This window comes from Gracilinanus agilis, chromosome 3 (assembly GCF_016433145.1).
Source record: "Gracilinanus agilis isolate LMUSP501 chromosome 3, AgileGrace, whole genome shotgun sequence".
In the NCBI taxonomy this organism is placed as follows: domain Eukaryota; kingdom Metazoa; phylum Chordata; class Mammalia; order Didelphimorphia; family Didelphidae; genus Gracilinanus; species Gracilinanus agilis.
This window is the reverse complement of record NC_058132.1, coordinates 89,924,937-89,997,025: the sequence shown is the minus strand read 5'-3', so window position 1 is coordinate 89,997,025 and position 72,089 is coordinate 89,924,937. Positions and strand designations below refer to the sequence as shown.

The window sequence follows — 72,089 nt, the reverse complement described above, 5'->3', positions numbered from 1 at the left end:
CTCTGTCTCTGTCTCTGTCTCTGTCTCTCTCTCTCTCTCTCTCTCTCTCTCTCTCTCTCTCTTTCTCTAATGTGGAAACAAGAAGCTTGGCATGATGTTATAGGTATAATGAGTATTATGTTTCTTGTCTTCTCAACAGGTGGAGGTGTAGTGGAGAAAATTTTCAACTGAAACTTTAAAAATATAAGAAATGTTATGAATGCAATTAGTTTTTTAAGGTGTAATGGACCTGGGGCGGGGTGGGGGAGGAGGGAGAAGGAGGAAAAGATCATTTAGCGGGAGAGACACCTATCATGGTTTTGAATAGATTCCAGAAGAACATATGAAAAAGAGGATCTTAAGTCTTGCAGGGAGAAGAAAAGAAAACAGAAGACAGAAGTTTCCTAGACTGGGTTGGAGAAGTCATAAAACTTGGACTAGCAGAGCAGGAAAAAGACTGAATTCTTAGTTTTCTATTACTGATATTTCTTCACTCCAAACATATGCATGTGGAAAACACTTATCATATAGTGGTTTTCTGTGCATACATGTTGGGTGGGGGAAAGGGAAAGATGAGAAGGATCAATTGGAATAAATTCCTTAGAGACTGAGAGCAACAGGTGGTGAATGCAAGGGTTAAAGTGGTGATGAGGGTCCTTTTGGCTTTATCTCTTCCAATGGGGGCACTCAGAACTAAGTAGGGGACGTAGATTAAAAGGAAATAGGAAACAAAAACTAAAAACAATTCACATATCTATAGAGCTTTTATCAAAACCACCATGTAAATTAGGATGTATAAGTACTTTTGTACCAATTTTATGGATGACAAAAATGACACCAGAGAGATTAACTAACATTATAAAGCCGCTAGCAAGTATTGGGGACAGGATTCAAACTCATGTCTCTTCCCAATTCAAATGTAGGATTCTATGATTCATAGGACAGGGATGTATGGTGAAAATGAAGGGAGGAAGGTAGGATGGATGGGGGAAAGGTGAGAGGAAGGTAGAGGAAGGGAAAGGAAGGTAGCAGTCCAGCCCCACCAGGGGGAAATTGACCAGAGCCCTCAAATGAATGATCAAAGAGCAACTTTAGGTTTAGATAGTGGTTTTATTTAGATTAGGAAAGGGAAAGTGTAGGAAAAACTAGGAGGTAGATAGAAAGGGAAAAAGGTGCCAAGAGAGAGGTCAGGGTCTCAGGGTAGAGAGCAGAGCTTCCAGCATAGAGAGAGAGAAAAGGCGCCAAACTTTCCCTTTTATACTTTCTCTGATCCCTCCCACAAAGGAAGTAGGAGGTGTCAGGGGAAGTTGTAGCAGAGAGAGTCCTGGGAGATATAGTCTTCCAGGGCTTACAGTAATCCCAAATGACACACTTAGGATAGTCTCAGGTGTGTTAGATACATTGTGTTTTAGGATGTCAGATCAAGGAGGATGAAATGTCTTAGGAAATCTATGTTTCTTTGTTTATTCAAAATTTTCAAATTTTGAACCCAACTATTCTGTATTTTTTAAGTTGGTTTTAATTTGGTTGCTTATTTATTGCTTTAAAAAGTTATTATTTCCAATGTATAATAAGGGGAAATATATATTTAAACATAAAAACTATGCTTGAATCAGGGAAAGCTGAGGGTATCAGAAAGTCTAGTGACCAAGTGGAAGAGGAAGACAGGAAGGGAAAGGATGAGAAAGATGATATGCTCCTGGGCTGCAGGCATGGAAGCAAGTGATCAAGTAAGATGGATAAGAATGCTGTATATACAAATTTGTTTGTATATGGCTTCCTATTTCCTCCCAGAATGTGATGTGCCTGGATAAAATCCTCAAAGTGTTTATATGTGATATCCTTGGGGAGGATGGCTATATTCCCCTAGAAAAAAATTAGGCACAAAGGAGAGGCATAGTCATGGAGGGAATGTGAATTGTTCAATAGAAAAATTTTAATCATTATTTTTAAACTATTCTTTCTCTTTGAATCTTGAATAATTATGATTTTTAAAAACCTATTAATCAATGTCATAGTAAATGTTAGTATAAGGTAAATTATAAATTCAAATATTGAATTACTTAGACTGATTCTAATAATTATAAACATATAAGCAATGACAGGCCATATTTTCCATTGGCCTCTCTCATTCTGACACTCTTAAACTTATAAATAATCATGGCTTCTTATTGGATGAGGTTCTGGCTGATGGACCAATCCTGGAATCTCTAATTCAGATTATCATTCAATGTCTGGTTTTGATTAGGAAGCTCCTCCAGTTTAGTCTAGTAATAGGAAACTTTTCAAAGAATTTATCCAACAACTCTAGGTCTGATTTGAAATGTCACCCCCCCCCCATATTTGTACTGATTATCTCTTTTCAACTGAGCCCACCTTTAATGTTTAAAATGTATTTCTTAGAGTGTATCACAAGTGGAGATTTTGTCACTATACCTGACTTCCTCATACAAGTAAGTCTGGCCCTGTGTGTGTCAATCTCTGTATTTCTGAGTTGCCATATAATGTGTGTATGCTTCCCCACCCCATCCCCACTCCCACACTTTCTGTAATAAAATAATAAAGATCATGCTTGCCCTAGCTTCTTGAATATCAATTATCTATGAATCCTTGCTCTAACCTGAGCTATGAGATCAAATAAAGCATATCCATCTTCACTTTTCTTTAACATTTACTAACTCCTTTATGTGAATGGTAAACAAGAAAAGCATGGTAATTTTGGAGCTTACATAGAACATCTGTGAGTTAGACAAGACTTTTGCAAACTCTTAGTCCAATCTATGAATGTGCAAGACTCCTCTGTACAAAATGTTAAACATTTTATTACTATCATCTCATTAGAAACTCACCGCAACTCTGCAAAGTAGGGGTTTTATATTATCATAATTTCATAATTGACAAAACCCAGACAAAGAGGTTGTTATTTACCCAGGTTCCACATGGTTAGTATCTGGGATTGGATTTGAACTCATCTTTCTGACTCTAGAACTGATGCTCTATACAATAAGCTGTCTAATAGCTTCAGAAGTTAACTCAAAATCTAGGGGAGGCAAGGGAAGATAAGATTAAAATATGCTGAGATAAAGGGCAATGCCCTTCTTCCACAGATTTAAAGTCTTAATCATGTACGTAAAACCCATGCTTTAGCAAGCCATTTTGCCATCCTGGTTGTTTTCTGGATATATTTTTGAGTTTATTAGTGTGCTTCTTCACATATTGTTACCAGAATTTAATACAATATGCAGATATGACTGAACAAAGAAGGTGACAATGAGGGCTATCATATCTCTTGCCCTAAATACTCTAATTCTGTGGAGAAGGATGTACAATTATTATTTTTATGCCCTTTTAACAGAAAATGAAAATAAAGCATTTAGAGGCTTTATAACTTTGTTTCACAGTGAGGACACATTAGAGGTGTGTAATAAGGAAATATGATGTTGCTAATGAAGAGGCTTGTATTTGAGGGCACTGGGTGGTATCAGTTGAGTCTTTGAGGCAAGGAGGCTATCTTTTTAGTACAGGATGTTTTGGGTCAGACAGAGGTTGAGTGAGCCTGTCTGAAATGTTTTAGCCAGCCTCCCTGCTGTCTTTAAGCTCCCTTGAGGGGAGGAGTAAAGAGACCCTCCCTTCTGGAGAGAAACTCCAAGCCCCAGGAAGTAAAAGCTGGTTCACTTCCTGACCAAGATGGATGCCTGATTTAGCCCTCAGGAAATAAAAGAAAGTTATCTTTTTCTCCTCAGCCTTTGCTCTAGTTGTTGGTATAATGAATCACCAGAAGTTCTTTGAAATGCCAAAGGGGTTTATTAAAGCCAAGGGTAAGCTGAGGGAAGAGGATAAGGTCTGGTAACTAATTGCTAGGGTTGAAGCCAGTGCTGGGGTTGGGGGGGAGTCATGGAAGGAAGAAGTCAGGCCGAAGGATAAATTTCACTGTCCTGATGTAATAAGGTTTTAGCAGATTACTAAATGAGGTGATGGCTTGATTTAAGGTTGTTCCTGCCTGCCTATAGAAGCTAGTTCCCACAATCTCCACCTCCCAAAAATTCCCTCCTCCCAGGGCCCAATGGGGAGATCCAGAGTATAACAGGATGTCCAGGGAGAGGTCAAGGGAAATCAGCCAAAAACCCAAAAGTGAAAAGCCAAACGCCAAAAGCCCAAAAGCCCAAAAGGCCAAAAGCCAGAAGTCCCACAGTTGGTTCTGTAGGAATATTTATAGTCCCAGCTCTAACAGTTTTTGGCTGTGAGACCACTGGTCAGGCTGGGTCAACATTCCGTTTTCCAGCTGTCAGGGTTGCTTCAGTTGGTTTTGCAAATGCAAGAGATTCTTGCAGCAACCCTGCATTACAGGTGGTAATGAAGAACATATTTTTTGAGAGAGAGTTTGGGCTGTCATTTCACACTGTGGATTTCACACATTTCACACAATGTGGATTCACATTGACATTGCATTTTACTAAAATCTACTGATGTTTTTCATTTAAACTGCTATCCAGTTAAGAATTTTCCTATTTATACAATTGATATTTTTAGCCTAAGTATAGAACATACTTGTCTTTATTATCTTTCATATTCTCAAACCCATTTGATCATATGGTGTCAGTTAAGTTTCTCTTTAGATTGCAACTTTAGGCATTACTTTAATAAATGTTTAATTTTCTTTTTTGACAGACATTTGATCCATGTTTTGATCCAACTCTTTAGTAGCTCAATTGACCAAGGAGAGATTCTTGAAAACTCTATTATATACTTTCTTACAGGTTCATATCAATCTATTATTTTTTTAAAGTATTGGGAGATAATATGGGCATGAAAAAAGGGATTAGTTGTTTTTGTGTTGGGGGAGCTTGAATTCATTCAATGTATTGTAAATTTTTCAGTATATTGTAAATCTATCTATCTATGTCTGTCTGTCTGTATTTCCATTCATTTATTAGTCATCTGCCAGATTTTCTGTGTGGGCTTTTACCCTTTTCTTTCTTGTCATCTTAATCTTATTATATTCTACAACTTCTTTTAGATAACAAAAATGTTACCCATAATAAGCATATGAAGAACCTTTCCAGCCAAGATAGGATGATATATTGGAAAGAAAATTAATTATATGATAACAGGGCTTGGGTTATACCACTTACAATCTCTATAACTTTGGCCAGGTCAATTAAACTTTTTGTTCTTCATTTCTGATAAAATGAAAGATTTTAACTAGATAGCTTCAAGCCTCATTTCAATGCATTTTTTCAATTTAGTTTATGAAGGTTATCTTCCATATAGTGAAGGTAATTCTTTGGTATATGTATCTATCTGTCTTTGTTTATTCTCTTCATATCTGTACTTCATTTGTTCTTAGTGTCTCAACTGATAAAATGTAAGCTACTTGAGGAAAAGATTTGCTTCATTCTTGTATTCATATCCCCAGCACCTGAAAAGAGTCCCTGACAACAGAGTCTGAATAAGTGTTGCTTGCTGGATTGTCAAGTAATAGTATCAATTATATATTTCAACCAATTGTGTGAAATTTCATCCACTAATATAGTTTGGAAACAAATCCTAAAATATTTTTGTTTGTACCTTTCATAAAGATTTTTTTTTGCTATGTATTTGTTCTGTTCCATTTGTTCTTCCCTAATTAATTTCCTTAAGTAAATATTTTTATTTCAGGTGGGGGGAGGGAGTTGTAGAAAAAACAGGAGAGGAGAAAAGGACTTGAATCTGAGTAAATGTAGACGAAAACCGTGCAAGTAACTTGGTGTTTGGACTTCTGAAGTAGATCAGAAACTGGATTTAGGGAGAATTTGTTTCACATTTTGGAAAAATTTATGACTTTTTACACTTAATTTTAATTTAATTTTATTTCTAAGTTACATGTACATTGTTTAGCCATTTCTCAAATGATGGGCATCCCCTCAATTTTCAATTCTTTGCCACCGCCCACAAAAACAACTGCTATAATTATTTTGTCCATTTTCTTTTTCTTGTATTCCTTTTGGATACAGACTTAGCAGTGGAATTGCTGAGTCAAAAGGTATGCACAGTTTTATAACCCTTTGGACATAGTTCCAGATTGTTTTTCAGAATGGTTAGATCAGTTCAAAACTCCAAAAATAGTACATTAGTGTTTCAAATTTTCCCACATCCCCTCCAACATTTGTTATGTTCCTTTCTGTCATATTAGCCAATTTAATTGGTGTGTGATAATACATCATAGTTTTTTTCATTTATCTAATTAATAATGATTTATAGCATTTTTGTATGACTTTAAAATCTTTGATTTCTTCTTCAGAAAATCACCTGTTTATATTCTTTGAACATGTATCAACTGGGGAATGACACATATTCTTATAATTTTTACTCCATCCTTTATATTTTTGAAAAATGAGGCCTTTATCAGAGAAGCTTGCTATAAATCCCTTCTCATAAATATACACTCCTAGTTTCCTACTTTCCTTCTAATCTTGCTTACATTGTTTTTGTTTGTGCAGAACCATTCTAATTTAATAAATCGGAATTATTTTTTCCATCTCATAATGCTCTCTGTCTCTTGTTTTATCATAAGTTCTTACATTATCCATAAATCTGACAGGAAAAATCTTCCCTACACCCCTAATTTGCTTATGTTATCACTCTTAATACCTAAATCTTTATGTCTAAATCCATGTTTACCTTCTCTCAGTATTTGGATGAAATGTTGGTCCATACAATTGAGAATAATTTGTAGAACAATTTCCAGATCAAGATATTGGTTTTCATTCTACTTCTAAGAAGCAGGATCAATAACAATTAGGTATTAAAGATGAACGGTACCAAGCAGTAAAATCTAAAGATTAAAAGAAAACAAGCACAGTGGAATTTACAAGACGAAGTAAAGTGTAAAAAAAAAAAAAAAAAAAGTAAATGTAACAATTAGAAAGTACATAGTAGTGGGTGGGACTTGGTGAAATAGACATAAGGTTGGTGCAAGGCTAAAGGGAAGGTGAATATTTCCCTGGCTTTGGCTGTAAAATTGTTGAGACAAAGGAAAAGCATCTGAAAAAACTTGTCTCTAAAAAATGTTTTAATGTGACTGAGATTTTCAGTATAAATACCTACAATATTCTCTACAGGGCATTCTTCTCCCTCTTGAGTATATAGTGGGGACTTTAAAATTAATTACTTGTCACCTTCCACTTTGTATCACTGTTCCTTGACACAGATAGGATAAATCCTTTTAAACTCTTTGAGGGAATAAAAGCTTTTTTTCTTTGCAGGAAAAAGAGGGCTTATATGCAGGCTATCCAAGCAACAGGTAGCAACATAAAGACATAAAAGTCATTAAGTGAAGTTGCAGTCAACTTTAGAGCCACATTCTCGTAAGGAATATGAGAAGTGCAGCCCTCTGTGAAGCCTCCAGATTGTACATAACATTCCATTTCAGCTTTGATTTCAAAATGCCAGAAGGTCTCTTACTACATAAAACCAAATCTTTTTTTTTTCTCAATATATCTACTGAATGGTAAAGACTTGGAAACTGAAGAGATATCTATCAATTGAGGAATGACTGAACAAATTGCTATATGTGATTGTATTGGAATATTATTACCCTATGAGATATGATGAACAGAATGATTCAGAAAAATCTTGGAAAGACTTACATGAACTGATACAGAGTGAAGTGACAGAACCAGAAGTACACAGAAACAGTAATATTGTACAATGATCATCTGTGAATGACTGGGCTATTCTGAGCAACACAATCATTCAAGAAAATTCTGAGGAATCTATGATAAAAATTGTTATCTTGTAATCTGCCTCCAGAAAAAGAACTGATTGATAGAGGCTGAATACAGATAAAAAACATACCAGTTTCCATTTTATTTCATTTGCGTGTGTTTTTAATTTTGGAATTTTGCTTTTATAGGAATATGATTTCACAACATGACCAATATGGAACTATGTTTTGCACGATCATACATGTATAATGCAAATCAAATTGCTTACCATCCCAGGAAGGTGGATGGAAAGAGAGGGAAGGAGACATTTTAGACCTCATAATTTTAATGCTTTTGTTTAATAATGCTATTGAATGGAATTGGGGGGGATAAAATATTTAAAATATTTAATAGACAAAGTATTTTTAGGCGTCACTTTTATCTCTTGGCTTAGTGTAAATTTCATATTCAGTTTCAAAACCTTCAGCATCTTCTTTGCTGCACATGGAGTATTATACTACTATGGAGTATGTTGAAGCTTTATTATTAATGGATAAAAATTTCAAGAGATGAATGAGAAGTTATTATTTTTATTAATATTATTTACTTTCTAATAGTAGTAATAGTATTACTAGTAGCAGCAGCAGCAGCAGCAGCAGCAGCAGCAGCAGCAGCAGTAGTAGTAGTAGTAGTAGTAGTAGTAGTAGTAGTAGTAGTAGTAGTAATAATAATCTATATTATTCCTTCCTCACACACACAGTAGAAGAGAGCCACATGTAAATGAAACCCAAGATAACTCAGACAATAAGGAAGACAATAAAGTTGTCCATAGACAATCATATGAAATCCTGTTAAAATGACAAATCACCTCAGCTTCTCTCCTCAGAGGCACCGTCTCCAGAGAGTTTTCTTCTGCTTTAAGATAAAGCCTCTAGGCTTTGAAGTCACCTTTATTTCTCTTCTCTAATGGGGCTATGTGAGGAAGTCAATGTGGTTTCTCCTTCATGAAGCAGATTGGTAAGTATAAGGAACAGATCTAAGAGGAATCGAAGAGAGGAAAATGGAATAGTAAGGAAAGAGGAGAACTGATCTCATATTTTGAAAGTTGTCTTGTTAAAAGTTGGAAGTATGTGTTTAGCATAGTTTTTCCTTGCCATTCCCTTCCACCAACTCAGAAAACGTTGGATTAGTGCCAAAATACTGTTTCTAAGACCAGTAATTTTGAGAGATTCCTGTAAAACAATTAGAATCCCTTATACCCTGCTAGCTATAATTCCCTCTAGTCTCTTCTCATCTAAATGAGTCAGAAGGAGAAGCTCCATGCATAGCTAGGACACAACTTTGGGAACTCTTGCTTTAGGTTTCTAGTTCTACTGTTATTCAAAAGCTTTCTTTGGCTTTGGCTAATGCAGACAAAAAACTGAGAGAATTGAATGGTCTTGTAAGGGAAACAGTCTATGCTTAGAAATCTCATGCAGTGTACTTTCCTAAATGAGGAATGCCAGAGGCTATACAACTGGAATCTTCTGTATCTAAAGGGATATAAATATGTCAACAGATCTTATTCTCCATAACATGATATAAAAAAGTATTATATAGGGGGCAGCTGGGTAGCTCAGTGGATTGAGAGCCAGGCCTAGAGACGGGAGGTCCTAGGTTCAAACCCGGCCTCAGCAACTTCCCAGCTGTGTGACCCTGGGCAAGTCACTTGACCCCCATTGCCCACCTTTACCACTCTTCCACCAAGGAACTAATAAACAGAAGTTAAGGGTTTAAAAATATAAAAAAAAAAGTATTATATATACTATAATATATGCTTTGTACAATGAGAAAAGGAAATAAGCATTTGTTAAGTACCTACTATGTGCCATGCACTGTATAAGTGCTTCATAAATATTGTCTCATTTGACAGTCAAAACAATCCTGGGAGACAGTTATTGTTATAGATTCCATTTTGACACTGAGGGAGCTTAAAGAACTTGCCTAGGGTCACACAGTTAGCCAGAGTCTAAGGTTATATTCAAACTCCTACATTCCTGACTGCAAATCCAATGCTCTATTGACTGCCTCCTCGCAGCCTCTAGGCAATGAAGAGTTTAAATCAGAATCCAAAATGTGACCTTACTTAAATCTACACCTTCAAAGGTTGTCTGAACCCTCAGAGTAAATAGAAATGTTATAATAATAGATGTTAAGTTGGTAGCCTTCAGGTCTAGCAAAACTGAGTGAGAGCTGAACCAGATTAAAATGTAATTGGGAAATGTTTAACAAAAGTAATTAAATTATAATGCATCATAAGTGATGTCAATTTGTTGTTTTCTAAGACCATGTAGGACCTGAAATTATGATTATTTTTTTTTAGCATGACACCACTAAGTGTTACTTGAAAGGCATTTGTGGGAAACACATGTAAAAAATAAATTCGAGATAAAAATCAAATAAAATATATGCTTACATATATGTGCATATATATGTATATATATGGATAGATATAGATATTTTTAGTCTGATTCCTATTCTCTGGAATCACACGAAACTACCCTTCTCCTGACATTTGAATACTGCTATCATGTTCCTGTTAAAAACTAATAAGCCCGATTTATTAAATTATTGTCTATAATGTCTTTTCCCAGCCCCACTCTAACCAAGTTTTCCTTCCCAAGAAACAAAATTCTATCAATACCCCCTCAAACAACACTCCAAATTTTCACAATACTCAATAAAACAACAGGAACCCCTAACTATATATGGGGACCTTAATATTTGTTGACATTAAGATTAATCATAATAATGTGGAAAAATCTGCTTCCTTATTTTCTTTTCTAATTATTCTGGATCAAAGATGAATAAGGCAAATCCATTTTATATATGACAGTCATCTAAATACTTGAAATCAAGAAAGAATTGAATTCAAATGTAGTCTATAAGTTGAAAGCTATGTGAAAACAGAAAAATTACTTGATGTCACTGAGACTGTTATCTAATTTGGAAATGGCAATCTAGTATCATGAACATTTATGTCAGATATTTGTTGTCAAATTAAAAGAGAAAATAATTTTCAAAGCACTTTGAAAAGTTTAAAAGCATTGTGTAATATAATTGTGCTTTTGCCGATGCTGGGTTAATAGACAGAAGTTCAAACAGTTCTGGGAAATGTTCCCCATCTACTATTATTTTTTTGTATTTAATTTTCGGGGAGACAACAACAACTTATTAAGCATCTATGATACATGTAAAGCTAAAAGATCATGAGATAAATGGGTTTTGGTAATTAAATTTAAGTGTTAATACATAAATTTAATTTCTTTAGGCTTATCAAAATTATCTTTGCTAAACTCCAGTAACATAAATGAAAATGAATGAATGAAAAAAACATTTATCTAATATTTACTATGCTTTAGATACTGTAATAAGTACTGTATATACAAATACAATAATAGAATCTCTACCCTTAAGGAGACTACATTTTAGTGAAGAAGAAAATACATGAAGGAGAGCTAGATAGGGGAGGGTGGCATGGTTTAGAAATAGCCCAAGAAATTATCGATTCCACATAATATTTATTGAAAGTTACCTAGTGTTGTACAGAGTCCCAGGTCAGCTTTCATATTCTAGTGGTAGTAAGAAATGTAGAATGAACAGAGTGCAGGCCATTTGGTGGGGAAATGGCTACTACTAATTAAAAAGCTTGGTTCCATTTAAATAACACTAAAAATTCAACTCCACAATGAAAAGGATGATATGGGCTTTATTGTGTTTCCACATAATTCCATTTTTTAATTGTTTCATCTCTATATTTTGAAAAACAATTATACCATGGAGCTTACAGATCAAGTATTTGTTATTGCAACATTTATTAAAAACATCACACATTTGTTAAAAATGTTATAACCATATAATTAAATACAAATATTTTCCTATAATAATTACCTAGCTCACTTACCATTTTATCATGTGTTTTTGAGTCTTGAGGACAATATTTATAATATGTTCTCCATATAATATGGAGAAATTTGACATTTCTCCATCAAACAAAGATTCTTAACCTAACTATATTTTAATTAGTTATGAAAATTTGCATTCTCTACATAGAATTTCTGTTACTTACATTTAAAGACATTAAATGGCCTTGATTGAGTCCTTTGACTTTTTTCTCCCTAGATTTTGGTAAATACTTGATTTTGCTTCGTTTCATCTAATATAGATTTAGAATTGAAGTTATTTCTCAAATATGCCATATATTGTCCAGCAATGAAATGATATATGATTTGAAACTGAGGCTATTATTCACATATACACACACATATATGCAACAACATCAGTACAAAACAAAAGAAAACAAAATAAAATATGGTAGGAAGCTTTTGCCTATAAGATACTTCCTATTTTTTTCAGTAGGTGAAGTATCGGCTTTTACACTTTTAAATCTGTTTCATTTTACTTTGCTTTCCTCTGAAAACAGAACGTAATTATCCTTTTTTCCAATGTTCTCCATTCTATGATGGCTTTGAATAGCTGTAACCTACAGATCTATAATACCCTATTTCTTTCAGTCTCAGGAAAAGATGCACTCCATCAAGTTTGATGGTCACCCACTAATTTTCATCACAAGAACACAAATAGCTAATTGTAAGTCAAACTGAAGCATTCTCTAAACACTACTTAGTTTTTCTGTCACTCTTTAATCATGGAATATGTAAGTGAAAACAATAACCCATCATCACCTTTATTGCCATCAACATCATCATTGCCATCATCATTATCATATCATCACCTGAATCACTTTTGAAACCATAATATCCTTCTTAATTCCAATGTCACATAAATTAATTGTATAACAAACTGACATGCTTTAAAATTAATTATAATAAAATTAAACAAGTGTGGCTGAATTTTCTTTGAAATCTATTCCATTTATGACTCTAGAAAGGCGATGGGGAAAACAAGGTGAGCATAAAGCATAGAGAGCGAGAACTAAGAAAAAGGTGAAGAATTATATCAGGACCCTGTGATAAATATCCATATTTTTTTTCTTTTTGCAGGCTGGGAACATTTCCATTCGAACATTACCTCCTCAATATACCATGGTGGTGTTGACAAATAGTACAGCATTATCGCTGACCTTCTTTCTAACAGGAATTCCAGGATTGGAAGATATTCATATCTGGGTTTCTATTCCCTTTTGTTGTCTCTATGTCATTGCTCTCTCAGGAAACAGCATGATCCTGTTTGTCATTATTACTGAGCAGAGCCTACATGAGCCAATGTATTATTTTCTCTTCATGTTGTCAACCACTGACATGTGCTTGTCCCTCTCTACCAACCACCTTGGGTGTCTTCTGGTTCAATGCCCAAGAGATCACTTTAGATACTTGCATCAGTCAACTATTTTTTATCCATTTTCTCACCATCATGGAGTCTTCAGTGCTTTTAGCCATGTCCTTTGACCGTTTTGTTGCTATTTGTGACCCTCTCAGATATGCCACAATCCTAACTCCAGTCAGGATTATCCAGTTTGGACTGATGATGATACTTAGAGGTTCTGTTGTTATGGCTCCAGTGCTCCTGCTTCTTAAACGCCTATCATTCTGTAAAAATAATATACTATCACATTCTTATTGTTACCACCCTGATGTGATAAAGCACTCTTGTTCAAACACCAGGCCTAATAGCATATATGGATTAATTGCAATATTTCTAACATTTGGCTTAGATGCTCCTTTGATCATCCTTTCTTATATTCTGATAATTCGTTCTTTACTTAGCATTGCATCCCCACACGAAAGGCAGAAAGCCTTTAGCACCTGTGTTTCTCACATTGGTGCCATTTCCATCTTCTATATACCACTTATCAGTCTGTCCAGTGTCCATAGGTGGGGTCACAAAGCACCTCCATTTGTTCACACTATGATGTCCAATGCCTTTCTCCTTCTGCCCCCTGTTCTCAATCCAATTATCTATAGTATTAAAACTAAGCAGATCCGCAAAGTCATCTGTAAAATTTTCAGAAAAATGGAAAGTGGATCAAATGCAGCTCAACTGTAAGTGAATTTATAATTAAGTAAGAATGGTAGAGCTCAACAGTTAAACTGGGCTGGTCTCTGTTATGGTCTTGTAAAATGAATAATTGCACTTGGTTTATTGTTCATAATATTAACTTCTATCTTCAACCTCAGCTCCATAGGAACTGTTAGAAAATTAGAGGATGGGGAGAGGAAATATAATTAATATATAGTTAGGGGAAAACTTCTACATAAATGATCATGGAAATAATTTTTGAAATACATGACTGGAACATAGCAGACATAATAAATGCTTTTAATCAATTCCATTCATTCATTCATTCATTCATTCATTTATTTATAGAGTGATAAGGGGCTGCAAAATCATCTTAATATGCAATAGAATCTTAGAACACAAATATAAAACCTCTTCAAAGAAAAATTACAGAAAATAAATGAAAATATATTAACATTAAAAAATAAACACCAGTAAATTCAAAAGCTAGCAAATAGAAAAATACATCTAACCTGGAGGCAGAGCTAGAATTTTCTGAAGATATGAATGATAAAATGAAGAAACAGAATTTAAGGGGGGGGGGGAAATGAGCAAAAGTATCAAAAATCCCAAAAGATAAAGCATTAAGCCTAAGAAATCTAAAACCTACATAGTAAAGAAATTAACCCTTTAGAAATAACTGAAGAAAATCTACAAAAAATAAATCTCAGGGAGACAGAATTATATCACAAGTTCAGAATGGCATAAAAAAGAATGACAAAGGAATTTCCCCCCACAAAATAGGCAATTATACAAATAAAGATGAGGGAAAAGTTACATATATAGAAAATAGTTTAAAAAATAATTCAAAAATCATTTGAGTTCCTGAAAACCCTCAATATTTCAGGAAATTTTTTATATTTCTTACAAATGTAGAAAAGAAGGAAATATTACCAAGTGAACATTATATATTTGAAAAATAACTTGCGAATGTATACATCTAGAGAATGAACTAAAAAGTAGAAACAATAAAAGACATAATTTACAAATACAAAATTATTTGCCAAATGATGCCTTCTATGGTGTGGGGAAAAAAGGACTGGAAATTTAAAAAAATAATTTTAAAATGATGAGAAGGAAAAATTATTCATCAGGTTTCAGTGCCAAAATGGCAGAGTAAGGAACGGAATTTTCCAAATCTTTCCAAAATTGTTCTCCAAACTGATATATAACAAAATCTCTTAAAAATTTTTGGAGCAGTAAAGTAATTATCCTACCTAGAAGAGCAGAGGGAATCAGTAGAAATTTTGTCTCTCTGGCGTAGGAGGGAAGTTAAGTTAGTTGCAGGCAACATAAGCCAGGGCAGGCAACACCAAAGTGGGAGAAAAGTAAAGCCCAATCTGTATAGTAGAGAAGTCTCAACCCAAAGGAAGTCAGCAGCAGGTGAGGCGCAAAGGAAATTAGCAATGAAGCCTCAATTGGACATTGACTTCCAGTAGTACCTTGCCCCCGTGCAGGTCACCAGCATGCCCCCCATTGTGAATGTGTGCTGTAAGATACCACCATTAGGACAACCCAGAAGTGAGATGCTCCATTGTGAAATCCAGCAGCTGAACCTCTCCAATGTTAAGTCAGCAGAAAGGACCCTCAATTGGTATAAACAGAGAGGCCCAAAACTGTGTAAGAAAACAATGAAGTTTCCTTAATGTGCAAGCAAGCAGTGAAGCTCCTCTACCAGTTCAAGCCAGAAGCTCTATACCATAACTCTGATTAGATAGAAGCAAAGTCCTGAGCCCCACAAGAAGAATTCTGAGACAATGACTTCTCCAATCCAGAAACCAAACTTTAATGAACAGTGAAAAGTCACATCATAAACTGAAAAAAAATCCCAAAGGGAAAAAGAGCCTTACAAGAGAAAGTTAATATGGTGAAAGGAATGATCATGAAACAAACATGGAAGAAAACAATGTCAAAAAGGCTACAAGCAAAAACTCAAAGAAAGATGTGAATTGGAATCAAGCCCAAAAAGAACTTTTGGAGATTTTTTAAATAAAAGAGCTTTAATAATCAAATTAGAGAATTAGAAGAAAAATCAGGAAAATAAATGAGGGTAATGCAAGAAAATTATAAAATAAAGGTGAGCATCTTGGTAAGGGAAGCACAAATTGGGGAAAATATATGAAGATTCAATAAAGAAAACAACTTCTTAAAAAGTAGAATTGGTCCAATAGAAAAGGGAAATCATAAAGAATTCAATAAGGTTGAACTTTATATATTTTTTCATGGGAAGATAATATTTGTAATTCTAAGGAACTTTGCCAATATTAGGGCAATTAGAAAGAATATGCATAGAGAGAAAATATATGTATGGATTAACTATAATGGGATATTATCCAAAATAAATTGAGATGATAAAGAGGACTGGACTGGCAGAAGAGGGAAGGGAGACATTTAATGGGGTGAATTATCTTAAATCTAAGAGGCAAAAAGAGCTATTATAATGAAGGGGAAGATGGGAGCAGGGGCAGACAATACTTGAACCTTACTCTTATCAGATTTGGCTCAAAGAAAGAATAACACACAATAAATTTGATATAGAAACCTATATGTCCCTTTTGGGAATTAAAAAGGGACAGGGATAAGAGAAGGAGGAAGGCTAATAAAGAGAAAATGGGTTTGAGAGGATGGTGCTCAGTTGTAAACAATTTATTAGGAGAAACAGAGTGAAGGGAGAGAAACATAAGAATAAATATGTCAAGTATAAGGTGGATATAAATTCATGTTTAATTATCATAACAGTAAATGTGATTGTAATGAATTCACCCACACAATGGAAGTTAATAAAAGAATGGATCAAAAAACAGAATATCAAAATATAATATCTACAAGAAACATATTTGAAACAGGGACACAAACAGAGATAAAGGTAAAAGGCTGGAGCAAAATTTGTTTTGCTTCAGCTGAAGTAAAAAGAAAAACAAAAGCAAAAACAAAATAGATGTAGCAATCACGATCTAAGACAAAGCTAAAGCAAAAATAGATATAAGAGGAGATGAGGAAGGAAAGTATATCTTGATAGAAGAAATATAGGCAATGAAGTAATATCAATATTAAAAAATATATGTACCAAATGTTATGGCATCCAAGTTTAAAGTTAAATTACTTACATGAGGAAACAGAAAGTAAAACTGCACTAGCTGAGGATCACCACTTTCTCTTATCATAATTAGAAAAACCTAACCAAAAATATACATTTTTGTATGTTATATACATATATGTTTTATATGTATATAAAAGCAATAAATACAAAAGAACTTAAAGAAGTGGAGAGGATTTTAGAAAAATTAGACATGATAGACCTCTGGAGAAAACTGAATGGGAATAAAAAAGAATATACTTTTTTCTCTGTAGTACACAGCACATACACAAAAAATAGCCATGCATTAAGGCATTAAAAAACCCAGAAAAATGCAGAAAATTAGAAATATTAAGTGCATCTTTCTTAGATCATAATACAATTAAAGTAATATTTAATGAAGGACCATGGAAAGACAGATTAAAATAACCTAATTCTAAAAAATAAGTGGATCAAAGAATAAATGATTAGTAATTTCATTGATGAGAATGACAATGAGAGAGCATATCAAAATATGGGATACAACCAAAGTTGTACGCAGGAGGAAATTTATAATTCCAAATGCATACATTGATAAGTTAGAAAAAAGAACAAATCAATGGATTGGGCTTGCAACTAAAAAAATAGAAAAATAATAAATTTAAACCATGAATTACACTCCAATTGGAAATCTTAAAAATTAAAGGTGATATCAATAAAATTTGAAAGCAAGAAAACTGAACTAATAAATCAAGCTTAAAACTGTTTTAAAGGGCATGGGGGGATACCAGTAAAATAGATAAAACATTGGTTAATTTATTTAAAAAAGGAAAATTTAATTATCAGCATCAAAAATGAAAAGGATGAATTCACCACTAATGAAGAAGAAATTAAAGCACTTATTTAGTTATTTTACATAATTATATATCAATAAATTTGATAATCTAAATGAAATGGATGGATATTTACAAAAATGTAAGTCCAGAGCAATTTGGAACTATGCACAAAGGACTCAGACTGTTTATAGCCTTTGATCCATCAATAACATTACTAAGTCTGTATTTCATTTTTTTCTTTTTAATATTTTTCCATGTTTACATATTTCATTTCTCCAATTCCCTCTCCCCTCCTGGATCCAATAAGCATTTCCACTGGGTTATACCAATTTCCATATTATTAATTTTTGCAATAAAGCAATCTGTTAAAACCAAACCCCCAAATCATATATCCATATTATAAACAAATGTTAAGTATTTTGTTTTTCTTCTGTGTTTCTACTCCCACAATTCTTTATCTGGTTGTGGATAGCATTCTTTCTCATAAGTCCTTTGGGTTTGTCATGTGTTAGCAAAATCCATTACACTGGATTGTTCCACAGTGTTTTACTTTCTGTGTACAGTGTTCTCTTGGTTCTGCTCATTTCACTCTCCGTAAGTCCATTGAGGTTCTCCCAATTCATACAGAAATCATTCAGATCATCATTCCTTACCACACAATAGTATTCCATGATCATCATATACCACAATTTGTTCAGCCATTCCCAAATCAAGAGATACCCTTCAATTTTCCAATTTTTTTTTACCACCACAAAGAGCCCGGCTATGAATATTTTTGTAAAAATATTTTTCATTAGTACCTCCTTAGGTTACAAACCTAATAGTGGCATTGCAGGATCAAAGGATATATATTCTTTTAAAGCCCTTTGGGAATAATTCCAAATTGCCTTCCATAATGGTGGGCTCAATTCACAATTCCACCAGCAATGCACTAGTGTCCCAATTTTGCCACAAGCCCTCCAACATTTATGATTTTCCTTTACTGTCATATTTACCAACCTGCTAGCTGTGAGGTGGTACCTCAACATTATTTTGAATTGCATTTCTGTAATTATGAGAGATTTAGAACTTTCCATGTGTTTATTTATAGTTTTGATTTCTTTATCTGAAATTGGGGAATGGCTTGATTTTTAGTACAATTGACTTAGCTCCTTATAAATTTGAGTAATTAGTCCTTTGTCAGAGGTTTTTGTTATAAAAAGTTTTCCCACTTTGTTGCTTCCCTTCTAATTTTAGTTGCATTGGTTTTGTTTGTACAAAACCCTTTTAATTTAATGTAATAAAAATTATTCATTTTATATTTTGTAATCTTCTCTATCTCTTGCTTTGTCTTAAATTTTTTTCCTTTTGTGTGGATATAATTCACTCCTCTAGGCTTGCCCATCCATCCAGGGGAGTGAATTCCGTCTACATTTTCCTATAGATCTGACAAGTATACTATTCTATATTCACCTAATTTACTTATAATTTCCCCCTTTATATTTAAGTCATTTACTCATTCTGAATTTATTTTGTTATAGAGTGTGAGATATTGACCTAAACCTAGTCTCTCCCATACTATTTTACAAATTTCTCAAAAGTTTTTATCAAATAGTGGGCTATTGTCCCAAAAGCTAGGATCTTTGGCTTTATTGGACACTATCTTGCTGAGTTCATTTACCCCAAGTCCATTGATACACTCTTCTATCTCTTAGCCAATAACATATTGTTTTGATGATCACTGCTTTATAGTACAGTTTAAGATCTAGTACTGCTTGATCTCCATCCTTCACTTTTTTTTTCATTAGTTCCCTTGATATTCTTGTTCTTCCAAATGAACTTTGTTATAACTAGGTCTGCATTTCAAAAAGATCAAATGAAGGGGAGAGGACCTTTATGTAGGAAAAAAAAACACATCTATTGCAGCTCTTTTGTGATAGCAGAGAATTTGAAGTTCAGGGGTTGTACATCAGTTGTGGAATGACTGAAAAATTATTCTTTATGGTAGTTATGGAATACTATTGTGCTGTAAGAAATAATAAGTTATAAGAAAAAATGAGCAGGAAGATGATTTTATAAACACCTGGAAATACTTATATGACCTGATGAAAAGGAAGTTAAAAGAACCAGAAAAACATTGTGCACAGTGATAGCAATATTTATTGATGAAAAATAGAGAATGACCTAGTTATTCTTAGTAAAATTTGTGATCCAAGAAAATCTCAGACTCATGATTAAAAATGGGATCTGCCCTCCAAGAAACAACTGGAGTATAAATGCAGTCGGAAACCACACTATATTTTATTTTCATTGAACTTCTTCATTTTTTTTTAAATTTAAAAAATCCTTATCATTTGTCTGAGAATCAATATTGTGTAAGAGCTAGGCAATGGGGGTTAAGTGACTTGCCCAGGGTCACACAGCTGGGAAATGTCTGAGGCCAGATTTGAACCACCTGTCTCTAGGCCTGGCTCTCAATCCACTAAGTCATCCAGCTGCCCCCACCCCCACCCCTTTTGAGAACTTTTCCACAAAATGATTAATATTGAAAAAATGGTTCCCATGATTATACATATAAAAACTATACCATTGCTTGCCATCTCAGGGAGAGGAAAAGCAGAGAGAGAAGGAGGGTCAGAAGAAGGGAGAAAATTTAAAACTCAAAACTTTAAAAAAATTGTCAACATCAGTAGAAAAATTGCTTTTGGAAGTAATAATGGGAAAATAAAATAATATTTAAAATACTCATTGGGAAAAAATTTAAAAAGCATATTAGAGATGGATTTACAAGATAATTCTATCAAACATAAACAACAATTAGTAACATATATTATTCTCAAAATTTGACCAAAAACAAACAACAGTCTCCTTTTATGGAATAAGCATAATCTTAATATCTAAGCCAGGGAAATAATATTAGAGAATAATATAACAAAATAATAAGTAATTATTCATTCAAAATTTCAATTATAATACAATTTATTTTTAAAAAATAATTCAATATGAATAATTTGGATATAACTCTAGAATGCCAGAATAGTTTAACATTAGGAAAAAATCATCAAAATGATATTAGATAAACACTGCATGATTATTCCAATATACTGATTGTTAGAAAAAGGACCTTCAATAGCATATAATTATATATAACAAAAACTATAAAATGAAGGCATAGAAGGTATCTTTAAAATATGCTAAGCAGTATCTATTTAAATTCTAAACCTAGATATTTTCTCAATAAACACAGGAATAAAGTAAAAATGTCCTCTGTTAGTGATAGCAATAAAATAAGAGAAGAAAAGCAAACCTATACAATAAATAAGGTTTAGTATCATCGTTACTTATTTGACTCAATTATATATTAAAAAGTCTTCAGCAATTAGCAAGATCCTAATTGAGGCAATTGAAAGTTTCAAAATTGTTTCAGGCTACAAAATAAATAAGCAAAAATCAACAGTATTTCTATAAGACAATATGAAAAAACAAAGCAATAATATAAAGTGAGTTTTCATCCAAAGTAACAAAATACACGAAATATTTATGATCAAATTATATTCCATATTTTAAGCATTTTATTAGAAAATTGTCTACAAAAATAAGAAGAAATTAATTGGTATGATTCACTGATCATAGACCTACCAATATAATTTTATAATAATAATAATAAAATTAACACTACCAATTTTTTTGGATCTAATGCTGTACCAATCAAAATACTAAAAAAAAGATAATTTAAAGAATCCATAAAATTGAAAGAAAAAATATTTGGAGAAATAAAAGGTCTAGAATATAAATGGGAAGTATGAGATAAGAAAGGAATGAAGGGGAAATATCACTCTTAGACCTCAAACTATAAGGCAGCAATCATGAAAATCTTTTAGTATTATTTTACAATTAAAAAAAAGAAAATGTAAACCAATGGAAATGACTAAGCAAGGAAGAATCTGAAATAATGGAAATCAAAACTGAAATAAAACTCCCTATGAGATAACTTCTTCTATGTTAAGGACTAATGAAAACAATGGAAAGCAGGCAGGAAGAAATTTGGTTTAGACAAAGTCCTTAAAATGCTCTAAATCAGTGGTTCCCAAACTTTTTTGGCCTACCACCTCCTTTCCAGAAAAAAACTATTACCCTGTCACATACTATCACTGCCCCCTTACAGTTATTCACCACCCCCAAATGCACCTGTGGCTATCACCGCTTCCCTGGATTGCTGCAGCACCCACCAGGGGGTGGTGGCACCCACTTTGTGAATCACTGCTCTAAATCATTACTATTTGGAGAAGTGACCATTGAAACAGCTCACAATACCAGCTCCCATCTATCAAACTGACTAAACAGAAAAGGAAAATGATGAATGTTGGAAGAAATGTGAAAAAATTAGGTCACTAATACACAATTGCTGGATCTATGAACTGATCCAATCATTCAGTAGAACGATTTGGAATCATGACCAAAGGGCCATAAAACTGTACTCTATATCCCAAAGAAATTAAAGATAGGAGGAAAGAACCTATTTGTACAAAAATATTTATAACTGTTCTCTTTGAAGTGTGAAAGAATTGGAAACTGAAGGGATGCCCATTAATTGGGAAATGGCTGAATAAGTTTTGGGTATATGATTGTAATGGAATTCTATTGAGCCATATGAGATGATGAATACATAACAAAAAAATCTTGAAAGAAATATAAAGTCATGCAAAATGAAGTGAGCAGAACCAGGAGAAAATTGTACACATTAAAAACATTATTGCCTGATGATTTACTGTGAATGACAGCTTTTATCAGCAGTGCGAGGATCCAGGACAACTCTGAGGGACTTCATGACAAAAAAAAAGTCTAACCACTGCCTACATAGAAGGAAATGATGCAGTCTGAATGCATACCATTCTTCATTTTATTTCCTCCATGAATTTTTCTCAAGTGTAAGCAATATGAGTTTTCTTTCACAATATGGTGAACATGACTCTTGAGACATTTTTTCCCTTTATAACATTGCCTCAGGCCAATATATTTTTGTTGGCAAAATCAATATACTGCCCTTCCACCCCCTTCTCCTTTCCTTTCCTTCCATTTTATTACCCTTGACTTCCAGACTGAAGTGAAGTCAGTGGGAGAGGGGATTTCTCCCCCACAACTCCAAGTATGTGTATTTGTGTGGGTGTCAGGGCAGAAGTGTTTCTGAAAAAGGTTAGATTTCGCAACCTTAATGCTTTTTTTTCCTTTCTTTTTTACATGTTAGTTATCCTGATATTTGGAGGTTATAACTCTGCAGCGTTACTCTGTGGGTTTTCCTAAAATATTAAATTTTTAAGAGGTTTAGAGTTCTAGTTTGGTACCAAGGAAGAGTACATAGCCTTATTAGTAATATCTTTGGAAAAACAAATAACTTCCTTTTGTTTGTTGAATATGGTTTAAAAAAAAACTGAAGTGATACAAAATAGAAAGAATGGCCATAAAGGACTTGGGCCATGTGGTGAAGGAAAACTAAGAAACAAGAAAAGAGGAGAAAGCTGAATTAGTACTCTGTGTAATAAATAGTATTACACCTTATAAGTGAATGAATATACAGTTATCACTTGCTATATTGTGGTTTACTTATTACAGCTTCATTGTATCATGAGTTGTTTTTTTTTTAACCTTTAACTTATGTGTATTGGCTCCTAGGTGGAAGAGTGGTAAGGGTGGGCAATGGGGGTCAAGTGACTTGCCCAGGGTCACACAGCTGGGAAGTGGCTGAGGCCAGGTTTGAACCTAGGACCTCCTGTCTCTAGGCCTGGCTCTCAATCCACTGAGCTGCCCAGCTGCCCCCTATCATGAGTTTTAAAAAATATATATCTAATGTTGTATAGCAGAGTTTTCGCTATATTGTGGGATTTTGCTAATGAATACCATATTGTACACAATGGAAATGCAGTATGCCACTACCGCTTGCACAACTTTGCCAAAGTGAGATTGTACAGGACTGAGCCCAAAGCAGGTGGTTCTGTATTGGCTAATGGAATGAAAAGTGACCAACCAGGGTGCTATATTCTGTATCCTGGGCACTGATTGGCTCAGTGTTTATAAGTGTGAGCAAGGTTAATAAGAGTGTGGAAAAGGTTTGTAGGAGAGTGTGAAGGGTTTATAAAGCTTTAAAATCTATATAAATAATAACAGAAATATAATGCAGCTACTTCACAGATTTTCACCCATCATGGGGGTCTTTGGAATGTAACTCCCACAATAGGTGAGGGATCACTGCATTTTTGCTGGAAAAATAATACAATATGGACATATGCAAAAGAGAGGGAAGGGAAACAGAAAAGAATGGATCTCTTCTCCCACCTCACCTTATTTATTTATTTTTTGTTTGTAAAATATTTACCTTCTGTCTTAGAATCTGTCTATTAGTTCTAAGGCAGAAGATTGGTAATGGCTAAGCAGTGGAGGTTAAGTGACTTGCCCAGGGTCACAGAGTTAGGAAGTGTCTGAGGCCAGATTTGAACTCAGTACTTTCTGTCTCTGGACCTAGATCTCAATCCATTTAGACACCTATCCTTCCCACCCCCCTTCCCCAGGTTATAGGTAAACAGAGAAGAATAACCTCTCAACAAGAGTAGAGATTGTGGGAAAATAGGGGAAAAATCACTGGAAAGGGGCTTCATTAGAGTTTTATGAGGGAATAGAAAGAGAAACATCATGAAAGAGAAAAATTAAGGGTGCTACAAAAATAATGTTTTGTGGTGGTAGATGATAATGGTGAATAGCCTAAATAAAAGATTGAGACATTAAAATGAATTTTATGAGTGGGCAACTAGATGGCTCAGTAGATTGAGAGCCAGGCCCAGAGATGGGAGGTCCTGGGTTCAAATCTAATCTCAGATACTTCCTAGCTGTATGACCCTGGGCAAGTCATTTAACACCCTTGCCTAGCCCTTACCACTCTTCTGCCTTGGAGCCAACACACAGTATTGATTCTAAGACAGAAGGGAATGTTTTTTAAAAAAGAAATGAATTTCATGGGAGTGCAGTATTTGTGCATTAAGAGACCACCTAATTTTAGAAAAGTTGATGCTTCCTTGGACTACCATCAGTAAGAGGAATGCGTAGTTTTCCAAGGTCATACAGCACCCACGTGAGGAATGGAGAATTAAGGAAAGCATACCCTAACTTTAAGAGTGGTGGGTAATGTTATAAAGGTAAGGCAAAGAACTGGGCCTCATGATTGAAGATCATCAGTGATTTCTATCACATGGAACCATTTCCATTCCCCATTATTTCCTTCATGACTTGGTATTTCTACTTCTTGAAAATGACAACAACAGAAAAAAAATAACTAAACAAATGGATAAAAATTGTGCAAAACCACAAACCACATTGTTTATCATTTCTTTAAATATGTAAACTATATACATCTGTACTAATATAAATATTTTTGATTTTGAATTCCCTTTGGATTGGTTTTACTTGGTTACCTTTTATTCTTAATTCTGTAAGCTGTTATTTGTTTTTTAATGTAATAATGATATGTTTTGTTCTTATTCTTTTTTCTTCTCTTTTCATTTCTTCATATATTTCCCTTATCTTCTCTATATTTGCAATATTGCTCTTTCTTATAACACTACAATCCATTACATTCAAATGTCAGTCTATTCAGTCATTTCTCACATTCACTGCATTCATTATTTCCTGCTATTTTATCATAATAAAGCTTTGATGAATATTTTTTATTTTACACACAGTTTTTTACCCTTTCAATAAGGTCCTTAGGCCTTAACCTTAGTAATGGGAGCTCTAGGTCAATGAACATGAGCAGCTTTATAGCTCTTAATGAATATTTCCATCTTGTTTTCTTTTTAAAAAAATTCACAGGTGCTGTAGCAATATAATATTAGGCCTGTTTCTCCATGTTCCTGTCAACATTTAATCTTATCATTTTAACCCATCTTATTTTCAGTTAACATATATTACAAGGACCAAATTGTGCTAGTTTGGTCTTTAGGCAGCAGAGATAATCTATTTACAGGAATGTACTCTTTCCAAAACAAGTCTTTACAGCTTTTTCATACCCAGTGGAAATTTTTATTCTAGTGTGGCAACCCTGTAGGGATGAAGGATTACCTCCATAATATGATAAATACTGAAGTAAAACTTTTGCAGAATATTATGCTCTCTAAGCTACTGGTGTCCCATCAGAAACTATGTGTGGATTATATACATGTTCAGGCTTAGATTTGCTACTAACTTCATGCATGTGTGAGGCTCCTCTCTAGAATCTATCTTATTTAACTTATATGACCTGATATCGTATCAATGACTTGATATTTCTAATAGCTAGACTACAGGGGGAAAAATAGGAGGGCAAAATCTAGGAAGCATCCAGTTGAACATGAGGGGAAGAATTTCAAATTTAGAACTCCAGAAACTCTTCCCTCTTGAGACACAATGAGAAAAAAGAAGGATAAGAATATAGCACATAAATTAGAAAATAGAATTTAAAAGAGAGTAGAAAGGAGAAACATTTATTTTAGTTTCTGTTTGAGTTTGATCCTGCCATCCCAGACTACCACAAGTCTCCTATCTAGTATATATTTTTCAATCCTCTCTTCTCTTTAATCCATTCTCCATGAGCTGTTCAGTTGTTATTTCTAAAACACATCTAATCACGTCATTCCACTGTTCAAGAAGTTTCAGTGACTGTTTATTGACTATAGAATTAGGAAGTTCTGTTTAGTCTTTAAAAACCCTTCATTGTCTTCACAGATTATCTTTTCAGACTGATTGCACATTTTCCCCTCTTATGTACTCTGTATTGTAGCCAAAATGGCACACTTGCTTTTTCATGTACATGCCATTCTTTCTCTTGGCTCTGTGACTCTGCAGTCTGCATAAACTTCTCCAACCCCACCTCTACCACTACCTGCTTTGCTTACAATTCTTACTCTGAATATTCATCTTTTAGACTCTTTTTTTCAAGGCTAAATTCATTTGCTACCTCCTACACCAGATTTTGCTCATTTCCTTAATTTTTAGCACCCCTGCACTGATAAAATATTCTATATCCATACAAATCAGAGCTATTTATCTATAGCAATATTTTGTAACCAGGACATGTCTGAGGCCAGATTTGAACCCAGGACCTCCCATCTCTGGGCCTGGCTCTCAATCCACTGAGCTACCTAGCTCTAGTCTACATAATAGAGTATCAAATCCCTGTCCTAGGCCCTGAACTCTTTCCTAAGCTTCAGTCATGAGTTTCTAATTTCTGACCTGAATTCATCACCAAGATGTTCTGCAGGAAGCCATTAAAGCTGTGACGTTTAGCACAGCTCATCACCAATTCTGACAATCCAGCACAGCAGGTTGTCAGGAGGATGGAAATTCCACACTCAGTTTACCCTATGTGATTCTTTTTATGGTGACATTCACTTGCATTGAAACTGTTGCAATCAGTATAATTATTCAGCCCCAGGGAGACACAGAAAAATAATACAGGTTCATGGCAAGAACAACCACAGTCACAGACTACCCACTATCTCAAAATAAATTCCTAAACAAAACCCCATAGTACAGAAACTTCCCCTAGAATCAGCCCAGAAAAAAACAACCAGTAGTTAGTGAGTTAATGCAAGTTTCTAAATTCCCCAGCAAGAATGTACCTGGCCTGGGTTTGTTCCCAAACTCCCACAGACCAAGGAAACAGTGAAACACAAGGAAAACAGGGGAATGACAAATTAGCCCAGAATCACTCTTCCAGAACTGCATTCTTATTGACCCTGTAGCAGAAAGAAGAGCAAACATACTTTTTAAAAAAAATAGTGAAAAATAAAAGAATATAATGGGAGCAAAATTTGGACCAGACTGATATTATTGTATCTTATTTGATATAATCAACTACCATAACTATCTTCTTGATTAATGAAAGGGATGAATAGTATAAAGTAACAATATGCATGATTTAATCAGTTAAAACATAATTAACTATTATGCTTAGCTAGGAAATTATGTTCTTGTACCTTACGGATGGCTGAAAATAATAAAGTTCCCACTAAGCCATTCCGTAATGAATAATTCTTGACAAGCTTGATTCTTTGTTTAACCACAGTAGGATAATTAGTAAATGCCAACCATATGATGTTTCAAAAGTTAATATGTGATTTTGAATGTATGGAAAAATCATAACCTTTATGAGATCATAAAAAAGGGTATAAAAATAAAAATCAGCAGATGGCAACAGAGAATAGCCTCTGCAATACCACTTGCATTCTGGCTCATTTTCATTTTATTTTCGCCACACCATCCCACCTCCAGAGACCCCCCGAGTGAAGATCAGGCTCTTCGAAATGTTCTAGTGTCATTTAAATTTCAATGTGTTTAAAATCAGACTCCTCAACCAATACATTCTTTGGTTTTTGTATTTTATTCAGTGTGGAAGAGCTACACATACATGAGTAGATTTCAAATGGGAGAGTTCCTTGTGTGTTTTGTGGCCTCCTGTTTTACTCTATGTAATTCCCTCAGAGAATTTGACCATATTTAATGTAAGCTTCTGGGAAGTCTTAAGAGAGAGTGTGCAGCAAAGGGCTTAGGGATAAAATTGTCTCACAAGGCTAGCTAGGGATACATTCTGGACAACATAGGATAGTAGATTTAAAAACAGAAGGGCTCTGACAAGCCATCAATTCTACCCCATCTCATATTTTTGTTTGTATTTGTTTTGTTTTGTTTCCAAATATGAGGCATAACAAGTTTAGTGGATATACCCAGTCCTACAACTACTAAGATATGGGACAAGATTTGAATCTAGATCTTCCTGTCTCTAAGTCCCATACCTTTTCCATTCCATCCACACTTTCTCCACCTTTTTCTTCTCTATGTTCTCTCAGTCAGGCTTAGATATAACATCATGGAGATTTGCTAGTTAGAGATTAAGGAACATAAAGCTCTCTTCACAGAAGAAATCTAAGAAAGATCTTTCTGGACCTGGCTTCAGAGTTTGGTATCTAGGCAGTTTCAAACATAGAGGATGTCCCTGAACCTCCAAATATACATGTATATGTCAATCTTCCATTCCAGAGCCAACCACAACCTTGGGCATTTTCCAGAAGTTATTTTCCCAAGGGAGAGAGTTCTTCGTTTAAAAATAATGTTTGAGCTATCATTACCAAAGATCCCAGGGGGCCAGTTGTGGAGTGGGAGGAGCTGGGAGATGAATATCAGTCCAATCTTACAAAAAAGAGAATTAGTAAAGCCAATAGACTGAGCTTATATCCCCTTCACCTGAACCTCAAGGCACAGAAACTTGACCAAGTAAGTATTCTAGCCAAGAAAGATATGCCCTCTAAACATGTCTTTGGCTCATAGAACTGAGTCATAAGGCATAGAAAGACAAGATTCTAGACAAGGGTTGATTGAGCTCAGGGTGAGATCAATTAAAGATGCTCAAATATGTGAAGAAATAATTTGGTTACATACATTCTGAGAATGGAGGATATTAGTTGTGTGTGTGCATGAGAGTAAGTGCATAATTTGGAGAATATCAGTTTTGAGACAAAAGAGTAATAAATGTGGAGAATATTTATCAGGTTTGAGACAAAAGAGTAAAAACGTCAACAGAGATGACAACTATTCACAGTTTAGGGACTATATGACATGAATTCCTCTGGATTTTTAAAAGCCCTACATTATAATTTGCAAATAAGATTTTGACCTGTATTATTAGAGGACTTTTCTTCTCTGGAAGATACAAAAATCAAAGATACAATCCAAATATCTTTATCTACATCTTAGATACATATGTGCATATATGTGTATAAATAAGCAAATAATTTGAGAAAATTTATTCTGATGTGGTAAAAGGATTTCATACACTGAGAGATCATGTACACTTTGGGTATTCATGTACTCCAAAGATGTATATTTTCATCTTTTGTGGAGGCTCCTTACCATTAATTCAAAAGGTAAATACTTTGTAACATTTTCTTTGACTCAATCATTATTTAATCATGGTATAAATTAGTCTTTATTAAGGTCTTTATCATTTGCTAATATTTCTATTGTCTCAAGATTTTTTTAAGGTACATAGAGAAAGTGCTTACTATAACTCACTTTTTATTCCTTTATGCATGTTTAGCATTTGATCTACTTCTTGTAAAGTTGAGATTCTACACAATATGTTCATACTACAGCCTACAAATTCATCATAGGCTTGTCAAAACAAGCTTATTGTACAATTTATTTAGATCTTTATTTCCATATTATTTATCGTATTTCTTCAAAGAAATCTCTTTTTTTAGATTGGATTTTTGAGAGGGATTTCAAAGACTTTTATTTTCATTGTTTCATTATCAATATCATCTTATCTTTTCCTTAAGGGCTTACTTATTGTGATATTGATGCAAAAATATTATATATTCCTCTTGTTCTGCTTATTGATTTTCATTGTCTATGGTGCCTTCCAGCATAATGCAGTTCCTCTCTTTCTTCATTTTGTCTTCACTTTCTATTATTATCTTACCTGATATCAAAATAGAAGCTCCTATTTTCTTAAGATTGTCCTGAAGAATAATATATTCATTTTTATACACTTATCCTCAGGTAGCATAATCCTATATGTTTTGTAGAAGATCTTAAAAATGCAACAAATTTTGGGGTTATATTATCTTAGTCAGTTTTTTGTATAGATAGGATCTTTTCTTCTTTCTTTGATTTCTTTGGGGTATAGACTTTGTAGTTAAGGGGTCAAAGGCTAATAGTCAATAGTTCCACAACTTTTAGGCAATAGTTCAAGATTAATTTCCAGAATGGATAGACCAGTTCACCACTATATCAACAAGGCTTTGATGTTCTTGATTGGATCTAAAAAAATTATAATGAAGAATACTCCAAGCATCCTAATCAAGATGTGGTGAACTATTTAAATGTTTATGCAAAATAAGATATGGTTTTAGATATGGCCAACATAGAAATTTATTTGACTTGAATATTTATAACAAGGGTTTTGCTTCATTTTATTTTTCCAGTTCAGCTATAGGGGTAGAGAGTGGGACAGATGGGAAGGCTAGAAATTCAATGTTCATTTTTTGAAAGAAAATTAAAATATTGATTGGACTATTTGGAGAAATGTTAGTGTTAGTCAGACAATAAGCATTTATTAAATCCTTTCTGTGTGCCAGGCACTTTACTAAATGCTGGAGATACTAAGAAAGGCAAAACACCATCTCTGCACTCAAGAAAGTCACAATCTAGTTCAGAAGACAACATGAAAACAACTAGGTACAAATGAATTATATAGGATAAATTGCAGATAATCAGTAAAGGGAGGAATGGAACTAGAATTAATGAATATTAGGACAGGCTTTTTCATAAAAGATAATAGTTTAGTTCTGGATTGAAGTAAGCCAGGGAAGCCAGTAGGTGGAAATGAGAGTAGCTATTGAAAATGTATGAAATCTGGAGAAGTATCTTGTTGAAGGAATAGCAAGGAAGACATGGAGGGCCAAAAAAGTGTAAAAAGCCTGGAAAGATAAAAAGGGATCATGTTGTGACAGTAGTTTGAATGTCAAACAATTTATACTTGATCCTAAAGGTAATAAGAAATCACTAGAATTGATTGTATTGAGGATGAGGTGTGTATTTGCACATGCAGATGTGAGAGTGCCTCTGTGAAGATTTATGGTTTTGCTTATTTGATAGCTGAATGGAGGATGGACTGCATCTGGGGAGATATTTGAGACAGGGAGACTCATCAGCAAACTACTCCAATAGTATAGGAGTGAAGATGACTGCAGTATTAGAGAGAATGGGGCATATGATATCAGGGAAAAGGGTAGGAAGTAATAATAATATGTATCTGCCTGATGAAGTTTGCCCAACAGGGCTTACTGGGCTTAGTAGAGGACTTCCTGTTTTTCTTCATTATCTTTGTATTACAGGGTATAATTGCTGATATCCTAGAGTAACACCACGGAGATATTCCAGAGTCCAGTTGGACATCAAAATGGAGATACCACAATAGTGTAAAAAGGATGATAACTGTACTTTGCAAATTTTCTTTCTCTTCTCCTTTGCTTTCTTCCTCTGAAATGAAAAGGTCATTGCCTGAGGTAGAATTAACCTTGAATAAAATTGGGCTATCAAAACAGTCAAAAGCTAACCACCCAGTGAGGATCACCATTATCATGGTCTAGACTCTAATGAGGATTTTTTAAACTATTTGGAATATTGTTCTCACACAGATGAAGAAATAGCAGAGCTCTTGAATCTCAAGTAACCCTTTAAAATATGAGCTAGAAACAGGAAAGTAAATACTCCTCTCCCTTTTCTCTTTGGTTAAAAACTGGGTATATGTTCTCTTTGAAGACCCTTGAGGATAGATGAATTTAATATCAACTTATAAAAAGCTATAACTATATAATTTAAAATGAGATTAATGAGTATATTATTAAATCAATTAATTGATGCATTATATTGTGCATTTTTTGTATTTAAAATTCTATTCCTAAAGCCAAACACTGTCATTATTTTCAAGCATGAAATAACAAGAATCTTTCCTAATAAGTCCATGAAGAAAACAAGAATTCTCCTTCTGACCCTGTATTTGGCATAATTTCAGAAATACTCTGATAGCAAAAAGACAAGGGGAAAATAAACTGAATGATTAAACACTAGCAAATAGGAGATATAAATATTCTGTATCATCATTGAAAGTGGAACTTTTCCCCCCCTTGGAGTTAAATGACCATTAAGGGATTGTGAGAGAACATTCCTTTGTAGGAATGGATCCTTAAAAAATGAGGTATTTGAGAAACTTGAGGAAGTAATGGAGATGGAAATCTCATCCAGAACAGCATGACTATTCATGCACTCAAACTCTGAATCATTTTGGCTTTGTATTTGACATGTAAATTGAATAAATCCTTTACTCTTAAATTTTAACAGGGTAGGATGGTTGAAATGAAAAATGTTCCATCAACTTCTGAGAGTTGGTAGAGGCTGGGTAGTATTATTGACCTTTAAACAGTCAAATAGATATTAAAGAGATCAATACCTTTATATTTGGATGACTCTGTCTCATTCTTCTATTTTAATTATTCCCCACACTTTGAGCTATGGATAAGGGCTTCCTCTTGAAATGTCCTCTCTCAGAAATATTTTTAAATTCCTCAGCAGCCCCCAGAACACATCTGGGGCTCCATCTGATTCCAAATCGACAAGTCTTCTCTTCTCTTCTCTTCTCTTCTCTTCTCTTCTCTTCTCTTCTCTTCTCTTCTCTTCTCTTCTCTTCTCTTCTCTTCTCTTCTCTTCTCTTCTGTAACTTCTCTTTGTAGGCACCTTGTAAAGCAAAATGCAGTCTTATGGTTTCTCTCCTATCCAATTTCTGAGCAAATTCTTGGTCCTTTCAGTATTATTTACTATTCACAACACCAGGAAAATAAAATTAATAGCACATATATATCCAAATTTATCCTTAAATAAATACTGAGTATTACTGTGTATGTATATTTGTATGCATCAACATGTAAGTATTATTATCTATGTATGGACAACTGTGGCTATTAGAATTATAATTTGCTCAATGTCACATGACTAGTGAGAGACAGAGTAGGATCTAAAATCCTCTTTTTTGATTGCTAGTCTTTCTACCACACCAAGTTTTTTGGTTTTTGTTTGTTTGTTTGTTTTTTAATCAAGAGAGGAATTTGGAAGTTCTTGAAAGCTAAAAATTTCATTTCAATAGAAATGCAGCTAAAATGATATTTCAAAATTCTTCTTTTTAAAAGAATGAAAAATTCATGGACTTATTAAGCTTAATGCTTTGAAAATAAACTTCACTTGTTCTTTGTAAGGGTGAGTCTCTCCAGGACTCCATCTTTTCTATATCAATATATCCCTTTAAGACAGAGAAAAGGGAATTCAAGTGTTCATGGAAGCTCAATATCTAACAAGAAATTCCAAAATAGTTATTCATATTTTAAAATATGAATATGCTTCTCATGGAGAACTTAGTACATATGACATATAGGTCTCAAATTTGGTTACAGAGAAATTGTAATTGTAATTGGATTAAGATGAAAAGTTTAACAAAATAAATAAAAATACATCATAGATAATGATAATTTGTGGTCTTCTAAGTCAATATGTTACCTACAGGAATTCCTTTTTATTTAAATTTGACACCAACAGTATAATAGATAAAGAACTAATCCAGAAGCCAAGGAAGACCTGTGTTCAAATCTAGTCTTTGACACTTAGGTTCTATGGAACCCTGGGAAAGTCATTTAACTTCACAATGCTCTAGGTGACTCTCCAAGATTATAGTGTTTTTTTTTTAATTTGGAAAATTAATTAATTAATTAAGAATATTTTTCCATGGTTACATGATTCATGTTCTTTCCCTCCCTTCCTCTAACCCTTCCTCCTGTAGCCAACACGCAATTCCACTGGGTTTTACATGTGTAAGACTATAGGTTTTTTTTTTTTTAAACATTACATTTTATTTTTTTTTTAATTTTTTTAAACCCTTGTACTTTGGTGTATTGTCTCATAGGTGGAAGATTGGTAAGGGTGGGCAATGGGGGTCAAGTGACTTGCCCAGGGTCACACAGCTGGGAAGTGGCTGAGGCCGGGTTTGAACCTAGGACCTCCTGTCTCTAGGCCTGACTCTCACTCCACTGAACTACCCAGCTGCCCCAGACTATAGGTTTTGAAGAAGATTCTAACCTTCTTTGGAAGAAGGAATTTCTTTACTTTGAAATTCTCTATAAAAATGACATTGGACCAATTGTCTATTGCTATGCTACTTCACATATGAAGACATGAACACACATACACATATACTTGTTGTGCAGTCATTTCAGTTGTGTCCAACTCTTTGTAAACTCATTCAGGATTTCCTTGATAAAAATACAAGAGTGGTTTCCCATTTCCTTTTCAGCTTATAAGATAAGGAATTTGGAAGAAACAGGGTAAAGTGAATTATCCAGGATCACATAGCCAGTAAGTGTCTAGACCAGTGATTCCCAAAGTGGGCGCTACTGCCCCTTGGTGGTGCTGCAGCGATCCAGGAGGGTGGTGATGGCCACACGTCCATTTTGGAATGTGGATTCAGTGTGGTAACCAATTTATTAACAAAAAAAAGAAACCAATTGCAAATAATCAATCACGGTGATTTAAGATTATTGCTGATGAAAATAGAGCAGAGGATTACTAAATTGGTAGTAGCACACCAGGTTCATCCTTTTCATTAAGATGATTTTGAATGTTTTAACTTTTTTTGTATTACATTCTATTCTGAGTTCAATAAATAGTTTCATAATTTCAAAGTTCAATATTTCTAATTTATACCTTTCTTTACTATATTTTATGAAAAAGGTAGAAAGATTAATGCATATATCTTTCCTATTAATTGCTATTAAAATTTAAAAAATTTAACTTCCAGGGGGCGCTAAATAATATTTTTTTCTGGAAAGGGGGAGGTAGGCCAAAAAAGTTTGGGAACCACTGGTGTAGACAAACCCACAGAGAGGAGTCATCCTAACTCTAGGTACTCTATTCACTGTGCCAACTACACAGACACATGTGCACACACACACACACACCTACACATGCCACACATACACATTTCTTAACAAATACATATATATATAATATAAAACATTTATATATATATTCTTTAATCTATATTTTCTCTGTATCTCTTAATATATGCATATTCCTTAACTACTATTAGTTAACATATCTGAATAAATGAGTATGTAAGTAAACATATATATATATATATAATATCCCAATAAAAAGCAACTATTTTAGTAATCACTTTGTCATAAAAACATTCGAGAGGGAAATGAGAGCAAATAACCATTTCTGTGGATATCATTTCAGATTTGGGAGAACTTTCCATCCCTGTCGATATGTCAACTTTGAATATCTCCGAAGGCATGATCTCTTCCTTCATCCTTATTGGAATCCCAGGACTAGAGCATATTCATATCTGGATATCCATCCCCATATGCCTCATGTATGTCACCGCTGCCTTAGGCAACTGCACCATCCTGTTCATCATCAAGACAGAGCCTTCACTTCATGAGCCCATGTACTATTTCCTATCAATGCTGGCCATCTCTGACATGGGCCTATCCTTCTCTTCTTTACCCACCATGCTAAGGATCTTTTTATTCAATTCCCCTGGAATCTCCCCCAATGCCTGCTTTGCCCAAGAGTTCTTCATCCATGGCTTCACTGATATGGAGTCCTCAGTCCTTCTGATCATGTCTTTTGATCGGTTTTTAGCAATCCGCAATCCCCTAAGATACAGCTCCATTCTTACTAATGCTAGAGTCACACAGCTAGGACTGGTGCTTGCCATTAAGAGCATCCTTTTAGTACTCCCCCTCCCTTTCATCCTAAAGAGGTTGATCTACTGTAAGAAAAGACTCCTCTCTCATTCCTACTGTCTACACCAGGATGTCATGAAGCTGGCATGCTCTGATAACCGGGTCAACTTTATCTATGGCTTTTTTGTTGCTCTTTGCATGATGTCTGATTTTGTATTCATTGTGATTTCATACATGTTGATCTTAAAAACAGTACTGGGCATTGCATCCCATGGAGAACGTCTCAAGGCTCTGAACACCTGTGTTTCCCACATATGTGCTGTACTGATTTTTTATGTGCCCATCATCACCCTAGCTGCTATGCATCGCTTTGCCAAGCATAAGTCCCCTTTGGCAATGATCATCATTGCTGATGTCTTTCTGATGGTTCCCCCTTTAATGAATCCTATTGTATACTGTGTGAAGACACGGCAAATCCGTGAAAAGATTTTAGGAAGGCTTGGGTTGAAGTGAGGAAAATATATGTCCAGAGTAGAAGTGTTTGATCAAGGGAGAATAAAAATGTTTCTCCATATGGGGAGGGGGAATGAAGAAAGTTATAATTATCATCACCACCATCGCCACATTTTTTGATGCTCAACTATGTAAGATAATGATAATAATAATAGTTATTATATCACTTTAAGATTTACAAAATACATAGATTATCTCAATTGTTCAATTATAATAACTTTGTGAAGTAGATGAGATCATTATATCCATTTTATAGATGAGGAAACTGAGACTAAAAGATGATATTATTTGCCCAGGGTCACAACTAATAGGTATCTCAAGCAAGATTTGAATTCAGTTCCTTCTGTCTCCATTAGGGAACTTTACTTTAGAAATAGGAAAGGGTTCTCTGGACAAATACTCCTGAAGATGAAGAGGGATTAGTGAGTGAAGAGAGATGATCTGCATTTTGCTACTCTGTCTGGTTTCAATTCTGTTTAACAATATACACTTCGCAAGTTAAACTCATCACCTCCTATCTCATCACTGCTTTGCTAAGTTAAGCCTTGACTGACTCCATATCTCTTAGCCTCCTCTCTCCTCTAATTGGAAGGCACGAAGGTAGAGTACTAAACACTTCCTAATGCTTCTTCTATAGAAGGCAGAAACTCACTTTTTGGCTTACTCCACTCTTTATCTGCTACTCTCCTTAGCTTCAACTCCGTAAAGCAAGATATCCCTTTAGCCTCCTCATTTTTCTGACTCCTTCTTGTGTGACCATATTGCTTTTTATTAATTGTATTCCCTGTGCTTAATAAATGTCTTTTAGATTAGATTGAAGGGAGATGAGAACCTTACACTGGATGAAGTCTAAAGGATTTAGTGCTTGAAAAACCTACTTGCCCTAGGAGATAGGGAGTTGGAACTCTTAGGGTTCCTGGCACCTGGAGTAGTGGGGGAAATAGATACAAGAAGATTTCCAGGCAAATGTTATACACACAAAGATATGTGTGTATGTGTGCATATGCATATATATATATATATATATATAATATGTCATGAGGAGGGTTCCTACAGAATTTTAATTAAAAACTGAATGAAAAAATCAAACTGGTTCAATTTGTCTTAAACCTAAATCTGGAAGACTCTAAGCAAACAAAGAGCCCATGGCTGAAATTATTTTTTGTTTGTGTTTGTTTTTTTAACAAAGAGAAAGGGAGCATTTATTTTAAATTAGAAATATCTGTTAATGATTCATAGATACTATTAAAAGTTAAGCATCAATAAAAATTGATCTCTTTAGGCTATTCCTATGGTATGTCTAGGGTTACTTGCCCATGCTCTCCCTTATTTGTCTTCTAGGTATTTGAATAAACTTCTTAAAACACATATATAATATTGTTACATGCAGATTGTCCATAACAAGTAGTGACATACTGGATATGTTCAGTCCTCAAGGATACTTGTGTTTGATCACTAGTGGGCCAAAATGTCTCCAGTTAGATTTCAGTGGGATTCATAAATTTTAATGGGACAAACTGGCAGCTCCTGACTTTTGTCATCAGTTATCTTATTCTGTCTATATTTTCTAATTAAATTACACTTTATGCCCATTTATCCTTGTCAAGGAGCCTGTAGGTAAGTTAGGGGGAAAGAGTGAGTCCAACCCTGATCAGAACTGACACATAGTTTTGTGTGCCCTCAGAGGTTGGATATGGTGTCAGGTTGATATTTTAGTAGATCCAGGTCCAGAGGCTGAAGAAGTCTGAAGGGGATGAACTGCATAGAAAGGACTGAACTGAGCTGAGTCCACTGTGGGAGCTGGAATCTCCTTTCCCCTAACCCTTACAGAATACAATTATCTTTATGTAGATTTTTATATATGTTTTGTTGTTGTTGTTACAAAAGAGGGCTTCCTGGGAAGAAAAGGAGAAAAGGAAGATATATTTGGAAATCAATGTGACACAAAAACAAAAGGAATCAATTGAGAGGTTATTTGAAAAAAAATTGTTTTATTTGATCATTACATTTAGCTCTGCATGCTCAGTTTTTTGTTTAATTATTAATAGAGTACAATTATCTTTTCAAATGTACATAATTAAATATCATTTTTTCATCATTATAATCATCATTATGAAAATAATTTATTTTAATGCAGAGCCATTCTGGGTGGTATCTATGGCAAAGTATATTAGACCAACTCCCATTCCCCAAGTTTCCAACCTCAGATCCATAACAGAAAGATGATTAAAAACAACAAAGTCCAAAATTAAACAAACTATCATGTAAGTAGATTGCCTAAGCATTTGCAAGTGTATAGAAGGAAAAACACTGGACTAGGAGTCAGAAGATTAGTGGTTAGCCTCAATTACTACTGAAGAGTTGTATAACTTTGGCAAAGTTGTTACACTTCTCTAGGCCCCAGTTTCCTCATATAAAAAATAAAATGCTTAGACTAGAGAATGTTAATATCTCTTCCAATATTAATGGTCAGTTGGCTTCTGAGCAAATGATCAGTGTATGGCGAATAAATAAGACCCAAGTGGACTTCTGAGAACAAGAAATCAATATGGGTTCTGTATCAGTAACTTGGATGAAACCCCAGGGCAATCTTTCTCTATGTTAAGCTAAAAAAGTGGGCATGATTAGGAATGAGGATATTAAATATTTCTATATTCCTAGGTTATGATATCAATTGAGAGTCAATGTAATCTAGTATATAGAGTTTTTTTAATTTAAAATTAGATAGAATTGGAGTTAAATCCTTCCTCTGATACTAGCTGAACACTGGGCAAGTTATTTAATCTCTGACAGGTAAATGTATAAGTCAACAAAGTAATAGCTGGATTGTCATCTTCAAACACCAATGAAATGCAAATCTTTAACTATTTGGCAAATGTTATCTATATAATCAATGTCCTCATTTGACCAGGACCTCCAATCTCTTGCCAAATGAAATCATTCTGGCAGAAGCTGTAGTTCATCTATTCCTTCAACAGAGAAGTTTTTAAATTGTCAGATACAAAGTACATATCAGACTCATTTTTTCAGTGGGGAAAATTGATAATTAACATCCTATTTTTACAAGCTCATTCAGATATTTTGAGAAAGGTGTGTGTAGGAAGATCTGAAAAGCAAGAGATAAAATGCTATCCCTACAGACTATCAATAACTAGGTATGGTCATATTGAAGTGGGCGATGGTCTAGACCTTCTTATTCCTCCAGTATCCTTCCATATGTCTATTTATTCATCCAGATGGCTTTTAACCTTCACTTGTATTCCCATGAGAAATCATGGGAAAATCCTTAGATGGTGACTCCAAGAGGAGATTGGGAAAGAGTGGAGTAGGTCACAAAAGGTGCTTCCTTTATGTACCTGAGCATTCACATACACCTTGAGGTTCATAGCCAAGTTTCTGCACAGATCCAGGGTTTTAATACCATTAAAGACTTCCAAACCTTTCTTTCCTTTATTTAGTCTTATCCCTGTCTTATTTCCTTATTTCTTCATATGGAATGCCTCGCTGTGTGCTGGATAAAGCATTTAGCTTGGAGACAATGGACCTGCTTTATCCGGAACCTGAATTATTTTTCTTCCTCGCTTATGAATTTATCTCTTTGAGAAAGTCCCTCCAGTACTATGTGCTACTTTCTTCATCTGTGTGACTGAACTTTGGACTAGATTTTACATCTCTAAGGAGCCTCCAAAACCAATGTGATTTTGGACTTGGAGTCAAGATCCCTGGTTTCACTCTTGGGTCTGGCTAGTTTGCTAGTCTTACTAGCTATGACAATGGGTAAGTCACTTGGCCTTTCAGATCTTTCATTTCTTCATCTATAAAATGGGGCGGTTTCACTAGCATAAGCATGTGGGTCATTATCAGAAATCTAGGGGGTAGCTAGTCAGTGGGTTGAGAGCTAGACCTAGAGATAGGAGATCCTGGGTTCAAATATGACCTCAGAAATTTCCTACTTGTGTGACTCTGGGCATCACTTAGCAACCATTGACTAGCCCTTATGGATCTTCTGCCTTAGAACCCATTAATAATATTGATTCTTATTCAGAAGGGAAGAGTTTTTAAAAACTGTTATTCTATGAAATAACTGATCTTAAATGATGGCTTGATGCCAACTCTCACCTGCCTTCATTTTCCTTCTGTATACATATGATTAAGTAAAAAATTTGCAAACACTTTAGGCTGCACATACATGCAACCCTTTATGCACCTTCGTATAATAGATACCTTCTTTTGCACAAACACTCTTTTATAAAGTCAGATACTTACATGCAATGGAGATACACATGTCTACCCTGACATGTGCCTGTGAGATCCTTGAAAGCAAAGTTTGTGTTTTTATATTTATAAATATAGTTTGTGTTTTTAAATTTATGTTTCTCAGGCTTAACATATTGCCTGGTACATGTTAAGAGCTTAATAAATGGCATGACCAATAATATGATATATAAGTGCTTAATAAATGACATGAAATGTGCATGTGTCCATATTCTTATGCAGGCACTTGATATATGCAATAATAAATACATGAAAGAAAAAACACATGGTCATAAATACATATAAATCTATTTGCATATAAAACATGTATGTTTTATGTCATTTAGCATGGTTGGGAAAACATGTCAGTGATTGACATTAGAACAAAGGTGGGTCATAATGTCTGGCTATATATATATATATATATATATATATATATATATATATATACATATATATATATATATCTCCCTAATGATTTTTGCTTCATTCCCTGCCTCATGGAAAAGATCTGACTTTCATGGTTTGGAACTTTCTGAGGATCCTTTCTCTGATCTCCCTCATCTTGACACTATAGAGAACGGGATTGAGCAGAGGTGGAAGCAGAAAGTGGATATAGGAGAAAAATGTGTGGGCAGCATGGGGAATGGGTATCCTCAGTCGGTCAACAAGGGCTAGGAGGATCATGGGTACATAAAAAAGTAGCACGGCAGAGATGTGTGTAGCACAGGTGTTCTGGGCACGGCGGCGATCTTCAGGTGATGTTACAGCCCTAAGCGCCTGCCCAATGAAGGCGTAGGACAGGAATATGAGGACAGGGTCCAGACCCATAGCAGAGAAGACCACAAAGAGGCTGTAGGTCGCCCCTTGGGCCCCGGGGCAGGATAACCTGGAGACATCTGGATGTAAGCAATAGGAGTGAGATAGGATCTGCGCATGGCAGTAGGGCATCCAGGCCAAAAGAAATGGCAGAGGTAGATGGAGACCCACACAACGGAAGATGATAGCCAGTCCTATCTTGCCAGCCACACTATTTGTGAGCAGGGCTGGGTATCGAAGAGGACGACAGATGGCCAGTGCCCGGTCAAAGGCCATTGCCAGCAGGACAGAGGACTCCATAACAGAGAAAACATGGATGAAGAACATCTGGAGGAAACAGGCAAATGCTGGAACTGTATGGGAATCAAAAAGGGCAAGACTCAACAGTGTGGGCATCAGTGCTGTGGCCAGGCCCACATCAGACACAGCCAGAAGGAAGAGAAAGAAGTACATTGGGCGATGGAGTGAGGGCTCCACAGCAATTACCCAGAGAATTGTTCCATTTCCCAGGGCACAGAAAAGGTAGATGGTAACCAAAATGAGGGTCCACCATGATGGTGTGGTTACTAGGCCTGGGATGCCCACAAGCAAGAAGGTGGAAGTCATTGAGGTGCTATTGTTGGGATTTGCCAGTCTGGGTGTTTTTTAGGACACAGTAGGTCTCAGAATTGAACTCCAATAACTTGGAAAGAAAAAAAAAAAACAAGGAGATTTAGTTTGGTGCTTTTACTGCTTCTACATGATGTGGCTCAGTCATTTCCCCCCTTACCTCTACTTTTTCATTCCCAGTTATTTCTGAACTCCGCTCTTCTCCTGACAACATTATTAACCCTAATCCTTCTCTTTTTTCTCTTGCTCCAAAATTCTAGATTCTTCTTTAAGATGTTATGAATTCAAATCTAGTTTCTTCTACACTGAGTATCTCTCATTGTCATCTTACTCCGTTCCCCACACTCTAGTGATTTATAACTCTGTATTTTCCCCAATATTGTCCATCAATGACCTCAAACTTGCACCCTCTAGTGTCTTTTCTGACTTTGTCTTTCTGTCCAAAATGCCTCCGTGATACACTTCCTCCATTATCTTACCAGTTTCCAATCCTCTTCCTCATAATTTTGCACATGACTGATTCCTTTAGGTAACAATTCTTCTTAGTTCCCAAACTTCTAATATTTTGCCAGTCTCTAATATTTTTCACCGACTGACCCCTCCCACTTATTCATTCCCCTCTACTGTCTTCCTAGGTCTCACTCCTCTCCTCTTTACTTTCTTCTTTGCAAATACTGTCTCCAATACGGAGTGAGGACAGAGACTTTGCTATCGATAATTGTTGTTTTTTAAAGATAAAATCCAAATTTCCCAGCAATTTTTGTCAAATAGTGGATTCATGTCCCAAAAGTTGGGCTCTTTGGGTTTATCATACACTGTCTTGCTAATGTCATTTACCCCAAGTCTATTCCACTGATCCTCCTCTCTGTTTCTTAGCCAGTACCATATTGTTTTGATGACTGCTGCTTTATAGTATAGTTTAATATTTGGTACTGCTAGGCCCCCTTCCTTCATATTTCTCACACCCTACACCAAGATAAATTTAGAATGGGTGAACGACTTGAATATAAAGAGGGAAACTATAAATAAGTTAAGTGAACACAGAATAGTATACTTGTCAGATCTCTGGGAAAGGAAAGACTTTAAAACCAAGCAAGAGTTAGAGAAAATTACAAAATGTAAATTAAATGGTTTTGATTATATTAAACTAAAAAGCTTTTGTACAAACAAAAACAATGTAGTCAAAATCAGAAGGGAAACAACAAATTGGGAAAAAATATTTATAACAAAAAACTCTGACAGGGGTCTAATTACTCAAATATACAAGGAGTTAAAGCAATTGTATAAAAAATCAAGCCATTCCCCAATTGATAAATGGGCAAGAGACATGAATAGGCAATTTTCAGGTAAAGAAATCAAAAGTATCAATAAGCACATGAGAAAGTGTTCCAAATCTCTAATAATTAGAGAAATGCAAATCAAAACAACTCTGAGGTATCACCTCACACCTATTAGATTGGCTAAAATGAAAGAAGGGGAGAGTAATGAATGTTGGAGGGGATATGGCAAAATTGGGACATTAATGCATTGCTGGTGGAGCTGTGAACTGATCCAGCCATTCTGGATGGCAATTTGGAATCATGCTCAAAGGGCTATAAAAGAATGCCTGCCCTTTGATCCAGCCATACCATTGTTGGGTTTGTACCCCAAAGAGATCATAGATAAACAGACTTGTACGAAAATATTTATAGCTGCGCTTTTTGTGGTGGCAACAAACTGGAAAAGGAGGGTATGTCCTTCAATTGGGGAATGGCTGAACAAACTGTGGTATATGCGGGTGATGGAATACTATTGTGCTAAAAGGAATAATAAACTGGAGGAGTTCCAGGTGAACTGGAGAGACCTCCAGGAACTGATGCAGAGTGAAAGGAGCAGAGCCAGAAGAACATTGTACACAGAGACTGATATACTATGGTAAAATAGAGTGTAATGGGCTTCTGTACCAGCAACAATGCAATGACCCAGGACAGCTCTGAGGGATTTATGGTAAAGATGCTACCCACATTCAGAGGAAGGACTGCAGGAGAGCAAACATAAGAAAAGCAACTGCTTGAACGCATGGGTCAGGGTGGACATGATTGAGGGTGTGGACTCGAAATTACCACACCAATGCAACCACCAACAATTTGGAAATAGGTCTTGATCAAGGACACATGACAAAACCAGTGGAAATGTGCATTGGCCATGGGTGGGGGGACTGCAGGGGGTGAAGGGGAAAGTAGGAGCATGAATCATATAACCATGTTAAAAATGATTTTTAATAAATGTTTAAATTAAAAAAAAAAAGATAAAATCCTTTTCCCATCAATCTTTCTATACTTCGCACCCTGGTTTCTTATTGCCTAGGCCAGACCAAGGTCTTTATTCCCATTAGGTATGGTAGGATAAGAGTCAGCTGGATAGGAATAGTTTATGTAATCTTTTAGCTCTTCTTTGGAAGGTGTGAGAAAAGGGCATCTCAGAGAAATCTTGCTGCCTTGGGTTACTCTCCAACCAACTACAATAGTTTTCTTCATCCATTCCTGAAGAAACACTGAAACACAGTCACCTACGGACTCCTTCATACCCACATAGTGATGCTCTTGATCAGAAACACCCGTATTTTTGCCCTTATATTCACGTACAAGGATACGTTTTCATATATATTCATGCTCCCATCATTTCAAAATGTAACAAAACCCCACACAGGTGAACAGATGTTATATTTAAACATGTGTACATAAAACACTTTCATTTTCATCCATATGATGTCACATATGATTCAAGCTGACCAGCACATAGAGATTCATTCTCACATATTTGTATAATCCAGATGTCCATAAATGCATGGAAGAATCTGTCCTACTGTCTTAGATAGCTTAATCTGGAAGGGAACTATTAGAGACACCTAGTCTATCCCCTACCTCCAGGTGGAATTCTACCCAGAACATCTTAGACCGAAGCAGAAACCTCACATCTAGAAAAGTCCCAAGAAAGTCTCTTAAGCTACAGATATTTCTACCACCTCACATTCATCCATTCAGAAGACCTTCACATATACATGCATACTTAAATATACATGTGTGTGCAATCTGCACATGTGGATATACACGTGTGCAAATTAACATTTATACATGTTATATGTGTGAATATGTGCATACATGACATCCCTTTCAATTTCATGACTATGCTCTTACATAACTGTGCTCTTACATAAAATACATGGAAAAATCTATTGTACACACATATTCACATACACACCATATATGTGATAGATGCATGTGTGGAAACATTCATGATTATACTGCAGATAGAGATTTAAAGATATGTAAATAGCATATCCCAGGTCACCTGCAAACATGTGACTATGCTTCTATGTGGCTATGCATAGAAATACATATGAATACATGGGTGGATGCTTATTTGTGAATATAAAAACCAATATATCTAGCTATTGGTATGCACATATGGAAATCACATCTCAATTCATTATAGAATAATCATTAATATATTCACAAATAATGAGCTTATATATTCCATTTACTTGAACATATTTAAACACACATGCCTCTAATAACAGCTTTCCCTCTCACATTCACACGATACATATCACACACACACAAGAACTAAACTCACTGAAAACAACATTAATACCCTCACAGCCATCACTTTTTCTATCTCTGTGCTCTCCCATTCCTTAATACCCACACTGAATTAAAAAAAAGATTTTCAGATAAACTTAAACTCACTTTTTTTTATTCCAAATAAAAACTCTAGTCTGCTGGTCTGAGATGCTATCTTTTCACCATTCTCTAGATTAGTCAATGATTCCAGTGTTACCACATTACAATAGTCATTGGGAAAAATCAGTGGGTACTGAGAGAGTACTGAGAAAAAAATGTGTTTATTAATGAATTCATTTACCAGGGTAGATCATTGTCACCTTGGAAATCAGAGAACATGCTCCTGAGGGCAAAGAGATGCAGGATGGAGAAGTTTTGTTACAAGAAACAGTGAAAGGTCCAGTTTCTGAGTAGATAGATCTTTGCAGGGGTCACAGTGAAAGACTGGACAATGTAAGCTCTGGAGTGAATCTAGAATTCACCCCAATTAGGGATGAAGGGAGATTAATTCTAATTTTACCCATCAGATTAGCCTGTTGTTGGTCTCTAGCCACGGGTGACAGAGGGATATTGTGTCATGCCCTTTCCCAAGCCCCCTACTCACCAGAGTAATGGGCAGAGCAGAATATGGGCAGCGGTGTGCCAGTGATGTGGTACTGGTTAGGCTTCTGTGGAAGCAGTTCCTTTATGAGAAATTTATAGTGCCCAATCCACACATCTCCACTGGAGGTAGGGGAAAGGAAGCTGAAGGGAATGTGGGAGATGAAGGTGGTGGTGGCAAGAAAGACAGACTTAAGTATCCAAGGCAACAGAAAGCCCCTCTAGACCCCTGAGACTTTCCCATCTGTCTCCCAGTTAATACCATTTCTCCAGGAGTGTTCCTCAAGCATAAAGTATTAAACTTCCTTTGAGAGGCTGCCCCAAATCTGTGTGGTCACATTATCTGAGTAATTGAGCTCTTTTCCTCCCTTACTTTTGAGCCTCTTTCACACACTAACCTTAGCAGTGTATATATTGCAAGAACAGGAGATTAGCTACCTGTCAGATGAATAATATACCCTCAGGGTATTTTCATCTTTGATTATGGAGCTTTATCAGCTATACTCTACTTGGGGCTTAGACATAACCCAGAAACAACTTCCCACTGGCAGAATTTTTCTTTACCATGATGGAAATCTGACAGATGCTTGTGGAAAGCCTTTGAAAGTCTACAGAAGAGAAGTTCTGGTTTATCCACGTTCTTTTGTATCCTGCATTATAGGCTATGTATGGAAAAGGTATGTGCATAGACCATGGCTTTTTTCTGTGGGTAGAGATGCTGGACACTTACAGCCCTCCTTCAAATATTTCTTCATAAGTCACCGAGAAGCTACTTCTGGTACTTCTACTCCTTTTGTCTTCAAAAGGTTCTTGTTGAAATGTATGCCTGTGATAATACATGTATGACCCAGACTGAACTGCTTGTCAGCTCTGGGAGGGAGGAGGAAAGAAGAGAGGGAGACAATATGGATCATATAATTGAAAAATTTATGTGGAAATGTGTTATTAAATTTTTTAATTATATTTTAAAAAGAAATGTATATCTGCTGTAGCACATTACAAGAATATAGAAAAAATAGTTAAGGAAATAGTGTGGTAAAATAAAAGGTTACCATTATCTGGAAGATAGAATCAGTGTAGAAGTACTCAAAGATTTCTTTTTCTAGTCTGTTACTTCATCTCCTTGTGATCTTTAATGAATTAAGTCTCATCCTTGTATCTTCATTCTTCCTCTTAAAAAAATTAGGTTCCTTTCACATCTATCACGGGGCTTTTAAATGTCTCTCAGATGGTACCCCAACCCAAAAGGTAGCCTTTTGATTCTGCTTCCTAAAAAATCTTTACTCTGACATATCTATCATGGAGTAGGCCCATAGATTTCTGAGTTCTCTGGTCAGTCGGCCGGCCTCAAGCTCTACTGATTGCAGTCCATCCTTTATCTATTGTCAAATTAATTTTCTTAAAGTGCAGGGATGATTAAGTAGACACCCTAACCAAATTCAGTGGCTTCCTATTACTTTTTTATAAAAAAAACAAATCATTTTTATTTTTAAAGTCCTTCATACCTGAATAATTTCTGCATCCTTTCCAGTCTTCTTACATGTTATACCCCTTCTCACAATATACTCTGTTGTCTAGTAATGCTGGTCTCTTTGCTGTTCCCTAAAAAAAGCACTTAATTTCCTGATTCCATGAATGATTATCAGTTTCCCTACATGCTTGGAATACTATCCCTCCTTCTCTCTACTTCCTAGTTACCCTGGCTGCCCTACTTTTCTTCAAGGGCCACTTAAAATCCCTCCTTTGGCAAGGAGCTTTTTCTGTATCCTTTAATGCCAGTGCCTTCAATATAAATGATATCCAAGTTTTCATGTATATATCTTTTTGGAATATGGCCATTAAATGCATGTTGTTTCCCCCAGATAGACTGTGAGATTCTTGAGATCAGGAATGGTTTTATTTCCTTTCTTTCTATGTCTAGCACATAGTACTGTGCCTGGCACATATTTGGTACTTAATAAATGGAATGGCCATTGATTTCGTGAATGCCTAAATAAAGATAATATTTGTAGGGAAGGCCATAATTCTATTGACCTCAAACAGAAAAATAGAAGGAGGCCAAAATTCTAGAAATTATAGGCAATATGAAAGCACTAGATAACTATAAAAAGGCAGAACACATAGGGGACAGGATCACCAAAGACAGACTCTACTTACCTTTCAGTTCCACAACCATGATCAACAAATACAAGAACTGGGATATAGCATAGCTGAAACACTTCAAAACAATTCTCTCTTGCCTCCTTTCCTTTCCCCTCTAAAACTGAGTCCTAACTAGTTTACTCTTTATAGAACTGAAAAGAAGGCCAGGACTTTAGCATCAGAGGCTCAGAAGGAAACAAATACTTCCTTTAATCTTCCTCCTTCAAGTTCTTGCTATGAAGCCAAAAGGAGGCAAAGGACCAGGGTTTCAGGAACACAGGCAACATCATACACTTGTACTACACCACAGAAGAAGAAAGGCTGGGTTGGAAACAAAGCAGGGGGATTCAGCACACTGGGTAGCCTGTAAAACATTTGCCTCCTTTCCTTGTACTACCTGCCCCCCCAAAGTAATGACTCAAGTCTGTTGAGTAAAATAGACTTCAGCACTACACATAGCAGTTGTAGTCAGCACCTCTGCCTAGCAAATTAATATTGAGGTTTCCATCATAGACAAAGTAAAAGTGAGAATAGATTTGTAGGTACCTCAAGGTCCTGATAAGGGAAATGTGAGAAGCAGATATTTAAATTGTGTCGGAGGGAGGAAATGACAAATGAGGATGAGAGGACGATGGAGTCTGAAAACAAAACATTATGGTTATGTACTTTGTTTTTTTCTCCAGAGATGATTTTTCTTTATTTTATTTTTGTTTTGTTTTCTATTTTTGTGGAGATGGTATAGACAATTCTTTGGGAGGAAATATCATCTACCAAGATTGATTCATGCCTGTTCTACAATTTATAATATTAGGGGCACAAATAGTCAAGTCAGTTGCCAAAGATCATGTATCAGAGGCAAAAATTGAACTCAGATTTTTCAGTGTGCCATTAGTTTCTTTTTCTAATGTGATATGTTTGATACTTCTCTCAGTATAAGAAAAAATAGACTCAATCTGTTGAATGATTAGACTGAGAGCTTTGGTCTTATTAAGGCAGCATCAGAAACCAATATTAATACAGAAATAAACAGACATAGAAGTGGAGAAATAGAAGTCATGGAAGAGGAAAAGTAATATAAATAGGCTAAAATTTATATAGAGAGACAAATACAGGAAGATCTAGTGAAAAGCAGCTAAATAAATGATAGAGCAAAATTATAAGAGCAAATATAGAAAGATAAAGAAATAGTAGAGAAAGATAGGGACAGAGAAAGAGAAAAGAGAGGAAAAGGGAGAAAGTAGACACAGGAACAAGGACACAGTAAACGTGAGTCATAGAGGTAGAAAGATATGGAGGAAATCATGTGTGGGGTACAGACTGAATTAAGGGAGAGAGGATGAAAACTTAAAGTTTAGATATAAGAGTTGAAAGGAATAGATTGGAGAATAGACTTAAACACCTATTATGTGCCAGACATTGTCTTAAAACACTTTAAAAATATCGACTCCTTTAATATTCACCATCTCCATGCCAGGTGGATGCTGTATTCATCCATATTTTATAATTGAGAAAACTGAGGCAGACAGTAGTTATATGACTCGGCCAAGGCCATGCATATAAAAAGTGTCTGAAGCTGGATTTTAATATCGATCTTAATGATTCCATCCAGGCCCAGTGTTCTACACACTGAACCACCTACCTGCTTGCAAAATGAAGCAAGGGATAATAAATATTTAGAAGGAGAATGATTAGCATTCAGTATAATTTCTTTTGTCTTAATCTAGGTACTAGAGAGAGGAGGAGCAGCAGCTAGATACACAGACTCCTTAATATGAACTAGTTTGATTCCTTGGAAATAACATATTTCATGGAATGAGTGCTAGATTGGTAATCACAGAGCCTGATTTTAAATCTTTACCTGACCCTGTGTGACCTTGGAAAAGACACTTCACTGCATCGCAGCTTCTTCAATGGTGAAATAAGCAAATTTGGCTAGACAACCTCTCGGTTTCCCTTGAAATCCAAAACCGGTGCCCCAAATCTCCCTCTGCTTCATTGCCTTCTCTCATATCTTCAATACAGAGATCTAATCAGAGGTAACTGGGGAAACTCAGAGAGGGGAAACCACCATAGTAATTAGTGGGTAGGCTTGAGACATCACAGAGTCCATCTCCAGGAACCTGAATTCTTGAAAAATCACTATGAAATTTCTGAAAACTGATTTTTAAGGATAATTTAAGAAACATTTACAGTCAGATATAGGCAAGGGTGGGAAGCAGAACTGCAACAGGCTGATTTTGTTACTGACTGAAGAATTAAAAAAACCCTCTATCCTCCCTTTTAATGAAATGGTATGCTTGGAACACTATACACACACACACACACAATATCTCTCTCTCTCTATATATATATATATATGTATATCCATATATTCAGGATTCTCAGATAATCCAAATCAATTCCATTTCTGATTTATATATGAAAGAGACTCAAAAAGGCACAAGCCATGGATAGGTGTCCCAGGAAACCAACAGATGAACATTATAGTTGGTATTTTATGTAGGAGAAAGTTGCTTTTTAGTAAAACCCAAGAGTTAATTTTTTTAAAGCTTTGATTTTGTAAAATCTATATATGTATCCATTGTCAGAATTCCTTGAACCATCGTTCATGAACTCTATCTTATGCTGAAGTAAAGCTCCAGGTCGGAATGATCCCTTTTTCCCTCCCCTTCATAGCACATCCCAAACTCCCAAACTTGAGCAACCTTCCCCTCACACTCTTTTTGTCTTTTTTCTCTGCCTTTCTATCCTCTGTCTCATGCCTTTTTCTTTCTCACTCTCTTCCTCTCCCCTTCCTATCCTTTCTCCCATTTAATTGACTTTCAAAATCTTACCATCATTCTCCCTACCTTTTCCTGCTCTTCCTTCTAAAGTTAGTAGTCAAATAAATCACATACCTCTGTTTTCCTTCCTCTGCCTACTACTGTAGGTATTCTGCCTAAGGGAATGAGATTAAAGGAATAAGGAAAGGAGCTGCCAAGCCAGGGTGAGAAGCCAGGTAGGTTGATCCACTCTTTACTTTCTAGAACCCCAAGGTAGGGGAAAGGAGAAAGCAGCTCAATGGGAAAGTCTTGGGAATGAGAAAGTTCCAGAAGAAACAATAACGTAGTGGAAAGTATTCTGAAGTTGGAATCAGTAGAAATCGATAAATCTATTTATATTGATATTGATATCTATGTACCTATGTACCTATCTCTATTTATGTGCATACATTCAGAGAGAGAGAGATGTTGGTATTATGGTCCCCTAAGTCATTAGGAAAACTGGGGTGATGTTTGTCTTAGTCATGTGACAACTCCCTAGATTCTAGCCCCTCCACTACTTCTTGTAGCCAACAGACCTAAAGAGGAAAACATGTTGTAGTGCAAAGTATAGGACATCATAAATCAGAAGACTGGCTTAATACCCATTACTGAGTAGTGGATATCTTAGAAAGTGTACTGTACTTCTTAATAAGACCTGCGTTCAAATTCTGTCTCAAGGACTCACGCTCTGTGACCATGCACAAATCACTTGATTATTCTACATTTCATTTTCTTCATATGTCAAGGGTATATAATAATAGTAATTATCTCCCAGGATTGTTATAAGGATCAAATGAGATAGCATGTATGCAATGATTTAAAACTTCAAGCTATAACAATATTTAGCTGTTATTATGCTTGCCATTTGTGAGACCAAAGGCAATTCTCAAGTCTCTGAGACTTAGATTTATCTTCTTTAGAATGTAGGTTTGGGTTATATGGCCTCTGAAGTTCCTTTAGGCTTTAAAATTGTGATTCTAAGTGTCTACCTGCCCTGTCTTCAATGTTGGGGTTGCTATCTGTCATTTTATTTTTTTCCGCTACAATAGGTATGGATTATTATAAAGATAGTGACATTTACACTGGGTTTTTAAAATTGCCAAAGAGATTAACATACATTATATTATATGAGCCCCATAATAACCTTGTAAAAGAATACTACCATTTTTATTATACATTAAAGGAAACAGATTAAGAGGTTGAGTGGCTTTCCTTTGGTCACTCAAGCGAGTATCAGAGGAAAGATTTAAACAGAATTTCATGACATTAAATCTAATACTTCAATCTTTGACACATATTGCTCTCCCTAGACTTTTCCCTCTGGAAGGCTATTCTGTTTTGGGGTCACTGGGTTTTAGTTTGACTAATTCCTAAAATCAAAAGGTTCCTTATTATAGTAATAGGACCAAAGTTGAAGGCATCTTTCCTATTTAGACCTGATTATCTCAATCTGAGAAAACATTCAAGTTGCAAACTGATTCCTGACCCTGGTCATAATTATTTTCCTTGCTTAATAGAGCATACAGGATGCTTTGCATATGATACTACAATTAAGAAGAACAATTGGTTTCCCTCTTTACTTTACTCTCTCCTCATATTTCCCACCATCCCCCAAAGCCCTTCTATTCTTTTTTTCTTATACCTTTAGGACACTCCCAATCTCTTTCACTTCTCCCTCTTGTCCATGATGTTATTAATCAACAGATCAAATGTCTCCTAGAACTCCCTTCCTCCTCCCTCAACAAATCCCCTACATCCTTGTTCTGCAGTCTGGATATGGATTAGTTTGGAGCATCCCTAACATTCACCTATGGTTTCGCTGTGTGACCTCCCGCTTACTCCTCCCCTTCATCAGTGATGTCTTTGTTGCCCATAATCCCCAACAGCCAGTGCCTGTAACCAGATCCTGTCTCTCAGCTCCACTCTTCTAGTCTCTGTCACTCTGACACCCTTTCAGGCTCCCAGGGGCAGGGAGACAATAAGTTAACCTTTCCAACTCCAAGACTTCATCATCTTCGTCATTGGAAAATGAATTTTCCACCTTCCCTATACTCGTCCCTAATCATTTCTTTCTTTAGCCTCGGTACTCTGGGACATTCTAGGATGCAGTCCAGGAGGAATGGTAATAGAATCATTAGAATTTGCTTCGGAACTTTTGTTTCTGAATCATTTTTCCATCCCCCCCCCATGTCTTCAGTGACTTAGACGTGCCTTTCCTTTCCCAGCATTCTTAAACGGCTCCAACTCAGGACCTTTACACTATATTCTTTTCCCAATCATTGAGACACTCATATCCTAAATGTTATCTTTTCAAGCTGACTAATGTGCTGGGATTTCAATGTCCTAAAATAACATTTGACATGGGTGCTAATATGCCAATAGGATAAGGTTTTCTAAGACTTCCCCAGGACCCCTTTTCTCTTTCAAGTTATGTAAGTTCCCAGGTTTTTTCTGAATTTATCTTGTTCATCATTTCTTAAGGGACAATTTTTTTTCCATTACAAACATATACCACAACTTATTCAGCAATCTCCAAATTGCTGGACAACCCCCAAGTCTTCAATTCTTTACCAATACAGAAGGAGCTGCCAAATATACTTTTGTACAAGAATAGGGAGCATGGGACTAGAAAACCAACCAGTTACTTGATCAGTCAGTCAAAAAGTTTATTATTTGCCAGCAGCTATGCTAAGTACTAGAGAAAGAGGAAAAGGCAGAAATAATTCCTGCCCCAGGAAAGACTTACAACTGATGCAAAGTGAATTGAGCAGAACCAGGAGAACAGTGTATATAGTAACAAAGTGTAGTAAGATATCAGCTGTGGTCTAAACAATTATCAGCAAAATAAGGTCCCAAGATAACCTAAAGGAACTCATGAAAAAAAAAATACTATCCATAGCCAAAGAAGTAACTGTTGCAATCTGATGGCAGATCAGAATACATCATCTTTCACTTTATTTCCTTCGTGAGTTTATTATTGTATGTGTGATATGTGTCTTCTGCCATGGCATAGGGAATATAGAAATATGTGTTGCATGAAAGTGCTGGTATAACTTTAATAATTTTTCAGATTAGATTAGAATTAGAAGAAGATATATTTGGAGGTTCCAGCGAATAAAGGAAAGCTTTGTCTTTTTTTAAACTACATTTTATTTTTTCCAATTTTATGTAGAAACTATTTTTTACAATTATTTTCTGACATTTTCCAATTCAGCTTCCCTCCCTCCGTTCCTTCCTAACTCCTTTCCAAGACAAACTTAAAAATTCTTAATATCAAGGCCTCTATTCCCTCTTGTCTCATACTCCCAACTCCCAACATTGGGCTGGACACACAGAAGGGACCCTATAAATGTTTATTCAATTCTAATGCATTAATACATTTTAGTCTATTGGGTATAAATCTTTAGTGTATAGCCCTGTTGACTAAAAATAGCAAATACATATTTAAAATTCAATTGTCTTTGCATTCTCAAGTAAAAGTGATCACAAGAAGCAGGGAATGCTATTTCCTTCCTGACCCAAATTATATTCCATAAAGTCTGAGCATAAAAGACCTACAGAAAGAGCAAGTGCTCAAAAAAGTGTCTTTTGGAAAGGGAACTTCTATGAATTCTTTCCAGAGTTAATGAAACCATAGATCATTAAATATTTAAAGAATGACTTGAACTATTAGGGTTCTCTCAACTGAACTCTGTTATATGTCCTCATCTTCCACAACCAGAGTTGAATTTGACTTTTCCATTAAATTCTAAATGTACCATCCCAGAAATCTAGAAGAAAAGCCTAAGGATATCCCCATGGGAATATCACCTTGGCTCCAGAGCTAATGACTTTCATGGCCACAGAACTGGGATGCTCTTCTGATTGGGAAGGGGAGGAGATGCTGGTGGTTGAGGATAGTAAAGTCCATCTGTGCCCATCTGTGATTTGATTCTTTCCAACCTTCCTCTTCTGAGGCTTCAGGTTACAGACTAGGATCTTTGTGGTTGGAAGACTAGGCCCTATGACTCAGGCTTAGACAATAGAGTTCAGGCACAACAACTATGATTCTTGGTCTTCCTTTTCTGTTGTTACCTTATGCTACTCTCACTATGAATGCCTCTCTTGTCCTTGACTTGTATTGCTTTCCTTCCATACTGGTGCATTCCCTTTTCTCTGTATTTCAGTTCCATGAAAAGAACAACAAAATGTTCATGAATAATCATATTGTTTCATTTTCTGAGAACTTGTAATTAAGGTGTCTTTGTGTATATCTTTTTTTCTTGATGTCGTATTTTTGTCTTATAATCATTTTAAATATCTCTCTCCAACTTCCCAACCAGACATTCCTCATAACAAAAATGAGAGAGAAAGTAAATTTCAACAAAATTTACCAATAGATAAAATATTTTATAGTTTATCAAATAAATTTTTGACAAAATTTATCAATAAATAAATATTTTATAGTTTATCAAATATTCAATACCCACAGGAAGGGAGGAAATAAGCATTTAAAAAAACCTTTACCTTTCATCTTGGAATTAATACTAAGTATTGGTTACAAGGCAAAAGAGAGGTAAGGGCTAGGCATTTGGGGTTAAGTGATTTGCCCAGGGTCACAGAGGTATGAAGTTTCTGAGAACAAATTTGAAACTGGGGCTTCCCATTTCTAGTCCTGTATCTATCTACTGAATCTTGTATTTGCCCTGGAACAAGTATCTGTTAAGCATCTATTATGAACATGGTGCTGTGTTAAGCACTTCCAAATTTTATCTCATTTGTTCATCATAACTCTGGGAAGTAGATGAAAGGATTATCTCCTTTTACAGTTGAGGAAACTGAGGCAGGCATAAGTCAAGGGACTCTCCCAGGGTAACCCAGCTATTAAGGACCTAAGATCAAATTTGAACTCGGGTTTTCCAAAGCCCAGGCCAGTCCACTAAGTTCATCCCTATCTACTCCATCACCTGCCTTCCATAGTTTCCCACATCTGTGCTGAAAGAAGAGATGCGTATGCTCTCAATTCTTCACCAGAGCCAATCTCAATCATTTTAATCATGCACCTAACATCTCCATGCTTAGTTCCTCAACACAAGCTATTGGCACAAGTCAGGGAGCTTGAGTCAATCCAACCCCAATACATGCATACGCAGACATTTTCACAACATTCTAGGTACTGTGGTGAGCAAAGAAACTAAGGCACAGACCAGAGGCACTAAGATTAATCTGGGGCCTGACTGTGAATTTAAGAGAAGAATATAAAAAAGCATATAGGACTTTTATAGGGAGCCCCTAAGAATTCATGGGACTCCTTTGCTGACTATTTTTTAAATCTCTTTTCAGGAGGTCTCCAACTTTATAAAAACTGATTCCTAGGTGTCTTGGGACTTACTTTTCTCTAGGAGTATTTGAATATATATTTAGTAAGAGACCGATTATTTGAACCCTCAGTTTATGAGCTATTCATTGTACCACATGTTTTGCTGAAGATAAAAGGTGGATCTGAGCTGGTGAGAGAGATGCTCCTGCTGGACCTTCAAGATTGGCAAGGCTCCTGGTGGGTTGGCCTCAGGTTAACTCTGATTCTCAGCTTTTCTGTCTCAGGGCTCAATTATATCAGTCCACTCAGGAGAGATGAGACTCAGAAAAACTAATTAACACTCACCAGAAATTCATAGGAACCTAACCTGCTAACTAGATACCTTCTTATTAATTTACGCCAGGTATTCTGCATTTTCAGTGATTGAGTACAGAATTTCTCCTCCCAATGAGATTTGGAAAATGATTGATGCACATGGTTTTCTCCCTCTTCCTCTAAATTCTTTGCACACAAAGAATCTTTTTATTACTATTTTGCCATCCATAACAGCATTGTCTTAAGCGTATTGAGTAGGTGACAGATCATTTAGGTGAGTTAAACTTTAATATATGTAATTTATTCATAATCTCATTCACAGATCTTTTTCTCATTGAGGAGAAGAATTTTCCCAGCAGGGTGACCTTATTCATTCTAAGTAGATTGATATTAGCTTTCCTTTCAAAAAGTGACTTGATTTCTGTTTTTTTTTTTTCCCCTCAAATTTCAGGAGCGCTTCAGGCTTTCCTTGTTATGGGTCACCTCCCAGCGTCATGGTGCTGCTTCTTGTGGCAGTTGCATATGTGTGTATGTGTGAATATGTATGTGTTCAGATGTGACCCACCCCAGTTCCATGAGGTTTCTTTCAGGCTCCTATTCAGCTTCAGATCTTGGTTGGAGTCTCTCTCTGACTTTTCAGAAAGAGTAGGCACCTCTGACAGCAGCTTCAGGGTCATCCTTGAAAGGGAAAATATTTTTATGTTATGTCATTCCTTTTGATTGCTGTTCCCAATACAAGGTGGAATGTCCTCAATGAGAAATTGCACCCTCATTTATATTGGCCATCCAGGACATTTCCTAAATCCTCATCTCTGAATCATAGACTATAACCAGGTACTAGTCCTTTAATTAATAGTTACCAAATAGCCCTTGGGCTCAGGTTTCCCCAGGATTTAATGTTTTAACTCTATCACTCTTGGTTAATGAAGATTAATGTGTGAAGAAAAAAGTTATAGAGGTAAATATATCTCTTGTTCAAATTCTTTTTTGGTCTTTCCATAAGGAGGAAATGAACAACTAAAAAAAAATCTCATCTTCCATAAGGTACAAAGTAATTTTCACTCATGAAAAGCATTCACTTTTATAAAGTAAAATGAACGAGATAACTTTGTCAAAGCGTTTTGAATTTAAACCTGAGAAATGTGAATCATGACGATTATTAAATTATTTTAAAGCTTCATGCTATTTTATTAAAGGCCATATTTTATAAATCAATAAATTGAAATATTAACTCATCCAAAATTTTTAGGCCATAAACAGATACAATATCTGAACTACCAGATTAAGGGTACTTATGGTTATTAAGATCACAACTTGAAAATCATAAAGCTAACAGGGAATGGATATATTTAGAATATAAGAAAACTTGTAAAAATATATTTATACAATATGTAAATGATTCCATGATCTGTATGTTTATTACACCATACTGTGATCTTGAAGACATTCCTTATTTAAACTTAGTTTCTGGGTGGCAGCTGGGTTGCTCAGTGGATTGAGAGCCAGGCCTAGAGACAGGAGGTCCTGGGTTCAAATCTGACCTCAGACACTTCCTAGCTGTATGACTCTGGGCAAGTCACTTGACCCCCATTGCCTACCCATACCACTCTTCTGCCTTGGAGTCAATACAAGGCAGAAGGTAAGGGTTTAAAAAAAATAAAAATCAAAAATAAACTTAGTTTCTGGTTACATTCATAAAGGAAAACATTGGATTAATCATATAGTCCATGTATACAATTATCTTTATTGTTCACTTTTGTGAGTTAGTGCCTATATTTTGATTTCTGATCATTCTTTACTGTTTATACTGAGAGTTATTATAATTTTGGAGCAAGGCATAATCATAGAAAACTATGAAATTCTTTCTCTTTTATATGTATTATTTAATCACATTTAAATACTTTCTCTCAGTAAAACTTACTCTGTCTATATTGTTAAGCATTTTGTTTGATTTGATTAGAACAGAAATGTCCATCCAGAAATATTTTAAAATAAAATTTCCATGACATGACACAAGTATTTTTGCTATTTTGATTATTTAGAGTTGAAATTTATGTATCATTCTGTAATGCCAAAATATATATATTGCTGACTAGTTAGTAAATGCCTAGACCACTAAAAAATAAACTGCAATTTTTTATTTCATCTTGAAAATAACCTTATAGAAATAAATTATTTTGTGACTGTGTGCTCATGCATTAAACTTGGAAAGATACTTGTTAATATAGAAAAACATTCACAAAACTTGATATACAAAATTTAATATTGAGATTGAAAAGCAGTTTCTAGATCACATCATCAATAAGACAGAACTTTTGAAATTCTCTCCAATTTTCACAAAGTCTCACAACTCCTCCAAGTAGGAATTATGCACAAGAGCTAAACAGTTATAGTTATCTCTCTACAGTGATAAATGAAGAGGTTAAAGAAGGTAACAGCAGAGAACATTAATCCCTGGGGTAGGTAGACATGCAGTAACACATCTTGGCTAGAGGGCAGCAGCACCCTTGTATAAAGATGAGTCAAAGAATTGAAGAACAAAGGTAACTGGGTTAGGGAGTACAGTTGAGAGCATACAGATGGGATAAGAATTCATTATGTGGTAAAAATTGTTGGAAAAATTGGAAAGCAGTCAATCAGAAACTAGATATAGACCAATAAATCTTAATCAACATGGATACATGACCAAGCAAAAAGGGAGATATAATAAGTAAATTCAATGATCAAGGAACATATTACCTATATTACTTATAGACACAAGAAGAACTTATGAAAAAATAAGAAATATATATGTATATATAAAATAAGAGATATATAATGTTTTCATTATAAGATATAAAATGGATAGTTGTGAGTACATTAAATTTAAAAGGTTTTCTAAAAATAAAACTAATGTAGTCGAGATTAGGAGAAAAGTAATAAGTTGGGGAAAACATAGTTTCTTGGAGAAAAGTTTACTATCTAAAATATGTAGATAAATTTGTGAAATATTTAAGAATATGAGCCATTATGAAATTGATAAATGGTCAAAAGATACAAACAGATAGCTTTTTTGGTTAAAGCAATCAAAACTACATGTTACTATATAAAATTTTGCTACATCATTATATTATAAATTAGAGAAATGTAAATCAAAACAACTCAAAAATATCCCCCAAATATCAGATTGGTTAAATTGATAAAAGAGCAAAATGACAAATGTTGGAGGTACTGTGGGTAAATGGGGACTCTAATACATCATTAGTGGAACTGAATTGATCCAACTATTTTGAAGAACAATCTGGAATTATTCCCAATGAGTTATAAAACTATGTACAGCTTCTGACCAAGCAATACCACTCAGGTTTCTTTCCTATGGTGATCAGGAAAAGGGGAAAACCCAATTTTGGTCTAAAATATCTATAGAAAATCTCTTTGGGGTGGCAAAAAAATCTGGAAATTAAAGGGATGTCCATCAATTGGGGAATGATTAAACAAGTTGAAGGATATTATTTTGATATAATACTGCTGCACTGCAAGAAATGATGAACAGGTTAATTTTTTTTAATTCAGGTATTTGCTGATTCAATAATTTATAAATCCTCAGACAACAGAAACACAAGAAAGGTAAATAATTATAAAACCTAAAGAAAAGCACAAATAATAAAATATGTTACACAATTTCTAGAGACTATTAAAAAAGAAAAATAAACCCCCCAAAGAGAAAGACATGTTTGGGGATTTTGTAAAAAAGTAAATGACAAGAAAGGAACACCAAAATTACACAATGAATGGATTTTTACAGGAAGTGGAGAAAACGGCATTAAAGATCATGGACTAAACCTCAGAACTTCTCCCCTTGTCCTGCCTTTTACAAAGGATTCACTATATGTTATGGAATTTTCCTACTAAATGAGAGCATGCATAAAATGAGAGATGGCAAGTAGGAAACATAATCAAATTAATGGTAAGTAATGAAGAAGAAACAATTTCCATTCTCCTTCAGGAAGAGAAGTAATTTAGAGAATGGATGAAGTGACAAAAGGAGTGACTAAAAGAGAGGAAAACAAAAAGGAACTCGTTATTCAGTGATGGGATGGGTCTCATTGACTAATACTGCCATGTAGAGAAATATACCCTATACTGGGAGATAAGTTTAAAACAGTAGTAATCTACAGACTACTATCACCACTTGTAGAATATTTTCTTCCATGTATAACATCTTACTTTAAGAAAAGGGAAATAAGATCTCTTGAGACCACATAACATCTAGAAGGGTTGGAAGAACTTCTATGGCAAAAAGGAAAGAAAGCTGTGAAGTGGAAGGCAGAAGTGGAATTGAGAAACATGGTAATTATTATGTGGAATTTTTAACATGAGCAATACTTCTATTCTCATGACCCCTCCCCTCTACTAATTGATATTTTTAAGAGTGAGGCACAAGAGAAAAAAAAGTAGGTGAGGGGGCAGCTGGGTAGCTCAGTGGATTGAGAGTCAGGCCTAGAGACAGGAGGTCCTAGGTTCAAATCCGGCCCCAGACACTTCCCAGCTGTGTGACCCTGGGCAAGTCACTTGACCCCCATTTCCTACCCTTACCACTATAAGTCAATACACAGAAGTTAAGGGTTTAAAATTAAAAAAAAAAAAAAGAAAAAAAGTAGGTGAGAAATGAGAAAGATTTAAAAGTCAGTAACATAACAATCATTTAGAAAAAGAGAATTCAGTTCCTACTTTTGAAGTTTCAGTTCTCTGAAGATGCAAGGTAATTAAAGAAGGAATAAATAACATAAACCAAAGAATAAAAGTTTATAATGGATTGAAAGGGAGGAGAATTGATGGAAGGAAAGAATAAAGAAAAAAAATTTTAAGGCACAGAAATAAAAACAAAGCTAACCAATAAAATAATTTAAATAGAATGTGATAAAAGGAAAAGAGAAGAGTTAGATAAATGTAAAAGAGAGAGAAAAAAGAAAAAGAAAGAATCCCAACTTAGAGAAAGTAGTGACAAAGACTGAGCATGTTGATGGTGAGGGGGAAGAGATCCTTTTGAAATATGGTTGTGTTACGGTGGATTAAACAAAGACATATAGAAAAATATTACTACATAAAAAGAGGATGAAAAATAAAACACCAAAATAAATAATTGAAAAATGGTAGAAAGCATAAATCCAATTCAAAACTTAAAAATTAATGAAGTTTAATAAAATAAAAAGAGAATTACAGATTATGTAAGAAAACAAAATCCAACCTATTAGTTTCTTATAAGAAACACAAATTTAAAAAAACAGTTATTGAATAAAGTTTACCATTCATCAGATGAATCAAAAAAGGTTAATAATGTAATTATTCTATCCAATAAAGCAAAAATAAAAAATAAAACAATTGTGAACTACAAATATAAAATTAAAAAGAGAATTATATTATGCTGAAAGGTACCATACCATAGACAACAAATCAATATCAAGATCAAGTATATAAACCAGGGAAACAAAAAGTAAAAACTGACTGGAAACTAAATATGTAAATATTAAAGAATGAATGGGTTAAATAACAAATCACACTAACAATAAATAATTTCATAAAAGAAAATAATGAGACAACATACCAAAAACTATGGAATACAGCAAAAGCAGTAACTAGAGGAAAATTTATATCTCTAAATGCTTATATTAACAAAGATGAGAAAGAAAAGATTAATGAATTGGACATGCAATAAATACAAATGAAAAATAACTAACTAAATGCCAAATTATAAATCCTAAAAATTAAAAGTGATATCAATTAAAATGAATGCAGGAAAAATCATTAAATTAATAAATAAATCTAGAAGTTGGTTCTATGAAAAGAATTAAATGATAAACCATTAGTTAATATGATAAAACATGGAGAAAAGAAAATAAATCACTAGAATTAAAGATAAAAAGGGTTATATATAACACCAACATATATGAAATTAAATAAATTATTACGAGTCATCTTTGCTCAAATATATGAAAACAAGTTTAACAATGGAAAAGAAATGGAAGAATGATAATGAAAAATAAACCCTTTAGACCAGTGATTCTCAAAGTGGGCTCTACCACCCCCTGTCAGGTGCTGCAGCAATCCAAGGGGGCAGTGATGGCTACAGGTGCATTTATCTTTCCTATTAATTGCTATTAAATTTTTTAAAAATTAATTTCCAGGGGGATAAGTAATATTTTTTCTGGAATGGGGGCAGTAGGCCAAAAAAGTTTGGGAACCACTGCAGTCTAGACCATCGATGGGAAAACTTTTTAAAGAGGGGGCCAAAGGAAACAAAATGCTCATCTGTCAGTCTATTTCTTTTTTTTAACCCTTTACTTCTTTGTATTGGCTCATAGGTGGAAGAGTGGTAAGGGTGGGCAATTGGGGTCAAGTGACTTGGCCAGGGTCACACAGCTGGGAAGTGTCTGAGGCCAGATTTGAACCTAGGACCTCCAGTCTCTAGGTCTGACTCTCAATCCACTGAACTACCCAGCTGCCCCTGTCAGTCTATTTCTAAGGCAACTCTTTTGAAGTTTCATTGTATTGTATCCTACTCATTGTATTTGTCAGATTAGGAATAATGTTGTGGGACCAGATAGAATATTTCAGGGGGCTGTATCTGGCCCATGAGCCATAGTTTGCCCATCACTGCTCTAGACTATCAGAGGAAGGAATAGATTATCTAAATAAACTTATTTTAGAAAAAGAAGTTGAACAAGTCATGAATGAATTTCCTAAGAACAAAAGCATCAGGACCAGATTGATTTCCAAGTGAATTCCCTCAAACATTTAAGGGTCAACTAATCCAAATATTAAATAAATTATTGTAAATAATAGGTAAAGAAGGAGTTTACAAAACTCTTGCTACAAAACAAGTATCGTGCCGATGCCTAAACCAGGAAAAGTAAAAACAAAGAAAGAAAATTAAAGACCAATCTCAATAATTAATATGAATATAAAAATTCTAAATAAAACACTAGGTAGAAGAATATAATATATCACAAAGATCATACACTGTGACCAAACAGGATTTATACTAGGAATGCAAGGATAGTTTAATATAAGAAAAACTGCCAACATAATAATACCAGTTACAAAAATAATACAAGCAATATTATATCATTATATGCAGAAAAAGCCTTTGACAAAATGCAACACTCCTTCCTATTAAAAAAAGTGGAAAGCATCGGTATAAATGATTTTTTTCTTTAAATGATATAAAGCATCTACTTAAAACAATCTGAGCATTATTTGTAATGAAGAGAAGATAGAATCATTCCCAATAAAATCAGGAGTGAAACAAGGATACCCATTATCACTAATATAATTTAACATAGTATTAAAAATGCTAACAATAGCAATAAGAAAAAAGAAACTTAAGAAATCCAGATGGGCAAAGATGTAATAAAACTATCTCATTTTTGCAGAAGATACAATGGCAGATGTGGAAAATATGAGAGATTCAAATAAAAAGATAGTTGAAAATATCAATTATTTTAAAAAAGTAGCAGGATACAAAAAATCCCATATAAATCATCATCATTTCTATATATTACTAATAAAGTCCTGCAAGAAGAGACAGAAAGAGAAACTCCATTTAAAATAACCACAGATAGGTACAATAGAGCATAATGGACTTCTTTACTAGCAGCAATGCAAGAATCCAGAGCAAGGCAGAGGGACTTATGAGAAAGAAAACTAGGCACATTCAGAAGAAGAACTGTGGGAAGAGAAACACAGAAGAAAAACAATTACTTGAACACATGGGCTGATGGGGATATTATTGGGGATGTAGACACTAAACGATAACTCTAGTCCAACTATTAATAATATGGAATTAGGTCTTAATCATGATATATGTAAAACCCAATGGAAGTGTGCGTCAGCTAAGGGCAGTTAGGGGGATTTGGGGGAGAGGGAAAGAACATGAAACACAACTATGGGAAAATATTCAAAATAAAAATCAAAGAAACTTGAAAAGTAAAATAAAATAACCACAGATGGAATAAAATGCTTCAAACTACCTGCCAAAACAAACCCAGGAACTACATAAACATAATTATAAAATGCTTTTTTTTTTTTACAGAAATAAAGTCAGTTCTAAATAATTAGAGAAATATTAATTGTTCATGGACAGGCAGAGGCAATATAATTAACATCACAATCCTACCTAAAGTAATCTACTTTTTCAATGTCCTCCCAATTAAATTACCAAAATTATTTTTATTGTTAGAAAAATAATAAAAATCATTTGGAAAAACAAGATTGAGAATATCAAAAGAATTAATGAAAAATAAAGGAAGAAAGTCAAACAATACCTTGTATTTGTCGAAAGCATAGATCAAGGTTTTGAGACTAAGAAATCATTATTTGGTAAAAATTATTGGAACCATTAGAAAGTAGTTTCGCAGAAACTAGCTATAGAAAAATATCTTACACCACTCACTAAGATCAAAATGGATACATGATCTAGACAAAAGGAGATAAAAGTAAATCAGAAGGGCAAAGAACATATTACCTATCAGATTTATGGATTATAGAAGAATTTATTAGTAAACAAGAGATGGAGAATATCGTGAAAAGTAAAATGTATAATTTTGAGTACATTAAATTGAAAATATTTTGTACTAATAAAACAAATGTGGCTAAGATTGGAAAGAAAACAGAAAATTGAGTGTCTGTGTGTGTGTAGAATATTATATATTCACCCTAATAGAGATCTCATATCTAAAATATATAAAGAACTTTGTCAAATTTATAAGAATAAGAGCCATCCATAAATGATAAATGATCAAAAGATATAAACAGAATTTTTTTGAAGAACAAAGACAAAGCATATATAGACATATGAAAAAATGTTCTAAACCATTACTTATTAGAGAAATGCAAACCAAAAGAGTTCCAATATATCATTCCATACCCATCAGAATGGCTAAAATGACAAAAGGGCAAAATGACAAATGTTAGATGTGGAAAAATTTGGACACTAATATACTGTTGGTGGATCTGGGAACTGCTCCAATCATTTTGAAGGGCAACATGTAACTATATTCACAGAGTTATAAAACCCTGTATACCCTTAAACCCAGCAATTCCATTATTGGGTATATTTCTCAAGGAGATTTGGAAAAAAGGAAAAGGACCTCTATGTTTCAAAACATTTATAGTAGCTCTTTGTGGCGGCAAAGAATTGTATATTGAGGATAACAATTGGGGAATGACTGAACAGTTTGTTGTATATGATTGTGATGGAACACTACTGTGGCATAAAAAGTGATGAACTTACTAATTAAAAAAAACTTGGAAAGAACTATACTGGATAAAAAACAGTGAAATGCGAAGAACCAAGAAAATGTTATACACAGCTATAGAATTAATATTGGAAAAATAAATTGTGAATGTTACCTCCAGACCATGAACTGGAAGGTGAAAATATGAAAGACTTCTTTTCTGAGAACATATTGATCACCAAGATAATACTATCTGTGTTGCAGGGAGGGGAGGCAGGGGCTTGTATATTTGTGGATGTGATTTATTATGCAGATATGAATAAAAATAAATTAAGCACATAAGAGGTTTATGATTGCTTTGTGTACTATCTTCTTTCTCTTTGTAAATGGAAATTCTTGAATTTTTTGGTGAAATATGGGATAAAAATTAATTCATTAATTTAAAATAACATTTTTACTTGTCCTCTCAGCTACATCTCTTGCCATTATTTTCAGTAACTTCAATATTCACTTTGATGTCCTTTCTAAAAATTTAAACACACATACTTTCTCAATATGCTTTTGAGATATAACATAGCTTTTGCACTTACATTAAGCCCCACATTAGACCTGAAAAACCCTTAAAATAACAAATATATAATCTCCAAGATTCATAACTTCAAAATCCTTTGTTCCCATCATATCCTCATATTCTTTTACCTCCTCCATTCCTTCAGGCTCATGAAATCTATCATCACATGACCTTTTGTACCATGACTATTTTTTTCATTCTGTATAATTAGAAAATCTTACACCCTTGGATTTCATCTCCCAGCATTCCTTTCCCTGTGCCCCCACATTTGAGTCTTCACATGTTGTTTATAAGTTTGCTGCAAGCCGAGCCCTCTCTCTATGGAGTCAAAGAACATTGGTTCAAATCCCGGCTGTGTAATCTTGGGCAAATCACTTAATGACTCTGATGTCAGTTCTCTCATCTGTAGCAAAAGAGGACTGCACTAAATCAGCTCTAAGTTTTCAGGCTTTAAATCTATGAGCCAATAATTCTACAAGTGCCCAAATTTTAAAGAATCCCGTAACACCAGACAGGTGCTAGGACAGGAAAAAATACAAAAATATATTCTCTATTCTCATGTGTTCCTAGAAGAGAATACAAAATATAAAAACAATAAGGAAAAATGTTACAAATGAGGAAAGTGAGGTATAGATATCTTAAATTACTTGTATAAGGTCTCAAAGGTAGTAATTAGCAAAGCCAAGATTTGAACTCGTATCAACTGACTCTAAACTCAGAGCTCTTTCCACTATACCACAAATTTACATGAACAAAAATTACTTTATTTTTCTTGGCATATTCATTTTTGAAATATAGAAAGTTAAAGTGGAGATGCTTTAAGACACCTTAAAATAGAGAGATACTATGGAAGAAGTGCTAAATTGGGTGTTAAAAAACCTGGCCTCTGCCATTTACTCTTTGAGAGGTCTTGGACAAGTCACCTAACTATTCCTTCTTTAATTTAAGTATGACCAAATCTAATTTAAAAATATATTTATAGAAAAGGAGTTGAAGGCTAAAGAGGGCAAGGGACTTTTCCCACAGGTAGTACTTGTTAAGCACCTATTTATCAAACAGGAAATATGCTAAGGACTGAGGATACAAAGGAAAAAAAAAGATTGACCATGATTTCAGGTAGCTAACTGTCTAGTGGAATAGATAACATGCACAAACAAGCTATCTATAAGATAAATTTGAAATAATCAACAGAGAAGAGGAACATTTTCCTACCAAACTTCCTTTTATCTTCATAACACAATACAAATTTAGAACTGTTTATTTCTTCAATGTCTAATTTAACAAATCAAGGTCTGTATTTTGTGCAAATTCATTTTTAAGCAATTGCAAGGGATGAAAAAAATAGGACTTGTTAGCACTAAATATTAAGGCTTTGATATTTATTTTTCAATTCATATTTAAATATTGAATTCTTAACCTGTGGTCTAGACAACCCTAATAATATCCATGGATAAATATCAGTGTTTTTATGAATGTGGATGGGTAAAATTACATCTTTATTTTCATAAATTCTAACTGGAAATGGAGCATTCTCTTCAATTTTTAAAAAGTTATTCTGAAAAGAGGTCTATAGGGTTTATAAAACTCTCATTTGGATCTGTGACATGCAAGAAGATGAAAAATGATTGATCTGTATCAAGAATCCCTATATTTAAAAATCAAAATGAATTTATTTTCATATATTATTTTATATTTTTATGTATTATTTTATATATACCTTAGTATATATATACATATATGTTTATAAAGACAAACATGTATACATATGTGTATACTACGCATAGTGAAAAATAAATGCATGTATGTGTATATAAATACTCAGCCTCTAGAGATTAAGAGAGAGGTAGATCAGGTACAATAAAATTATTTTTCAAATAGAAGACAATTTTTATTAGATCACTTCAAACTGAAGGAAGTATATTCATAGAATTGAGTTTTTGTCCAGCAAAGAACTCCAGCAGTAGGAAGGGAGGCATCTGCGAAAGAATGAGGTTTCATTAAGCACCTGCCAACTGCCAGGGACTGTGATGAATACTTTACAAACATTAACTCATTTATCCTCAAAATATTGCTCTTATGTAAATACTATAATTATGCACATTTTACAAATAAGGAAATTGATGCATTTAGAAGTCAAGTGACTTGCCCTGGATCACCTAGTTACTAAATGTCTAAGGATGGAATTTGTTTTGAATTTTTAATTTTTTCAATTCCAAATTCTCTCCTTCCTCCACACCTCCCATATATATGTAAGAAATATGATTCCCATGATGCATGGGGAGTCATGCTAAACAACTTTCCACATTAGTCATGATAAAAAAAAAAAGAAAGAAAAAGAAAATAAAAAAATACTCTCTGGTGTCTGCTCTCAGAATTTCTTAATTCTCTCTCTGGAGGTGGAGAGTATTTTTCATTTGGGTCACTTGGAGCTGTCTTGGGATACATTTGAACCCGGGCCTTCCTGACCCCTATCTACTATACCAGTTTCCTATATAAACTTGAAGTTACCTTCTAGGAAACTGTAGTTAAACATCTGACTGGAGTGACATATTCCCAGAGTTTCAACTATGCTGGCCTTTCTTTGTCTGGCTCACTAATGTTGGAGGAGTTCATCTAGGAGAGCCTCAGGGACCCCAGATTTCTTTAGGGCCTGAAAGGATAGAACCCCACCTCCTGCCCCTGGGGAGGGACTAAGTCTGCAAAGAAATAAAAGCTCCAACTCTGCAGCTATTGACACTACGGGGTCTCCCCAGAGGGCCCAGGTTCTTTTCAGCTAACTCTTCCATTCCTTCAATTCTGATTTAGGAAACCAGGTGAGTCCTAGGGTATAGCTGGGGCCACAGTCAGCTTAGAAGGCAGTCCTATTTTAACAGGGACATAGATTATATAGTCAGTCTCATTCTCCTCTTTGAGCCCTTTTTCTCTCTCTGCAAAGAAAAATAGTGCCTTGGTTTCCCTCCTTCCTACCATTTTCATTTTTATTCTCCAGAATGACTATTTTTTTCTTCCAGAGTCTTATAGAGGCTGGACAGGACACCAGGAACACTCTCCCTTCTCTCCTGCCATACTCAGTGTAGCTACCACCTCACCCCCAGCAAGAAGAATGGCAAGCCTGGGAATTCATGTGAGTCTTTACTTTTCATGAAAGAATTTATCGTGTTCAGGAAGAGTAGTGCGAAGAATATAATCATCCGGGAGCCTTGGACTCTGAATCCACTCTGTTTCATAACATGAACTATTCTATCTTAGGTCTTTCTCTGCTGTCACCTATTCTACCCCTTTTTGAGGGCAAAGGACAATCAACAAAATGTCTCTCAGATGTCACTGTTTGTGTCAAATAGTTGCAATTTAAGCCTGATCCGAGGGTAGAATGACCTCTCTTAAAAGCCTTTAAGATGGCAAAGGAATTCCACGGCAGGAAGACCTTCCTGGTATTCCAGAAATCATGTTTTGTAGGTGACTATCTCATTCCACCAAGAGGGAGATGCTCGTATGATTGGATGATGGCCAGTCACTTCAGTGTTACCTTATTTTTTTCACCTCTAAAATGCAAGGCTGAGATGAGATGACTTATAAGATCTCCAACTCTGTGATTCTAACCTGTTTCTGCCATCATTTCACAGGTTAAGTCTGCTCTATTTTGTTAGAATCAAATTCTTTTACTTCATGCTCTTTGTAAACAGAGGTAGCAGAGAGTGATGAGTCTGGGATGAGAAAGACTCATCTTCATGAGATCAAATCTGGTCTCAGATATTACTAGTGTGTGACCCTGGGCAATCCATTTAACTGTATTTGCCTCAGTTCTTCATCTATAAATGAGCTGGAGGAGGAAATGGCAAATCACTCCAGTATCTTTGCCAAGAAAACCCCACATGGGGTCTTGAAGAGTCCAACCTGACTGAAAAAAAATGACTGAACCAAAAATATGCATTATTACAACTCTTACTTCTATAAGTTTGCCCACACCGTTATCTAGACCCAGAGTAATCTCCCACATCATTTTGGCTTTTTGAAACCTCTAGTTCACTTCAAGGTTTAGCTCAAGTGTAACCTCCTACAAAAATCTTTCTTTGATTCCCATCTATCAATCTTTGCTCTGAAAAATATATTTTTTAATTTTACATTTGCTTTGTGTTTTTTTATCTGTGTACATGGTGCTCTCGCACCCCACCCCAATAGAATCTGGGTCCGTTGAGAGCAGATATTATTTTCACTGAAATTGAACATTGCTTCAGTACTGAACATAGTGTTTGATACCTAGGAGACATAGTACATTAACAGATGTTAAAAGAAAATTAACTTTAGGGAAGTAAAGGGAAGGGTTGGAAATTATGTCCTGCTGCCTTAGATCCTACAGCTTTTCTCATGCATGGAGAGAACTCTTCAGGAATAGGGAGTTTTCACTGCTAGCCATGACAAATAAGCAATTCCATTTCCTGTTTCTGTTATTAATTATATATATATATATATATATATGTACATATATATATTGGGATTTTTTGTTTTAAGGTGACAGTGGGGAGGGGTGGCACAAATCCAGGTAAAGAGATCTAAGTTTCAGTTCCTGCTCTACTCAGCTCACTGAAGGATTCCTCTATCTTAGACAAGACCCTTGATTTCTTTGAGATTGTGTAAAATAGCTTAAAAATTCCTGCCTACTTGGGGGCAGCTAGTTGGTTCAGTGTATAGAGAGTCAGGTCTGGAGATGGAATGTCTGGGTTCAAATCTGATTTCAAACAATTCCTAGCTGTGCGACCAAGCAAATCACTTAACTCCCTTTCCCTAGCCTTTGCTATTATCCCTTAGAACCAATTCATATTATTGATTCTAAAATGAAAAGTTTTAAAAAAAAATAATTCCTGCCCACTTGATTGTAAAGATATTATGTTAATCTAATAAAATAATGGGTGTTGAAATATTTCTTTAAAAAAAGAGAGGTACCACTCAAATGGAAGTATTTATTATTATATGTGAAATAAAATAATATGCAAACAGGTATTTCTAGGTTACAATAAGTTATCATTTCTTAGGAAAACATAGAATCTTCTACTTTTTGCCAAACAGAATTGTTTTTTTTAAAGTGATAACAACAGCCTCTTTGAACTCCTGCCTCACACATCTGATCCCCTCTGTTAGTACTTTCCCTCTGAGATTACCTCCCACTTATACTCTATATTTTTTTCTGTACAGAGTAGCAAAGATTGTTAGAGTTCCTACTGTTTGGGGTAAGTATTCCCTCTATCAGGGTTGAGGGGAGGAGGGGAAGGAGGCTGGTTCAGCAATGCAGCCAGAATATCCAGAGAAGGTAATTCTGAGGACAGACCCAGATTCTAGCTGAAAGTTTACTTTTTCTTTTCCTTTTCCTTTACCTTACCCTTTAACCCTTTTACCCTTATTCCTTCCCCTTCCCTTCCCTTCCCTTTCCTTCCCTTCCC

General features: G+C 34.9%; 3 protein-coding genes across 3 annotated transcripts; 2 read left to right on the top strand and 1 right to left on the bottom strand.

Moving 5' to 3' along the window:
- Positions 1-12,748: 12,748 nt before the first annotated feature.
- LOC123241175 (olfactory receptor 51F2-like) lies at positions 12,749-13,709 on the top strand. The gene is given in 2 exon segments (XM_044668879.1): positions 12,749-12,978; positions 12,980-13,709. Coding segments are annotated over 2 exon segments (960 nt in total).
- A 21,779-nt stretch (positions 13,710-35,488) lies between these two features.
- On the top strand, positions 35,489-36,424 carry LOC123238737 (olfactory receptor 51A7-like). The gene has a single exon (XM_044665942.1). The coding sequence runs from the start codon at positions 35,489-35,491 to the stop codon at positions 36,422-36,424; it is 936 nt and encodes a 311-aa protein (XP_044521877.1).
- Positions 36,425-41,176: 4,752 nt separating this feature from the next.
- LOC123241174 (olfactory receptor 51S1) lies at positions 41,177-42,276 on the bottom strand. Its single transcript, XM_044668877.1, has one exon. The coding sequence runs from the start codon at positions 42,101-42,103 to the stop codon at positions 41,177-41,179; it is 927 nt and encodes a 308-aa protein (XP_044524812.1). The 5' UTR covers positions 42,104-42,276.
- Between the last annotated feature and the right edge of the window lie 29,813 nt (positions 42,277-72,089).

Bases quoted from the DNA above. Each gene is read 5' to 3' on its own strand.
- LOC123238737 (XM_044665942.1), top strand. From the start codon at position 35,489: ATGTCAACTTTGAATATCTCCGAAGGCATGATCTCTTCCTTCATCCTT.
- LOC123241174 (XM_044668877.1), bottom strand. From the start codon at position 42,103: ATGACTTCCACCTTCTTGCTTGTGGGCATCCCAGGCCTAGTAACCACA.